We start from the raw sequence: 64,264 nt of genomic DNA on the forward strand, positions 1-64,264 counted from the left end.
TTTGTTCACATCTCTGTCCTCCCCTGTACAGTTATTATTGTGAGTGCTCAGGAAGTCTCCAACCATCTAGCAGCTGTGTAATTTGAGTATAAGTGTTATTGCATTTTGTTCTTGTACTGTATAGCATAAGTTGTTATTTTGTAGGCCTAGTGAGGTTTTTGTGATTTATGTAAAGGTTCTTATTGTCAGCCATCATTAATAATATTTTGTATCTGTAATAATTTATCTTGCATTAACTGAGCATTACCCAGTGTATTTTCATTTTATCAGGGCTGACTTAGGTAAATTTACTCATGCTAACTTCGTGTTAATAGAGGCTATTGCAGTTAACCATATATTTAACCTGTTTTTTTTTTTGCTATTACATTATCCTTATGAGTCCTGAATGTTTTGTTGTTAGTTTGAGCATTAAACTTTAACTTGTAATTTAACTTAACTCTTTTGTTTTGAACCTGGAACTTTACGGGACAGTAGTGATTTTTAATATTCTCACTTAAAGTGTACATTAGTTTTCTCTGTTCCGTAACAATATATATATATATATATATATATATATATATATATATATATATATATATATATATATATATATATAAACAGAACAGAGGAAGGAAAAACAAAAGAATAAAAAAAAAAAATCCATACACCAGATTACTGGCGTCCTCCGTTCCAGTGAAAGTTCCTCTCATCCAGAAGGAGCTTGGCTACCTGTTGGACCTGAGCCCTGTCAGAGCGAGTGGAGTTCTCCTGTCACTCTAGTCCCTAAGCCAGGTGGGTCACAGTGGCTTTGCATTGACTACAGACGTGTTAATCAGATAACCAAAACAGACACTTACCCTCTCCCTCGTGTGGAAGATTGCATAGACAAGATCGGAAAGGCTAGGTACATAAGTAAGTTTGATTTATTAAAGGGATACTGGCAAGTACCTATGACTGAACGTGCTAGGGAGATCTCATGTTTTGTAACACTAAGAAAGACTTTTGCATGTTCTATAATGCCATATGGTATGAAGAATGCACCAGCCACATTTCAGAAGCTCATGAATGTTGTAACAGAGGGTTTGGCAGGGTGTGTTGTTTATATTGATGATGTATTAATCTTCAGTGACAACTGGAAAGATCACCTATGCCATGTCAGTAAATTTCTTGACCGTTTGGTTCAGGCTAATCTTGTAGCTAATTTATCAAAGTGTGAGTTTGGTCAAGCTAAAGTTCAGTACCTTGGGTACGTAATTGGTGATGGACATGTTGCACCACCAGGAGCTAAGGTTCAGGTTATAAGTGATCTTCCCAGACCTAAAAGTAGGAAAGAGGTTTTGGCCTTGATTTTGGGTTTACAGCATTTTTCATTTTTTTTGTGTTGTGGTTTTGACCCCATAGTCATTTATACCGATCATAACCCACTGAAATTCCTTAGTAAGTTTAAAGATAAAAATCAGAGATTGACAAGATGGAGTCTACTTCTTCAGGAGTATTCATTAGACATACAACATGTCAAGGGGAAAGAAAATGTTATTGTAGATTACTTATCTAGACTTTGGACAGATTGTTTTAGAGTAATAAGAAATTTCCTTTGTAAATTTCTTTTTTCTTTGTGGGGAGGTGTTACATAGCCTATGATTTCATCATCCTTTGTGTAATTTTAACGCACAGTATGCTGCATGTTTGATCACGAGCGTGTTCTGCCTCAGTTCCCCCCTTCTACCGTTATAGTAGCGTAAGTCGTCCTTTCTGTTGTTCAGAGTAGGATTGTCAGCTCTTTGTCCCCTATGGCTTCATTTGCGCGTCCTTCTTACAAGTTGTATCAAGCTCTGCTGGCCCCTATATAATGAGCTCAGTCTCTGCATTATTGCCACTTAGATCTGCTCCTCATTTTGTTCACATCTCTGTCCTCCCCTGTACAGTTATTATTGTGAGTGCTCAGGAAGTCTCCAACCATCTAGCAGCTGTGTAATTTGAGTATAAGTGTTATTGCATTTTGTTCTTGTACTGTATAGCATAAGTTGTTATTTTGTAGGCCTAGTGAGGTTTTTGTGATTTATGTAAAGGTTCTTATTGTCAGCCATCATTAATAATATTTTCTATCTGTAATAATTTATCTTGCATTAACTGAGCATTACCCAGTGTATTTTCATTTTATCAGGGCTGACTTAGGTAAATTTACTCATGCTAACTTCGTGTTAATAGAGGCTATTGCAGTTAACCATATATTTAACCTGTTTTTTTTTTGCCATTACATTATCCTTATGAGTCCTGAATGTTTTGTTGTTAGTTTGAGCATTAAACTTTAACTTGTAATTTAACTTAACTCTTTTGTTTTGAACCTGGAACTTTACGGGACAGTAGTGATTTTTAATATTCTCACTTAAAGTGTACATTAGTTTTCTCTGTTCCGTAACAATATATATATATATATATATATATATATATATATATATATGTATATATATATATATATATATATATATATATATATAAACAGAACAGAGGAAGGAAAAACAAAAGAATAAAAAAAAAAAAATCCATACACCAGATTACTGGCGTCCTCCGTTCCAGTGAAAGTTCCTCTCATCCAGAAGGAGCTTGGCTACCTGTTGGACCTGAGCCCTGTCAGAGCGAGTGGAGTTCTCCTGTCACTCTAGTCCCTAAGCCAGGTGGGTCACAGTGGCTTTGCATTGACTACAGACGTGTTAATCAGATAACCAAAACAGACACTTACCCTCTCCCTCGTGTGGAAGATTGCATAGACAAGATCGGAAAGGCTTGGTACATAAGTAAGTTTGATTTATTAAAGGGATACTGGCAAGTACCTATGACTGAACGTGCTAGGGAGATCTCATGTTTTGTAACACTAAGAAAGACTTTTGCATGTTCTGTAATGCCATATGGTATGAAGAATGCACCAGCCACATTTCAGAAGCTCATGAATGTTGTAACAGAGGGTTTGGCAGGGTGTGTTGTTTATATTGATGATGTATTAATCTTCAGTGACAACTGGAAAGATCACCTATGCCATGTCAGTAAATTTCTTGAGCGTTTGGTTCAGGCTAATCTTGTAGCTAATTTATCAAAGTGTGAGTTTGGTCAAGCTAAAGTTCAGTACCTTGGGTACGTAATTGGTGATGGACATGTTGCACCACCAGGAGCTAAGGTTCAGGTTATAAGTGATCTTCCCAGACCTAAAAGTAGGAAAGAGGTTTTGGCCTTGATTTTGGGTTTACAGCATTTTTCATTTTTTTTGTGTTGTGGTTTTGACCCCATAGTCATTTACTGTATACCGATCATAACCCACTGAAATTCCTTAGTAAGTTTAAAGATAAAAATCAGAGATTGACAAGATGGAGTCTACTTCTTCAGGATGTATTCATTAGACATACAACATGTCAAGGGGAAAGAAAATGTTATTGTAGATTACTTATCTAGACTTTGGACAGATTGTTTTAGAGTAATAAGAAATTTCCTTTGTAAATTTCTTTTTTCTTTGTGGGGAGGTGTTACATAGCCTATGATTTCATCATCCTTTGTGTAATTTTAACGCACAGTATGCTGCATGTTTGATCACGAGCGTGTTCTGCCTCAGTTCCCCCCTTCTACCGTTATAGTAGAGTAAGTCGTCCTTTCTGTTGTTCAGAGTAGGATTGTCAGCTCTTTGTCCCCTATGGCTTCATTTGCGCGTCCTTCTTACAAGTTGTATCAAGCTCTGCTGGCCCCTATATAATGAGCTCAGTCTCTCCATTATTGCCACTTAGATCTGCTCCTCATTTTGTTCACATCTCTGTCCTCCCCTGTACAGTTATTATTGTGAGTGCTCAGGAAGTCTCCAACCATCTAGCAGCTGTGTAATTTGAGTATAAGTGTTATTGCATTTTGTTCTTGTACTGTATAGCATAAGTTGTTATTTTGTAGGCCTAGTGAGGTTTTTGTGATTTATGTAAAGGTTCTTATTGTCAGCCATCATTAATAATATTTTGTATCTGTAATAATTTATCTTGCATTAACTGAGCATTACCCAGTGTATTTTCATTTTATCAGGGCTGACTTAGGTAAATTTACTCATGCTAACTTCGTGTTAATAGAGGCTATTGCAGTTAACCATATATTTAACCTGTTTTTTTTTTTTGCCATTACATTATCCTTATGAGTCCTGAATGTTTTGTTGTTAGTTTGAGCATTAAACTTTAACTTGTAATTTTACTTAACTCTTTTGTTTTGAACCTGGAACTTTACGGGACAGTAGTGATTTTTAATATTCTTACTTAAAGTGTACATTAGTTTTCTCTGTTCCGTAACAAAATATATATATATATATATATATATATATATATATATATATATATATATATATATATATATATATATATATAAACAGAACAGAGGAAGGAAAAACAAAAGAATAAAAAAAAAAAATCCATACACCAGATTACTGGCGTCCTCTGTTCATAAAATATCTGTAACAGTTAGACTTGAACAGCTGTGGGTTGAAATTTGGAGGGAAACAACTCTGGGGAAGCAAATTCCAGAGAGATGCAGTTCGAGGAATGAAAGAATTCTGATAGGCAGAAGTTCTGCAATATGGCTGAGTGACATTCCATGAGCACTACCAGATGCCCGTGTAGCACGAGGGAAGGCTTAGAGAGGTGGCACCATGGACGCAACTTCGTCTGATCATTTGCCAAAAAAATATCTGTAAAATAATGCAAGGGAGGCAACATTCCTTCTTACTTGCAGGGGAGGTAGTTTATATGTAATGACAGGGTTGTTAATGATTCTAACAGCTTTGTTTTGAATTTTGTCAAGTTGTCTTAATGCAACCTCTCCACAACCATTCCACAAGGGTGAGCAATATTCAAGCTGAGAGAGCACATGACTCTTATAAATTATAGCTAACTGCTCATCGGCAAAGAAGTTACGGACTCTGTACAATAATCCAAGCTTCTTTGAGGCGGTTTTAGCAAGTGATCTGACATGTCCAGCTGAGGGCACTGTTAAGTGAGACACCAAGAATTTCAATACTTTTGGAGATGGGAATATTAGTAGCACTGAAGGTAATGTACGAATCTGGCAATATCTGTCTATTAGTAAACTGTATATAATTAGTTTTACTAGCATTAAAAGAGACAAGGTTGTTTTGTCCCCATTCAGTGATCGTAGATAGATCTTGATTTATGGAGATGGCTGTACTGAGTTGAGAGGTAGAGATATTAGACTTTGTAAATGGGTGTCTGAGTGTGAATGAACTATGTAGTGTTAAGTCATCTGCATACGAGTGAATGGGATTGTGGGTGACAGATAAGAGATCATTAATATGAACCAGAAATAGGGTTGGCGCCAGAACTGATCCCTGCGGCACACCGGCGTTAATTGAGTGGAAATTGGAATGTACATCATCTACTTTTACTCTTATTTTCCTGTCACTAAGATATGAAGAAATCAAAGGAACAAAAGACATTAGTCCATAGCAAGGGAGTTTGCCACCTGTAAGGAGTGGCCATTTGACTTTGAGTTATTTGTTTTACAGGGATAGGCACTAACCCTTCACCAACCCAATTGTTGACACGTAGGGAGCACGTATGGTTTGGTTATATGGTTACCACCCAGCGTTGTAAATGGTTTCTTGGCTTACAGGAAATCATTTGGCTTGTCACTCAATGTAAAGCCACCTGTAAGTGATAGAAAAGCAGTAAGAAGTGACAGGAAAGATGTTAGAAATAGGAAGAGAGGAGGGCAGGAAAAGAAAAAGAATGATAAGGCTAAAGAAGCAGTAGGCAGCACTACATCAAGTAAGTGGATAATGGTCGTAATATATATATATAATATCTATATATATATATATATATATATAGATATACATATATATATAGATATAGATATATATATAGTGCCCCGGAACAGAGAAAGATAATGTACACTTTAAGTGAGAATACTAAAAATCACTACTGTCCCGTAAAGTTCCAGGTTCAAAACAAAAGAGTTAGGTAAAATTACAAGTTAAAGTTTAATGCTCAAACTAACAACAAAACATTCAGGACTCATAAGGATAATGTAATGGCAAAAAACAGGTTAAATATATGGTTAACTGCAATAGCCTCTATTAACACGAAATTAGCAAGAGTAAATTTATCTAAGTCAGCCCTGATAAAATGAAAATACACTGGGTAATGCTCAGTTATGGTAAGATAAATTATTACAGATACAAAATATTATTAATGATGGCTGACAATAAGAATCTTACATAAATTACAAAAACCTTACTAGGCCTAAGAATTAACCTTATGCTACACAGTACAAGAAAAAATGAAATCATAGGCTATGTAACACCTCCCCACAAAGAAAAAAGAAATTTACAAAGGAAATTTCTTATTACTCTAAAACAATCTGTCTAAAGTCTAGATAAGCAATCTGCAATAACATTTTCTTTCCCCTTGACATGTTGTATGTCTAATGAATACTCCTGAAGAAGTAGACTCCATCTTGTCAATCTCTGATTTTTATCTTTAAACTTACTAAGGAATTTCAGTGGGTTATGATCGGTATAAATGACTATGGGGTCAAAACCAGAACACAAATAAAATGAAAAATGCTGTAAACCCAAAATCAAGGCCAAAAGCTCTTTCTCAATAGTTGAGTAGTTCTTTTGAGGTGGAGTGAACTTCTTACTGTAATAAGATACAGGATGTTCAATACCCTGATCATCCTCTTGCAGCAAAACAGCCCCAGCTCCTGTATCACTTGCATCAACAGCCATCTTAAAAGGCTTAGCAAAATTTGGAGTAGCGAGCACTGGCTGACTTAATAGGATAGCTTTAAGCTTGTTGAAAGAGGATTCACAGTTATTGGTCCAGACAAATTTAACTCCCTTTTTCAGTAGGTCTGTAAGTGGTGATACAAGAATTGAAAAGTTAAGAACAAATCTCCGGTAATAACCTACCATTCCCAAAAATCTTTGTAGCTCTTTCCTACTTTTAGGTCTGGGAAGATCACTTATAACCTGAACCTTAGCTCCTGGTGGTGCAACATGTCCATCACCAATTACATACCCAAGGTACTGAACTTTAGCTTGACCAAACTCAATCTTTGATAAATTAGCTACAAGATTAGCCTGAACCAAACGCTCAAGAAATTTACTGACATGGCATAGGTGATCTTTCCAGTTGTCACTGAAGATTAATACATCATCAATATAAACAACACACCCTGCCAAACCCTCTGTTACAACATTCATGAGCTTCTGAAATGTGGCTGGTGCATTCTTCATACCATATGGCATTACAGAACATGCAAAAGTCTTTCCTAGTGTTACAAAACATGAGATCTCCCTAGCACGTTCAGTCATAGGTACTTGCCAGTATCCCTTTAACAAATCAAACTTACTTATGTACCTAGCCTTTCCAATCTTGTCTATGCAATCTTCCACGCAAGGGAGAGGGTAAGTGTCTGTTTTGATTATCTGATTAACACGTCTGTAGTCAATGCAAAGCCGCTGTGACCCACCTGGCTATCATGCATCAACACAGTGGTTCTTCCTGGAGTGGCACGGAACACTTGCAGGTACTCCTGCAGTAATGCCGAAAACTCCTGCCTTTCCTCGGGAGGTAGATGAGAAAGCTTAGTCTGGAGATCATTCATGATATCAGGATTCTTCCCCAAACTATCACTCAAGCTCATACTGCATGGGAGAGCTTCACTTGCAGACTCTGGTGGAACAGCTACAGTGCAGACTGAATTATTTTCGTCCCACCCGTGATATAACTTTAGCATGTATGTGACAAAGTTGCTTGTTCTTTCTACGATCTGGTGAGGCGATGACAGTTGACATCACTGAGTTTCTTCTCCACGAAATAAGGACCACTAAACTTGGCTTGAAGAGGTTGCCCATGAACCGGTAGCAGAATCAAAACCTGATCTCCTGGCTGGAAGTGGCGTAACCTGGACTTCTTATCATACCAAGTCTTCATCTTCTCCTGAGCAGCTCCTAAATTCTCTCTTGCCAGTTGTAAAGCAGTGGACAGCCGTTCTTCGAACTTCATCACATACTCCAGCAGGTTGACGTCATCTTCCTCCGACAGCCAGCATTCCTTGAGTAACTTAAGGGGTCCTCTTACTTCATGGCCAAACAGTAGTTCAAAAGGTGAGAAGCCCAGTGATTCATTTGGAGATTCTCTTGCGGCAAACACAACGAATGGAAGACATTTGTCCCAGTGTTTCTGATGTTCCAAACAGTATTTCTTGAGCATCGATTTGAGCGTTTGATGATATCTCTCCAACTCTCCTTGGGTCTGGGGATGGTAAGCTGAAGACGTGATCTGGGTGATGCCCAACTCTTTCAGAGACTGCTTGAAAACGTTTGACATGAAATTACTTCCTCGGTCTGACTGTACCTCCTTGGGCAGACCAAACTTTGTGAAGAACCCTACCATTTCCTTAACCACGTTCTTTGCTGAGATATTTCTAAGTGGAATGGCTTCAGGATAACGAGTAGCCATATCAATCAGGGTCAACACATAAGAAAATCCTGAAGAAGTCTTAGGAAGAGGGCCCACAATATCCACCAACACACGGGTGAATGGCGCCTCAAAAGGAGGAATGGGAACTAGAGGTGCAACCTTTTTGGTCTGATTACACTTCCCCACAACTTGACAGGTGTGATAAGACTTACAATACCAGGAAACATCTCTGAAGATACCTGGCCAGTAGAAGTGTTTCAAAATGCGTGCCACAGTCTTCCTCACACCAAGGTGTCCTGCCAAACTGGAATCATGAGCCACTCTAATGATATCCTGCCTACAAACACGAGGGATGACAACTTGATGTACAACCTCCCACTCACAGTCGGCTGATGCTGTTGGGGGTCTCCACTTCCTCATAAGTACTCCTGACTTTATATAATAACAAGTAGAAGCACCAGCTGACTCTTCCTCACTGCAATCAGAGTTAGCTAGACCTTTCGACTCAGGGTCAGCAACCTGCAACTCAACCAACTCTTGACGAGACAAATTATCAACACTACGGGGTACTGCCTCATCTGGTGAGTGGTCCAAATTAGCAAGAAAAGTGTCAGCTAGGATAACATCATCATCATCATTATCCTCTAAATCACCAGTAACTTTAGACTTAGCCCTAGTGACAGCACATGCAGGGAACACATCAGGGACATCACAATCCTGGGTCGCAGCCACTGGCTCACTAGACAACTGAGGAGCTGGACACACTTGACTTCCACCAATATCATTTCCAAGTAAGAAAGTTACACCTGACATTGGGAGTGTCTCAACCAACCCAACCATAACGGAACCATTAGCAAATCCAGACTCTAAATTCACTCTGCACAGAGGGACAGAGAAGTAATTATTCCCTACACCTTGTAGGATTACAGTTTCATCAGAGGAATTAACATTAGAGCCTAGAACACTGGTCAGCATAAGGGATTGGCAGGCACCTGTATCACGATATATTTTAACTGATTTCCTGTCATTACTGTCCAAAGGACTGACAAAACCATCAGACAGGAAATTAGCACATGAACTCTTGAGAGTGTCACCCACGTTACTGCTCAAAAGAGGAGCTCCAACATGAGAATTTAAGTTACCTCTCAAAGCAGGTTCAGTTAACTCAGTTAAAGAATTCTGGGAACTCTCAAGAGTGGACACTAGACCAATTGACTGAATATTTAAAGACTCCTTTTTGTTCACATCACGCTGTCTCCTGAAACATTTCTCCGTAGTATGACCAAGCTTACTACAAAAAGTACATTTACTTTTCTGAAATCTAGAGGTGAAGCTGGTATTTACTTCCTGAGAAACATCATCTTTATTCTCTTTCCTGTTACCTGTACTCTGAGTAGAGGCAACGTACTTACTCTCAGCTTTCCTTCTTTCTCTAGAATATCTCTTGTGAGTGAGAACATATTCATCAGCTAAAACTGCAGCATCAGACAAATTATCTATTCTTCTCTCATCAAGATATAGGCTTACATCTTTACTAATAAACCTCTTGAAGTCCTCCAGCAAAATCATCTGCTTAAATTTGTCAAAATCAGAATCCACATTCTTAGAATTTAACCACTGCTCTAACAGATCTTCTTTGATTTTTGCATACTCAACATGGGATTGCTTATCTTGCTTATAAGTTGTCCTAAATTTTACTCTATAGGCTTCAGGAACAAGCTCATAGGCCTTAAGAATCAAGCTCTTAACTACATCATAATTATCAGATTGATCCTGAGGCAAAGATGCATAAGTTACTTGAGCTTTACCGGTGAGAACAGTTTGAAGGAGTACTGGCCAATACTCCTTGGGCCAATTAAAACCTGTAGCTACCCTCTCAAACAACTGAAAATACTTTGTTAAATCAGATTCATTAAAAGGAGGGACAAGTTTAACATTTTTAGCCACATCAAAATCATCAGAGCTAGATGATCCAGTTCCACCTTGTTTCATGCGATACTCATGGTCTGCCTGAATCCTAGCTAGTTCAATTTGTGCCTGAGCCTGTATCTGTGCCTCCTGAATCCGAGCCTGAGATTCAGCTTCCTTAGCATTTGCTTGAAATTCAGCCTCCTTAACACAAGCCTCCTTAGCCTGAGACTCAGCCTCCTTAGCACGTGCTTGAAATTCAGCTTCCTTCACACGAGCCTCCTGCAGGGCTAGCTGTAACTTAGCTATTTCAATCTGCGTTTGCTCATTTGGAGGAGTTACATTAAACAAGTTTTCATTAATCATGTCAACAATTTGATCTTTAGAATGATGAGAGCGAACAGCAATTCCTAATTGTTGAGCAACAAGCTTAAGTTCATTCTTTGTTCTGTTTTCTACATCACACATTTGACAAAAAATCTTTGGCTTCATCAAGAGTAGTAATAGTAGAAGTCATGAATAAATCACAGTCACAAAATATTGAGCAATATCCTTATGATAATATCTTGAATATCCTGATATGAGGTCGCCAAATTTATGTTATGGAACAGAGAAAGATAATGTACACTTTAAGTGAGAATACTAAAAATCACTACTGTCCCGTAAAGTTCCAGGTTCAAAACAAAAGAGTTAGGTAAAATTACAAGTTAAAGTTTAATGCTCAAACTAACAACAAAACATTCAGGACTCATAAGGATAATGCAATGGCAAAAAACAGGTTAAATATATGGTTAACTGCAATAGCCTCTATTAACACGAAATTAGCAAGAGTAAATTTATCTAAGTCAGCCCTGATAAAATGAAAATACACTAGATAATGCTCAGTTAATGCAAGATAAATTATTACAGATACAAAATATTATTAATGATGGCTGACAATAAGAATCTTACATAAATTACAAAAACCTTACTAGGCCTAAGAATTAACCTTATGCTACACAGTACAAGAAAAAATGCAACAACAGTTATACTCAAATTACACACAGCTGCTAGATGGCTGGAAACTTCCTGAGCACTCACAATAACAACTGTACAGGGGAGGACAGAGATGTGAACAAAATGAGGAGCAGATCTAAGTGGCCATAATGCAGAGACTGAGCTCATTATATAGGGGCCAGCAGAGCTTGATACAACTTGTAAGAAGGACGCGCAAATGAAGCCATAGGGGACAAAGAGCTGACAATCCTGCTCTGACAACAGAAAGGATGACTTACTCTACTGTAACGGTAGAAGGGGGGGACTGAGGCAGAACACGCTCGTGATCAAACATGCAGCATACTGTGCGTTAAAATTACACAAAGGATGATGAAATCATAGGCTATGTAAGAATATATATATATATATATATATATATATATATATATACATATATATATATATATATATATATATATATATACATATATATATTGCTGGGCATGAGAGCATTTTGTTTCACATGACATGTGCACCGTAGTGTCAATGTCAATCCCTTCTTGTTTCTTTGCTTTCTGGTCCCTCCATCCCTACTCCTGCTGCATTTTTCAAAGTGATTTTACACGTTATATAATGCTTACCATACACAACTGCTCATTTTATTCGAAATTTAGGTCCGCAGATATACCATCAGGACTTCAAAGTTTCCTTATAGACTCCAAATTACCACTAAATGCTTTAATGAGAAAGTACTGTGTTACCCTCCCAGAGTTTAGCAGAGCTCTGTATCATCTAAAATCACTTGAGGGAAATGTAAGAGTTTGCCTTGTGTGTTGCCCAGTGCCATGACTACGCTTAGTTACGAGACTGTCAGCTGGTTAACTTGAAACATTCTTCTCTGCAGATTTGGCAAGAGGCAGCAGCCACTGCCAATTCATGACATTCCGACAGCGTCTGAGTCATGACGACTGAACAGCGTACATCTGCTCACTTACATTTGTCTCCCCCAGATATCTCACGACATGTAATAGATGTAGAGATTAACAGATGACAGGTTAAGCAATAAAAGACCACTGATGTAAGTGAATGATAAAATTATATGAAACTCTACTATACTAATAAAAAACAACACTAGTTAATAGGGAGAATATTTAACTAAATTAATGTGCATTCATACGAAAATAATAAAATGCTGATATGTGAACAGTGAAGAATAACAAAACAACATTAATATACCAGCTGGCTATACAGGATCCAAATGGCATCGCGAGAGAATATGGTCTCGTAATAACTAAATATCGTTCACACACATAGTTGGGTGTTCACACTTCTTCACACAAATCAACAATGTACAGTACAGTGGAAGTGGCTTGGCCGTGGCTTGTCCATTAATCATAGTCCCACTCAGATTTCTCCAACTGCAGCATAAGGTTGCTGCAGTTTATCTATCTATTGCCAGACGCCTCAATCCCGTACGGGGTGGCCACAAACAAATCGCCTTCACGTCGCCCTGTGCCCCGCTATTTCACTGCCCCGCTCCCAACTCGCACCCCCCTCTCTCATATACCTCTCCACTCCATCCCTCCATCTCATCCTCGGCCTCCCCCTCCCTCTCCCCCCCTCCACCTCACTCACATACACTCTCCTCGTCAGTCTCACACCCTACTTCCTCCACATTCACACCACAACGTTCCTTTATATCTTCATTTGTCAACCTGTCTCACCATGTGACTCCACAGGCTCCTCTTAAATAACTCATTTCCACTGCACTCACTCTTGACTTGTGTCCTTCCAACAACGTCCAAGCTTCACTTCCATACGTTAGAGTTGGTATCACAATACTGTCATGTAGCAACTTTTTCACTTCCATGCTCACTTCCCTGTTTCTTATCACTGCTTTCAAGGAACCAGCAACCTTTCTTCCTTGTTGTACCCTTTCAAGCACTTCACCCTCCAAACTTCCATCCTTACTCATCACACTACCCAAGTTCTTAAACGTACTAATATTTTCCATTTCTTCACTATCCAACCTCACTGTACATTCACTGACTTCACCTCTCTCAAAGACAATCACTTTACTCTTCCCTACATTTATCTTTAGATTCCGTTTCTTACACACTCTCCCAAACTCATCCACCAAGCCTTGCAGCTCCCCTTCACTCAACAACACAGTATCATTTGCAAACAACAGTACTGGGAGTTTCCAAACACTATCCTCTCTCACCAGGGTCACTCCAACATCCACTGCCCTACCTTGTACCTCTTTTATTACCCGATCCATTTACAGACTGAACAACCATGGAGACATGACACATCCCTGTTTCAACCTAACCTTCAAAGAGAAAAATTCACTCAATTCACCATCCACACGCACTGGAGCTTTAGCACCATCATACATACTCTTCACAGTATTCAACAACTTCCCATCTACTCCATATATTATTAATACTTTCCACAATCCTTGTCTATCCACGCTGTGATATGCTTTCTTCAAATCCATGAAGGCTGCATACAACTTCTTTCCCTTCTCTAGGAACGTTTCCACTAAAGATCTAAGAATGAATATCTGATCTACAGAACCTCTTCCCTTCTTAAAGCCTCCCTGTTCTTCTCCAACTAATTCCTCTGTTATTTCCCTAACTCTGTCAATATGTATCCTACCATACACTTTTCCTATTACACTAAGAAGACAAATGCCCCTGTGATTACCACACACTTCTTTTTCCCTTTTTCCTTTGTACAAGGGAATAATTATACCTGACTTCCAATCCTCCGGGACTCTACCTTCCTCCCAGGCCAATCTGCACATCTTCCTTGTCACTTTCATATTATTTAACACGTCCATGGTGTTACCTAATCTCATAGGGTATTTTTTCCGTATGTTTAATGCAGCAATGAACAAAAAGAACCACGACGCAAAATCCTACTACAGTAATTGCAATACGAGGATATACAAAATGGGGGTTACAAAATATTGATGCAGGAAGTGAGACATTTGAATGCTCCCCAAATCAGAATTGTTTAAGTAATCAATAAAGTCTAGCTAAGGAGAGCTAATACTTATTTATCAACGGGAGAAATAGAAGAAAAATCAATAGGTGCAAAGATTTCAGAGATATGTGAAAGAATATCATCGTGTTGATGGGTTGGGTACGTAGAGAAAGTAATTGACTAGACAGAGCAATAGTCTGAGGCAAAGTAAAGACCAGAAACTTCGAGTGACTTGACAGAAATGTTCGGACAGGTAGCCCTAACAAATTAATGTGTACATGGTCTAAGTGAGTATGGAAATCAGGCACGCTGGGAGCAGGGGTGAAAGAACATACAGAAACTATAGGCCTGACTGAAAGGTTAGGTACTAAAACATTCTCACAAGGGGCAGCTGTAACAAGAAAAATATTAAAGAGGAACGCAGGACACAGACGAAGGGATTCAGCAACGGATAAACAAGAGTTTAATATATCTGACGAGACAAAAGCCAAAGACATGTGGTCGTGAGATTGGAAAAAGAATTCACAGTACACAGGTGCAGTATAAAGACAGTCACTGAAAGGTAGAGAGAAAGGAATTAGTTGGAAGAGATCAAGGATGACCGCCGAACGAACAAGAATTTGGACCATGATAGTCGTGGAGAGGAAGGTAACTTCTAGCACATGATTGTACAATTCTAGGCTTGAAAAAGGAAAATTAGGATCAAGACTAAAATTAGTGAAAGCCCATTCTAAAACTAAACAAGTGGTATGGGGCTCAACAAATCTTGCCCAACAGCAGTTTTTTTAGTGCTGTTAAATACTGATTCGGTACTGCCAGTTGGTGTCAGTAAACAGCTAAAGTCGCAGCTAACTTCAGCTTTAACTTGCTTTGTGAAACTCCTAATTTAAGTCTACGGTAATGGCGCAACTAACTTCACATTCAAGAACTCGCCCGTGAAACTCCTAGACCCGAAGTTTCAAATTTCAAACTTGAAGATATTACCTCCACAATTAAATCAGTTCCTTTTGGGACCAGTGCCCATATATCCTGAAGTTTTCGTGTAATATCATTCAGTCGTTTTTCCGTGATCTTGCTAACAAAGAAAAGAATCAAACATGACCAAAAACAACACCTTGTCGGACTCCGTCCCGGCGATGTAATGAGGATCTGAAATCGGAAGGTCTAGGCCCTAGGGTAACATGACCACAGTCATCTTTTAACAAATGAATAAAATCCTCTTCAGTACTTGTACCATTAATGACTGGAGGGACAAAGACAATGATTCAAGGTGAATGCTGATATATAATATTTTGTGACAATTTTTCTTTCAGTTTCTCTATGACATCCGAAAATTTGTTGTGTGCCAATTTCATTCATATGTGTGACAGTATTATCAAATAAATTATGGTGAACATTCAGCAGCATATCCTGTGCTTCCAATGCTGAAGCAAGTATTTCTAATTGTTCATGATATGCTGACAGTTTATTAGATGTTGCTAAACCAAAAACACTACCAAGGACTTTAACACAGAGATCAAAGGATCTCACTTTACCCGTGATCTTAAAACAAGGACATTATGAGGCAATGGCCCATTTAAACTAGTAAACATTTTTTCTTCAGGAAAGACTACATTCCACTGCAATGGTTCGTACAGGCATATCCAGATGGATCTGATGACATTTGTCGACCAAAGAAGCGAGCAGAGCTCGTGTGGTGGGCAGTTAACTAGCAATTTGGAAGTTCTTGGGTGACTGTCATCAAGCTCTAAAGATCATATTGGAGGGAGATGACGTCCTCCATGAACTTTACTTCACCCCAGGGCTCCACCAATGCCCATGGGTGGAAGACTCCATATCCATCCTCATCACCCAGGGATGGAACAAATGTGGCAAGCGCCAGCAAGGCTGTCCACACTTTCCACATCAGACCTATAAATGGAATCCAGATTAATGTTCCAGTCAGGTAAATGGTCCTGATAGGTGGAGGAAGAAACACAAGAAACTGTGCGGCGAATTGATGAGTGAAGCTTTTACCTGTACTCATTAACAGGTGGAGTAGTAGCTGATGAAGAGGAAAGGGGCATGAGAGGAGTAACAGCAGGTCCTGTATAAGGAGAGGCTAGGGAAGATGTATTGCTGAGTATTTCCTAACTTTCTTATCATGGTGATAATTAGATTAGTTAATATGATAGTTTATTCTCACATTCCATCAGATTGCTAACTGATCTAATTACCATACTCATTCTAAGTGCACAGATATGATATTCAACTTAATCCTGCATCATCCTTGAACATGCTTGGTGTTTCATTCACTTGGGACTTATCTTGGAAAGACCATATTACATCTCTCGTAAAATCTGCTTCCTAGAGATTAGGTGTGCTAAGCCGTCTCCGTTCCTTCTTTACCCCTGCACGGTTGTTGACTTTATACACGGGTATTAACCGCCCCTGTGTAGAGTACAACTCGCATGTGTAGGGAGACTCCCCATGTACAGCTCTTCTCAATAGGGAGGAGTCGAAGGCTTTTCGTCTCGTTAACTCTCCTCCTCTTACTGGCCCCCTTCAACCTCTGTCTCTTCGTCGCACTGTTATATATTTATCTCTTTTCTGTCGCTACTTCAATGGTCACTGCTCCTCTGAACTGTCTGCTTGCATCCGTCCACCTCTACGACGGGCGTGTAGCATCCGTCTAGCAGCAAATCTCATCCCTTTTCTGTCCAACTCTCTAATGCAAGAGTTAACAGTTACTCCCAGTCCTTCATTAATGCAACAGGTCAACTCTGGAAGTGTCTCCCTCTGTCTGTATTTCCTGCTGCCTATGATCTCCAGTCTTTCAAACGCAGTGTGTCCAGCCATCTCGAAATGATCGGATCTGGAATTTCTCTCTCTCTCTCTCTCTCTCTCTCTCTCTCTCTCTCTCTCTCTCTCTTTAAGGAACAATAATGCGGGCTCGTGGCCTTTGGGTCCTCCTCTTAGCATTAAAAAAATAATTTTATTCCTTAATATTGAATTCCATGGAACTCCTCTCATTATCTCATTCACTTGCTTTCAACTTTTGACTTGAATATTTCCTTGCTGACGTATTATTCTCCAATTATTAGTATCGTAGTTACCTTTTATTTATACTGCTGTATGAGCTTCATATTATCCACTTATATTATCAGTGATATTCTGGTAATTTGACCATTATTTGGTAATCTCTTATTTCATCTCATGTAGGGAAACATTTCGTTTACCCGGGGGAGAACTGTAATGTGTGTGCTCTGATGTATGACTGGTTGTATGATATAGTAAGAATGCATAGTGTAGTTGTACGGAAGGCTGTTGTGGCTAGATCAGATAATTTGCAAGCTCACTGAAACATGACCAGTGACCGGCTTTCTTTGCTTCCCCCTCTTTCAGTCAACAGCAGACAGAGCCTGATAATAAACACGCCTGTATCATCAAGCTCAGTAAACAGAGAAACTACAATCTACGTAGACTTACTATCACACCTGCACCTCCTCCATTCATCTACGTCTGTTACACTTATACAGAAGGTCCTTAGTCCCTCTGGGGAGTACAGCTGAAGTGTGTGTGTGTGTGTGTGTGTGTGTGTGTGTGTGTGTGTGTGTGTGTGTGTGTGGACAGCTCACCACATGCAGGTATTGTACTGAGTGGAGCTAATGAATGTTCGCTTTTTCATTTCTCTTCCTTTAACTGTCTGCCTCCTATCTCATTATCTTCCCTCAAAAAGTTGCCCTTCTGAACTTACTGCATGCATCTTTCATCCCTGGAGGTATTCATACTAAGTCAACAGTTCACTAAAAGATCAAACTCTCCATAATGGGTTGATGGCACTTGGCCAGAGCAACGGCCAAAAGGTCATTAGCACAGAAATCAAAGAAAATTTAAATCACTTGAATAGCGGTCAATTTAATATTGCTAGAAACGATGCAAAAGCTGTATGAAATCTCGCTAAATCAAACTTTCTTCAAAACCAAGCATCAAAACAACTTTACTACAGTCCCAATGACAAAAGAATATTCTGGACAACTCACAATTTTTTCAATAAAAACTTTAACAAGTCTTCACCTATTCTCCCACTAAAATCTTCAGATGGCAACATTACAAATGACTCGCATGGTAAAGGAAATATCTTTGCCTGTACATTTGCCAGAATTTCTACCGTAGAGGAAGTCAGCCAGAACGTCCCAATGCTAGAACTTGACTCTCCCGAAATTGTTCCACTTAAAATACAGACTAGGTATGTAAAATCAATCCTAAACAATTTACCAACCAACAAAGCTCCAGGCCCAGATGGAATTCCTCCGATTATTCTTAAAAAGTGTTCCCCAGAACTTGCCTCTGTTCTAGATAAATTATTTAGACTATGCATACGTACCTCTTCATTCCCTAATTCTTGGAAAGAAGCCAATAGCTACCCAATTCCAAAGAAAGGAAGTTCCTCTGACCCCTCTGATTAAAGACCAATAGCCCTCATATCTTCTCTTGGTAGAGTATTTGAAGCTGTAATTAATAAGCACATTGTTAAACACCTTGAATCCAACTACTCAGTTAGTGATAGACATTATGCTTTTCGCCACGAAAGATCTACCATTGATATACTCAATCGCCCGGCTGATACCATCCATCAATTAACCGACCAATATGAAGAAACTCATGCAGTAGTCCTTGATATTTCCAAGGCTTTCGACAGAGTGTGACACCGTCCCCTGCTATCCAAACTCCCTTGCTATGGACTAACGTCTTTTGTTCCTCTGCTTTCAGATGGCAACATTACTGTACAAATGACTCGCGCGGTAAGGCAAATATCCTTGTCAGTACATCTGCCAGAAATTCTACTGTAGAGGAAGTCAGCAAGAATGTCCCTGTACTAGAATTTGACTCTCCCCAAATTGTCCCACATGAAATAAAGACTAGATATGTAAAATCCGTCCTAAACAATTTACCAACCAACAAAGCTTCAGGGCCAGATGGAATTCCTCCAATTTTTCTGAAAAAGTGTTCCCCACAACTTGCCTCTGTTCTAGCTAAATTATTCAGACTATGCATCGATATTTCTTCATTCCCTAATTCTTGGAAAAAAGCCAATATCCACCCAGTTCCAAAGAAAGAAAGTTCGTCTGACCCCTTTTATTACAGGCCAATAGCTATCACATCTTCTGGTAAATATTTGAAACTGTAGTTAATAAGCACACAGTTAAACATCTCGAATCCAACAACTTAATTAGTGATAAACAATATGGTTTTCACCATGAAAGTTCCACCATTGATATACTGAATCTCTTGACTCATACCATCCATCAATCAATTGACAAACATGTAGAAACTCACGCAGTAGCCCTTGATACTTCTAGAGTTTTCGATAGAGTTTGGCACCGTTCCTTGCTGTCCAAACTCCCTTGCTATGGACTAATGTCTTTTGTTCCACTGCTTTCCTCATATCTCAGCGACAGAAAAATAAGAGTAAAAGTTGATGATGTATTTTCCAATTTCCACTCAGTTAACGCCGTCGTGCCACAAGGATCAGTTCTGGCGCCAACCCAATTTCTAGTTCAAATTATGATCTCTTATCTGTCACCCACAATTCCATCCATTCATATGCAGATGACTCAGCACTTCACAGTTCATTCACACTCAAACACCCAATTACAAAGGTTAATATCTCTAACTCTCAACACAGTGCAGCCATCTCCATAAATCTAGACTTACAAAAGATCAATCAGTGGGAACAAGATAACCTTGTCTCATTTAATGCTAGTAAAAACAAATATATACAATTTACTAAGAAACAGATATTGCCAGATTCGTATATTACATTCAGAGCTACTAATATCCCCATCTCCAAACGTATTGAATTCTTGATGTCTCACTTAACAATGCCCTCAGCTGGACCTCTCACGTCAGATCACTTGCTGAAACCGCCTCAAAGAAATTTGGATTATTGTACAAACTCCGTAACTTCTTCACTGACGAGCAGTTAGGTATGACTTATAAGAGTCACTTGCACTTTCATCTAGAATATTGCTCACCCTTGTGGAATGGATGTGGAGAGGTTGCACTAAAACAACTAGACAAAATTCAGAACAAAGCTGTTGGAATTATTAATGCAAACATAGTAAGGAATAAGGTTAAAGCTATTAACAGTCACCATTAAAACTATCATAAAAAAGAAAAAGAAAAATGCAGGTATATCTGTTGCAGGCAGTGGGTGTTTGACAGATACAGGTATACTTCAGGACACAACCAGTCACTCAGCAACCCTGAGAATGACGCGTCCATTACGTGTTAGTCAGCTCACTCAGGTGGCTGAGCCTGCCTCACACTGTCAGTATCTTCGTGAACAGCAGCTGAGGTGGACATAGCCTATGCAGGTATGTTTGTAAAGTATAGCTACCTGTTTCTGTTAACACCAGAGGTGTGGAAAAGTGAACTTTTGAGGTAACTGTATTACAATATTTGCTGTGTAAGAGGTATATGATACACACACACACACACACACACACACACATATATATATATATATATATATATATATATATATATATATGTAATCATCATCATTGTTATCATCATCATCATCATCAGCCGTTTGAGTGTCCACTGCAGACCGGCCTATCCCAACCGAAGTGGGAACAATACAGCCTAAGAATCTCTTCCGAGTGGCTTAGGCTGTCTATACCGTTCGCGTTACCCTGATTCTCTTGTGCCACGCCCCCTTCTGATGCCCTGCCCACTTCCAGCTCTACGCATTGCTGATTGGCTGAGATAATCATTCTTCTTACTGATAGAATAATGAGCCTTACCACGAAACAGTATCGTATTATTTACTTTTACTTTGAATTCATTTCTGTTTGACAAAGGAAGCACTAAAATTTGCTAACTGAATCAAAATCAATTTGAAAAGTACCACCCCGCCTCCTCCCGCGACGGCAGCTGAATTTTGGCGCCAAGGAAGTTCGGAGCTTGGCAATAACACCTCGCAGCTGTACATTAAGGCTGCGTTCACACCAAGCGATTCGATTTGATTCAATTCATGGAGAATCATATCGATTCATGATTCGTCTTGATGCGACATGTTAATTCCTATAGGAACTGTTCACACCAAGCGAATCAATTCAATTCAAATCATGGCGATTCAAGGCGATTCAGAATCACTGATGCGCGAGGGTCCATTTTTTCATCAGTCACGGCGATTCAGTGGAGGAGTGAGCACCATGCTACCGGACGACCTGATAAATTTAGTTGGAGAGCGACGTGCTATTTATGATGCTAAAAAGTGGAACAATGATTTTGGTGCATTCACAACGATAAACATATTATGTCTATTTTTTTACTCTATTCAGTCATAAATGAAGGATGTCTATTTTTTTACTGTATTCACAGCCATAAATAAAGGATGTCTATTTTCTTAATATATTCACAACCAGAAACAAAGAATTTATACTTATTTTTACTCTATGCACAACCAGAAATAAAAGATATGTTTTCTTAATGTATTCTGTATTCATAACCAGAAATAAAAGATGTCTTTTATACTGCATGAAACACTACTTCTCCCAACTTTCAGACTTTTTAACAGTTCACTTCTTACCTAAGGTAAATGGCAATCCTTTCTTCAACTCCAGCTGCACGTCGGTAATTAGTATTCTGTTTTCTTATGTTGGGTGCAGTCAACTCCACTAGCATTTTAAACTGTTCAGTGGTCATCCTAAAATAATCATAAAACTTGTCTGAATTGTTTATCAAATCTGGGAACAAGTGTCCGAAACTCCCAAAATCAGGTCTTTTTGCATTAATTTCATGCACCCATATTCTTCTTGGACGCCTACGCCTACGCCGCCTCAGCCACAGCAACACCTCTATTTCAGCAAGAGCGTCTACGTCCATCCTCGTTCAAGTCAGCCTTTGCACTACTCCCTGTTGATTCGGGCAGTTTGATTCTGTCGGTATGAACGGCGCTGATTCAAAATGAATCGAATCAAATGATTCTCCATGAATTGAATCGAATCGAATCGCTTGGTGTGAACGCAGCCTAAGTCATCTGTTGCCTGGTAATTTACCACAGTATCATAAACATATTGTAATTTTCCTTATTTATTTCCTTCATTAATTTCATTAAAATTAGAGGAATCGAATACAGAAGTAGGATAACGAAATGTCACTGGCTTCGCCTACTCAATACAGTAAAATTATTTATACCAACAATGCCGTATAAGAAATTTGATTCTATACACGTGGACATTAAAATATTATAGAGGGAAAAGGGTTGTGCTGTGTGTGTGTGTGTGTGTGTGTGTGTGTGTGTGTGTGTGTGTGTGTGTGATAAAAACTTTCTATATTCTTGTAGTGATGTTTTGTAGATTAGTTATATATATATTAGACTTGTGGACGAGCGGTTGTTATACGTGAGTAGCTTTGTAAGTAGATAATCTTCGTTCCCATTTGTCATGCAATGACAGGAGAGGTAAAGAATAGTATGGGACTATTTTTATTTGTCTTGGAAATATTAACCCACTGCGTCCCAGAGACGTGAATTCACGTCCTCACATGATGTGCACTCATATCCCGGAGACGTGAATTAACACGGCAACATTACAAGGTCCCTAATTTGCACAATTTTCAATTTTCGTAAGTGATTTCGCGAGTGATTTTCGGCACGTATACACGGGACACCTTCATCTATTCCTCTACAAGATGCCAAGCATGGACAATGCCTTACACTTCATAACCTTTCCCCCCCCCTGCACGCCATTGTCTCGGCAATTCACCTGTTACCAGTGACCTTGCCAATAAAGACATTCAGGGCCAGAGTGATTCCCCAATCGATGACAATGTGGAGGACAAAGTTTACATAGCATTAGAGGAAGAAACAGTCAGAAATGATGATCAGGTAATGTGGCAAAAAAAGGTCATGAATGGTGATGAGTTAGTGAGTGAAACAATGCTTATAATGCCTATATTACTGCTTGAAAACCAATATACTCTTGTACTACATATAAATTCGTACCAAGTAAATAAATAAATACTGTTTATGAGTGGATAAAATAGTTACCCTCCCATAGAACTCGTTTTCTTTGGTGCCAGCCTGTTAGAAAACCCAGTCAGGTAAGGAGGTACTCGTACCTAGATCGAATATTTTAAACCTCAGGTGAGCGATTTCTCTACGAATTTTCGATGTTTCTCACCAAAAGCGGATGTTTGAGCCAAAAAAAAAAGGTCTAATAATGTCGGGACTGTGGCGTACCACTGCCCAGAAAACGTCGGGATGGGGCGGGTTAACAAAGTCTCTCACACACGAGTGAAGTATAAGTAGAGTCCTGCTAGCTACCTCCCTGTCTCTCTCTCTCTCTCTCTCTTCCATGTTGCTGTGCCCTTCTCCCTCCTATCTGCCGGTTCTATGGCCTGTCTCCTTCTCAGCTCTGCTTCCTAAATTCTGGTGAAGTAGGGGTCGTGTCACGTGTGTTACTCTGTGGTTGGAAAGTTCCAGAAACCTGTGTGTGAGTATGTGTCTATGTGTGTGTATGGTCACTAGGCTTTGTTCGTATGCTATCTCACTGACACACTACCTAGATCATCCCCTGACTTGCTACTTCCTGTGTATTGTCAACATTTCCTCAGTAAAGTTGCAAGATCATTTCCTTTTCCCAGGCTTGCATGGAGCTGTCTATCCATCTATTTATCTATCTATCTATTATGATTTGTAATTATAATATGGAGTCCTGACATGCACGCCAGTCCTCCTCCTCTTAAATTCATCTCCCGTTCCTCTGTTACTTTTGTTCGATATTTCTTATCGTCTTTCCTTTTCCATCTTATATATAAGGAAAAATCAGAACGGTTCTTTGTAGAATGTATTCCTTTTTATTTTCATAGAGGGAACTTTCGTTACTTCATAAACCTTTCAGGCTGATGATGTTGCTTGGTACTTTTTTCCAACATCCTTTACTACAAAACATTTCCTAGATAAATGGAAAAGATATCATTGCAGTTAAAGGGTTAAATAAAAGTTTTGTTGCTTCGATTAGCTAGAGCCCCTGACATGTTTATCTGATGGTGGCTCGGCAAGACTGACTCAGAACTCCTACTCGGGCCAACGGGTGAGTGGGCGGGGCCAAGTGGGTGGGGCACAAGAGAATCAGGGAAACGCTAAGGGTATAGTAGAGATTGTATGTAGGGTGCAAAGTGCTTGTAGGTGTGACTGTAATGTTGGAGTGGCTTTGGATGTGTGTGTAGTCTGTGAACCAAGTGTAATCACCCTACGCAAACCGACTGGGTACGAGCATAATTAATGTTAAGTGGCACTGGTTCAACCACAGCACCTCTTATGTCCGCCAAAGCAATACGTGGCTGGGCGAACACTCCGAAAGTTTCTTACGTTGGCGGGACGCGAGCCCTCGTTCTCACATGTACGAAAACGCACACTCAACAACTGTATCATACAGGGTCATATATATATATATATATATATATATATATATATATATATATATATATATATAATTAGACACCCAGGATTTTACATTAGTTATTTTTATTTAATCTTCTCATCTATGTTGTAAAGTAATTTTGTCTTATCCTTCACCTTTACCATATTATTGAAAAAATTTATTGGTTAATTTTATACTAGTTATGCCTAATATTATCAGACATCACACAACTGCAGAATAAAATTAACCTATCTATCTATCTATCTATAGCCCGACGCCCTAATCAATAATTGTTTTTTTTAAGCAGTGTGACAAAGGAGATGGGTAAGAAAAATAATGTGTTGTATGTACAACATGGATAACAAGAAAATAAATAAAATCTCTCATCTAAAATCTGGTGTATATCTAATTCTCTCCAACAAGGAGAGTATGTTCTCATCCCTGTATTTTTGCTTGTTTGATAGTTTCTTTGTCTGTTAACAGCATTACTAAAACACTAAAAGAGGTATTTGAACCAGATTTGGTGAGTAGAAAGCCCATGTCCCAGGGAACAATTGATTGACTTTTGTAACCGACCTGGATCGTCTTACAGATTCGGGATCCAGAAAACATTTTTTGTGAAACCCTAATCAGTGATGAGAAAGTCTAACCCACTATGAAGAGTGTTGTGGAAATTATGTTGCCCTTGACGGAAAGATGCACTGCATGGAGTGCCCTTATACTTATAAATAAGTTCTCCGTCTGTGAAATTTTTATGGACCTTTCCTTTTTCCTCTCCAACAAGGAGAGAATGTTTTCTCTTCTGTTTGTTAGTTAGTTTGTTTGTCTCTTATCAGAATTACTCAAAAACAAAATGAGAGATTTGTACTAAATCTGGTGGGTAGGTAGCCCATGTCCCAGCTCCCAGGGAACAATCAGTTAATTTTGGGGACGATTAGAATTGTATTACTGATTCTGGATCTGGAAAACATTTTTTATGAAACCCTAATTAATGATGAGAAACCCTAATCCATGATGAAGAGTGGTTGGGAATATCTGTTGCCCTTGTCGAAGAGATGCGCTCCACTGAGTGCCCCTCTCATATGCAGATCAAAAACTAAGATGTCCAAAAAATGCACCGATTCTGATGCCTTTCTTTGTCATGCCTTTTGAATTTACTTTCTGGTGATGAAGACCTGCCTCAATGTGTAGTATGTCACAAAATGTTTATGAACGAGATCCTCAAGACATCAAAGTTCTTAGCTCACCTTCAGAAGAGCCATCCAAATCTACAAACAAAGATCCGGCCTATTTCCAGTGCCTGGCTTTAGCACTGACAGGGACCCAGTTTGGTTCATCGGGAATCCAAACCCAGAAGCTTCAAGTTGCAATCAAAACATCCTATTTTGTCGCGTATAATGTTGTCCAACACCTGAAATGCCACACCATCACACAGAATCTGATTATGCCCTGTGCACATGACATGGTAAGTAAGGTCTGTGGAGAGAACCAGGCAAAGAAGCTGAGTGCCATATCCGTTTTGTACAACACGGTCCGCTGACAAGTTGACAACATGGCGTCAGATGACAAGTCTCAGTTTATAATGGAGATCAAGGAAAGCTCATATGGCAAATTTTCTTCACAGTGTGATGAATCGTGCAATGTTGCCAGTTGTGCTGTTCTCCTTGGGTTAGTCTCTTACGCACAACAGAACCAAGTCAAAGAAGTGTTCCTTTTGTGCGAGAATCTGCTGGCGACTACAAAAGGAGAGGATGTCTTCAATATCATCAACTGATTCTTCATCAAGGATGGACTGGATTGGAACTCTGTTCAACAGGTAGGGAGAGATATATACAAGTAGTTTTAAATAGTATATAAACAACGAACTACATATATACAGTTTTATTAACTACAAATATGTAGCTATAGCTAGAATTCTCTATGTGATTCAGATAAGAAATATTTTACCATTCCTACCAAAACTAAAACCATACGACGGAGAGGATGTTTATGAACGAATTACCCTATATTTTCTTTTCATTCCTGGACTCTGTTGATGGGGCGCCAGCAATGTCTGGCGGTCACTGTGAATTACGGGGTCTCATACAATCTGTGAATCCAGAAATCACCGTGGACCATTGCATCATTCATCAGTACTCGCTTGGCCTAAAAAGCCTGTCTGCTAGTCTGATACCAGTGTTCGACAGCATATTGAATGCTGCCAGCTTCATCAAGTCGAGGGATGCGAGCTCCCACATGTTCAAGGAGTTGTGCAAGGAAGTTGGAAAGTAGTATCAGGTTCTGCTTTACCACACGGATGTGAGATGATTGTCACAAGGCAAGGTTTTATGTTGAGTAAGCGAGCTCTGGAAGGCTATCCAGGAATTTCTAGAACAAAAAGGATATCTCTTTACAGCCAGTTTTGCTGATAAGGAGTGGCTTGTCCGACTGTGTTACTTGACTGATATATTTGCGGAGCTTAACAGCGGGAATCTGCACCGTCCTTTTCTTTACATACCTCGTTCGAGGTTGACGGTGTCCTCAGTTTAAACTCGTGTTGGCACTTTGCTATGCACAGTGCTAATCTGTATACACTAACTCCGAAGTACACATATTCTCCACTTTAGTGGCCTGTCCTGTGCACAAGAGTTGTTGGACCCCAGTACCGAAGCTTATAACTATATTTCTCTTTGTTAAAGCCATCCTGCACTCTGTACATTCTTCCCCAACTCCAAAACACAGTTCCTCACTTGGACACGAACCTCCCCTTTTCCCCTCCTCTCTCTCTCTCTCTCTCTCTCTCTCTCTCTCTCTCTCTCTCTCTCTCACACACACACACACACACACACACACACACACACACACACAGCATTATTTTGAATTATTTATGAAGGTCATCTCATTAAGCTGTATCCTCCCGACTAACACTTTTTCCTTGTACCATTTACCATTTTTAACCATGATTTTCCTATTCTGATTTCTCCTTGTTGATTAGAAAATTATGCATAACTGCAATTTTAAACACTTGGTACGGTACATTACTGCTTTCTCCTACGTAATTATTTTACATGACACAAAATTATCCAAATATCGTCAACAGCGTTCATTTAAACATAAACTGTAGAATTCATTAATACTTAGTTCCAAACTCTAATACCTCATTGTTGGTCATGACACAGAAACAGTAATGATGCAACAGTAATAGATTCACCATAAAAGACTGGTTTGAATCTGATTTATATACAATTCCTCTCTGGCACTGATTCGTGCCTGTAATGAAATTACTGTGAGATGCGGCAGTGTGAGGTAATGTAGCGTGAGTAGTGACCATGTGAAGTATAGCAGTGTGTCGGATGTCAATGTGACATGTGGCATTGTGAAGTGTTACAGCGAAAAGTGTGGCAGTGTGAGATGTAGCAGTGTGAGGTGTCCCATGATAAAATGCGGCAGTTTGAGGTACCGTAGACTGAGTTATGGTAGCGCTAGGTTTTACAATGTGAGGTTTTCCAATATGAGGTGTCGTAGAGCTGCCTTCATCAGCGTGAAGTGTGACAGAGTGAGATGTTGCAGTGTGGGGTGTGGTAGTATGAGGTGTATCAACGTGAGGTGTTCCAGGATGAGATGTGGCAGAGTGAGGTGTGTTATTATAAGTTATGGCAGTGCTAGCTATTTCATTGTGAGGTTTGGCAATATGAGCTGTCGCAGTGCTAACTCTGTCGGCGTGAAGTATGGGAGTGTGAAGTGTTGCTGTGTGGGGAGTGACTATGATGTCACTGATAGGTGTTGCAGAATGAAGTCTTGTAGTTGGAGGTATGTCAGACTGAAGTGGCAATGTAATGTGTAACAGAGTGAAGTGTACTATTGTGAGGTGTTGCAGGGTGAGCTGTGAGGTGTAAAGTAAGACAGTGTAAGATGTGGCAGAATAAGGTATGGGTGTGTTAGATGCTGCCGTGTGAGTTATGACAGTTTCAAGAGTGTTAGAATGCATAGTGGCAGTGTAAAGTTTGCCGTGCAACGTATGGCAGCTTGAAGCTTAGCAAGCAGTATGAGGTGTACAAGTTGAAGGTGTTGCTGTGTATGGTGTGAGAGTGGGTACTGTGTCAATGCGAGATGTGGCAATATAAAGTGTGCCAGTATAAGATGCTGTAATGAACAGCTGCAGAGTGAGGTGTCGCTGTGTGATGTGTAAAAGTATGAGGTATGACGATGTGAAGCGTTGCATTATGATATGTTACAATGCGATATAATGCACTTTGAGGTAAGGCAGTGTGAGCTATTGTGAGGTGTAGCAGTGCCATGTGTTGCAGTGTGAGGAATGGCAAAGTGAAGCGAAGAAACTGACTGGTCCCCACACGAAACTCTGATCAATATGTCACCGCCTGACTCGTCCACTCTTTATACGGGCGGACCATTGGCACATTCACTACAAACTTTTTTTTTTTCCAGGTCGATGCATAGACAAAAGATAACCACTTTGACGTAGGCTTCTGCTTCACTCAGATATTTTGTTCCATCACATTCTCACGGAACTACTCACGATTTCGATTAACATCCCGATATCCCTGATGCATCTGCTTGGCGTTACTCAGTTTGTTCCAGATGGTATGTTTCCCTCATTATTTGTCATTTCTCACGACACGTGCTCATCCGATTCTCCCCTCCCTGCGCGCACACACTCACACACACACACACACACACACACACACACACACACACACACACACACACACACACACACACACACACACACACACACACACACACACACACACACACACACACACACTTGTTTCCAGGAACAGTGGAACACTTCATGTATCGTCTAGCAACAACTCTGCCACCCTGCCATCATCGACTATCATTATCTTTACCATCGCCGTGTAATTTCCCCCCTGTCCAGTTCTCTCTCTTGCCTGACTAATAGCATATCGTCCTTCAAATTCATGCCTGTGTTGTACTGCAGAATGTATTGCAGAGGGTTTTTGCTGTGTTGCAATGTGTGGTGCAATGAACATTATTGTGTTCTAGTGTGTAATGTACACAGTCTGTGCTGTGTTGAAACGTGTGTATTGCACAGAGGTTCTGCTGTAATGAACTGTGTGTGTGTGTGTGTGTGTGTGTGTGTGTGTGTGTGTGTGTGTGTGTGTGTGTGTGTGTGTGAGAGAGAGAGAGAGAGAGAGAGAGAGAGGGAGAGAGAGAGCTATCGGGTGTCATGTCAGGAGCATTCTTGTTATTGCAGCACTTCATTATTTTTAATCTCAACGGAGACATGTTTATATCCACTTTAGGCCAATCATATATATATATATATATATATATATATATATATATATATATATATATATTGTCAGACAGACATATATATATATATTTTTTATGTGTCCAACTCTGGGCATAGGCTTCACAGCCTGCTCCGAAGGCCGAGTAGTCCTCCTACATACCATACACCTCCAAATGTCACCACTTCGGCGCTAACACCCACCGTCCATGTTGAATACATGCTAGGGCTGTCTCATACAAGAGTGGTGTAGTGGTATTAGCGGGGGTATTTTTACGACATGTCGGCGGATATATAGATAGATAAATAGATAACTGGAAAGATAAAAGATATAGACATGGCCATAGTCAGTTAACTTCATCAGTTAAAAAACTTTAACCAAAGGCGAATGTAATCAACTGCTGGTTGCACTAATAGATTATTTACTTCATCGGAATATGGCGGTAAACCATAGTGTGGAAATGTTTAAATAATGGATTTAATAAAACCTAGAGAGCTGGACAGCCAGGCTTGGATGATGGATGGGGTTTCCTTTCCGTAAATGTTAATTTCGGAAATCTATCCAACTAATTAATAAGATGGCATTTGACTGGGTTCTCTCTCTCTCTCTCTCTCTCTCTCTCTCTCTCTCTCTCTCTCGTCTTTCTTTTGTTTACTTATTCCTCTTAGACTCTCACAGCAGTTCCTCTTTCACCTCATCAGTTCCATCCTACTTTCCCGTTCAAAACAGCTTACAGTGTTTGTATAATATTCAGTTCTTCCTCTTCCTTTCTCTTCTTATTCCATCACCTCTTTGCGTGAGTATAATTCCACGATATCCCATTATTCACTCACTTTATCTCCATTTTCCCCGGCTGTCTGATATCTGTTCTTCCTATGAACATGTTCTCTGTCTTTCTCCTCCCTCCTTTATCATCCTCTCTTTTAGTTTCTTGATATTCCACCCAGTGTCAGCGCATCATTAATATGTATCTCTCTCCTTCGTCACCTTTATTACTGTTTCTTCTTTTCTTGTGCCATTTACCTTCTATAGTATCTTAAAATGATTCTTTTTCTTCTTCGTCTACTACTAATTCTCTCTTCTTTTACTTCTTCTTCTTCTTCTTCATCTTTTTTTCTTCTTCTTCTGTTCCATCTCCCACCTCACTTTTTATGTTCCAGGTAATTTTTTGTTTGGACATTCTACTGTGAGATCAAATAATCCCGTTTCTTTAATTTCCCTCTTTTTTATTGGCGTTTCCTTTTACTCCTGTTCATTACAGTTCTTCTCCCGTTCTGCATCAACTATAAATCATTCTTTCCAGGCCCTAACCGTTTTCGTTTCTCAATTTTCCCAAACCGCCATGTTAGTTTTCTCTCTTCCCTGTTCAACCTAATCTTCTTCATCTTGTTTAATTTCTTTTGTCTCTCCCACCCCTTTTCCAGCGTCATTTGTTTCTTTTAATCTTACCGGCACGTGTAATCTTACGTATCTCTTTCCTTAATTTCTTCACTCTGCTGACATTTTTCGTTTTATTCTTCCAGTTTTCAAATGATTATATTTTAAAGAAACTTTTCGAAATGCAGGGGTTAGTTATACTGCTCCACTACTGTGCTTCTCCCAGTAGTTAAAGTCTTCAAGTTGTGGCAAGAATAAAGCAGGAAATATGTCATCGGACGCAATTCTTCTCTCCTTTTTTTCTTCACGACAATTCTGATACCAATCTTTAATGACTTACTACTGAACTGCGTCATTTCATTCTTACCATCCCGAGGTTTATCCTTTACTGCCTTCTGTATTACTGTACTTACTTTCTCTTTTGTTTATTTTCCGATTCGTCTGTCACATCCCATATTTTCTTCGTTCTATCTTCCTCTGTTTCGATCATACCCTTTCTTGCCACGATACCTGTGATATGAACATTTTAAAATTCCATATGTGTGTATGGACATCAGGATTGTGTACTGAATCTATATAGATACTAGAGGTGTACTCAGTCTAGGGCATCTCTCTAACGGGGGCAACTTAATTCCTGATCCAGAATCTGTAATAAGATCCATATCGGACTCAAAAGTTATTCCATTGTTCCCTGGAACAAGAGCTATCTTGCCGCCAAATTTGGTCCAAATCTCCCTTTCAGTTTTTGAGTACTCCTGCTAACAAAGTAACAAACCAGAGGGGCACTTAGTGGACTGCATCTCTCCGTCAAGGGTAACGTAATTTCCAAACCACTCTTTATAATGGAGTAGGTTTTCACATCACTGATTAGGGTTTCACAAAAAAAAAAAAAAAAATGTTTTCCGGTTAAAGAATCTGTAACACGACCCGGATAGGTCCCAAATGTTAATCGATTGTCCCCTGGGACATGGACTATATATCCACCAAATTTGGTCCATACCTCCATTTTAGTTTTTCTTTAGTAATCCGGCTAACAGATAAACTAACAAACAAACAAACAAGCAGGGATGGAAACATACTCTCTTTGTCGGAGAAAATCTGGAGATACAGAAGCATATGGGAGCATGTTAAGTTGTGCCTGCGTTTTGCATAGCTTTATTAAAATAACAGTTATAAACTTTATGAAATATTAAGAAATAAAAAATAGATTTGTAAAAGATTAAGAGTAAAGCAAGTTACTGATTACGGAAAAAAAAAAAATAAAGAGCTTGCCTAGAATTTATAATCACAGAGAATGGATTTGAGAAATTGTAGCTATATGAGTTTATAGATGAATGAGTTTACAAGGAAAAAAATATAAGGCTATGATAAGTAACTCAGTGATAAAAGACCACTGGATGATCGGAAAGCTAAAGAACTGTCAAAAAGTTATATTGGGTGGATTATGTATGAAGGACGAACCAATATGAAGAGTTGCATCTTTTAATACCCAGGCAGTCGAGTAACTGATCCCTCCCGTTGAAAATATGTAAATTTTTTGTTAAAGGTGGAGCCGAGAATTGTGATAACGTGGTGAATGGATGAGTGGCCCATTTTACTGGGTTCTTTATTGACTGTTCTCCTATACAGTATTTCTGCTTCTGTGCTATGAATAATTTTGGGATTTTTCCCGCCGCATGTATTACTAGACTGTTTAGTTATACTGATGATGTTATTCATTTTCACTTTGTTTATCCATCACAAAAAAATCTTTTGTTGACCTATCACTTTCATTCCTTGAAATTTGTGGTAGGTGGTGGCGATCATCATTCATTCACTTGGTATAATGCTGCCTACATTTTCCTTAATTTTTATCATTGCTTTTCTGTGTCTGGTCTTCTCTCTTTCTATTTTTCTCACCCTTTCTTCACTTTTTACAACTTTCCTTTCTTCTTCAGCTCTTTCTACGTTGAGTGACAAGCCTAATGGTTTTCTGTAATTCAGGAAATCATTTATAACGCTAGTTGGCAATGACAGACCACATAAAAGTTTGATGTGGAGCCTACCTTGATGCCTCTGTTAACTAGAAGATTATCGTTCTCTGTGACTGTCATGTTCTGGGAATAAATTTTTTTAGCATTCGTGGAGTGCTTACCTGCGCCTCACTGGCATTCACTACAACCAGATTGCCTATCCAATCCAAACGAAATTTAGTGCTCGTCTTCATCTCCATGACCATCATCTTTTAACATATTTTGTCAGACTCCTTGCACCACATACCTGCGTTGCGCCAACATTATCATTAATCATCACTGCAGTCAATTCGCGAGGACCGACCGTGCACCTGCGTAACACTAGCAGTATCATATATCATCAAAACTGTTATCTGTCGTCGATCGTACACCTGTGACGCACTCACTCATGCACCCTCTCGCACACTTCTTCACTCTCACTCTGGCTCATGCACCTTAACACTGAGTCATACACCGTCAAACATCATATATTTCACCCACTCGCACACCTTTACAGTGAACTGTACACCTTCACGCTGACTCATAAACTATAATACTGATTGTTACACCTTGACACAGACTCCTGCACCCTAGCACTCACCCATATACCTGCGCTTCAGTTCATAAACAAACTTATACCCCGCAATGTGATTCTAAGGTCACCTGAGTGTACCTGCGTCAAACTAACATTGCTTGGCACCCACACATCTACCCTAGAACTGTCTAACCCTGAACCATACAGCCTCAGTTTAACTTACATACCCTAGTAACACCAGTATATAATCGTATATCCTCATTTAGACGTGCACTGTGCTTTTCTTCATATACCCTCTCCTAGGTGAATGGTGTCCTTCTCTTACACTCGTACTGTCACTTTGCTTGCACTATGCACCTCTGTGCACACTGACTCCGAAGTGCACATATTCTCCACTTTAGTCGCCTGTCCTGTACATTAAGATTGTTGAACCCGAGCACCCCAGCATACAGCTGTGTTTCTCTTTGCTAAAACAACCCTGCACTCTGCACATTCTTCCCAAACTCAAAAACACCATCGCTTACTCGGATACGAGGCATCCCTCCCCCCCCTCTCTCTCTCGCTTTTCTTTTGTCTACTTATCCCTCTTGGAATTTCACACCAGTTCCCGTTTCACCTCATCAGTGGCATCCTACTTTCCCATTCAGATCCTGCTTACTGTGTTTGTGTGATATTCTTTTCTGTCCTCTTCTTTTGTCTTCATATTCCATCACATCGCTACCTACCTCTTTTAGTTAGAATAATTCCACGATATCCCATAATTCACCCACTTTATCTCCAATTTCCCTGCTCTAAGATCTATTTTTCTTTCCTACGAGTATCTTCTTCCCTGTCCCCTTCCTCCTTTATCATCGAACCTTCATAAAAGCTTATTATTCTGCCCAAAGTCAGCGTATCGTTATTATGTATCTCTTTCCTTCGTGCCCTTTATTATTGTTTTTTCTCTTCTTGTGCCATTTACCTAGTTGTGTTATAATGTTTCATTCTTTCTTTCTTTCTTTCTTCTTCTTCTTCTTCTCCTTCTTTTTCTTCGTCTACTTCTTCATCTTCCGTTGCATCTTCCTCCTCCGTTTTTTGGATACAGATAATTCTTTCTTTCGACATCGTACTGTGAATTCAGATAATCCCGTTTCTTTTTTCCCCTCTTTTTTAATGTGTTTCCTTTTACTCCTGTTCTTTACAGTTCTTCTGCCGTATTGCTTCTGCGTCTCATCCTTTTTCCCCGACCATAACCGTTCTCGATTCTCAGTTTTCGCACACCTCTACTCTGAAATTCCTCATCGTATTATTTTCTCTCGTCCCTGTTCAACTTACTCTTCTTCATCTTGTTTAATTTCCTTTGTCTCTCCCACCCATATCTAAAGTCCTTTTACTCATTCTTACCGTCACTTGTAATCTTACGTATCTCTTTTCTTAACTTCTTCACCCGTTGACATTTTTCATTTTATTCTTTCAGCCTTCAAAAGAATATATTTTAGAGTAAATTTTCGAAATGCAGGGGTTCGTTGTTTTAGTTCTCTCACTTCACTACCATGAGTCACCCATAAGTAAGTAAAGTCGTCTATATGTAGCAAGAATGAAGCAGCAAATATGTCATCGGACTGAATGGGCTAAAAAAAAAATTCCAGTCACATTCTTCACTCCTTTCTTTCTTTACGACACTTCTGATAACAACCTTTACCTCGAATGACTTACTACCTATGTGCATCATTTCATCCTTATTATTCTGGAATTCTTCTTGTACTGCCTTCTGTGTTACGTTCTTCCTTTCTCTTTTGTTTATTTCCTGATTCTTATGTCAGATCTAATGCTTCCTTCGTTACATCCCCCCCTGTTTCCATGATAACTTTTCTTGTCACGATACCTGTGAAATAAACACTTCAAAACTCCATAATGTATGTATGGATGCAAGGATTTTGTATTGAATGAATATAAAAACCTGGAGGGGGCACTCAGTGAAGCGCATCTTTCCGACGAGGGCAACATAATTCCGGATCCAGAATCTGTAATACGATGCGGATCGGACTCAAAAGTTAATCGATTGTTTCCTGGAATATTGGCTATCTACCCAGTAAATTTGGTCGAAATCTCCCTTATAGTTTTTGAGTAATCCTACTAACAGACAAACAAAGCAACAAACTTCAGTGGCACTCACTGGATTGCATCTCTCTGACAAGGAGAACGCAATTTCCAAACCACTCTTCATAATCAGTTAGGTTTTCACATCATTGATTAGGGTTTCACAAAAAAATATATATATTTTTCGGATCAAGAATCTGTAATATGACCCAGATCGGTCCCAAAAGTTAATCGATTGTTCCCTGGGACATGGATTATATATAAACTCTCCAAATTTAGTCCATATCTGTATTTTAGCTGTTGAGTAATCCGGCTAACTGACAAACAAACTAGGGAGGAAACATACTCTACTTGTCTGAGTGAATCAACAAAAAAACAAGGGTGAAAAGATACTCTCCCAACCGGAGAGAATCAGAAGTTATAGATGCAAACAGGAGAATGTTATGCCGTGCGTTTTGCATAGCTTCAATAAAACAACTACTATTAAGTTTGCAATATATTAAGAAATAAGAAATAGATTTGTGAAAGATTAAGAATAATTAGAGGACAGAAAAGTAAATAGCGTGCCTAGAATGTATAATCACAGAGAAGGGATTTGAGTAACTGTAGTGAGACGAACTTATAGATGAACGAGTTTGTCGGCAGTGCATGGCGTGAATTTACAAGGAAGAAAATATACGGATATGATAATCAGTTCTGTGATAAAGGACCACTGGATGATCGGAAAGAAAAAGAACTGTCGATAAATTATATTGGGTGGATTACGTATGAAGGACGATGCAAAGGTGAAGAGTTTGCATCTTCTTATAACCTGGCAGTCGAGAAACTGATCCCTCCCGTTGAAAAGATGATGCAAATTTGTTGTTACTGAGGTGGAACCGAGAATTGTGATACCTTGGTGAATGGATGTGTAGCCCATTTCACTGGGTTATCTATTGAAAGTTCAATATTCCATGCTCTTAATAAATTTAAAATACTTCCCCCGCATGTTTTACTAGACTATATTGTTGCATTGACGATGATATTCATTTTCAATGCTTGTTTAACCATCACTAAAAAAAATCTTCTGTTGATCTATTACTTTCATTCCTCGAAATTTGTAGTAGGTGATAGCGATCATCATTCACTCACTTGGTATAGTGCTGCCTACTTTTTGCTTCACCTTTATCACTCTTTTTCTGTGTCTGCCCTTCCGTCTTCCTATTTCTCCGACCCTTTCTGTAAATTTTCACTACTTCTCCTTCCACTCGAGGTCGCTCTACGTTGAGTGACAAACCTAATGGTTTTCTGTAACTCATGAAATCACTGATAACGCTAGTTGCCAAACCATAGATTAAACAAAAGGATGATGTGGAGCCTACCTTGGTGTGTCTGGTAATTGGGAGATTATCTTTCTCTTTGACTGTTATATTTTGGGAAAACATTTTTCAGGCTTCATGAGCTGTTTACCTTCTCCGCATTGCCATTCTCTACAACCAGATTGCCTATCCAGTCCAAACCAAGTTTAATGTTCGTCTTTATCTCTATGACGGTCATCTTTTAACATATTTTTTTAGACTCCGCCCACCACGTACCTGCGTCGCACCAGCATTATCATCAATCATAACTACAGTGTACTCGCGAGGACCGACCGTGGACCTGCCTATCACCAGCGCTACAATAAATTATCAATATTGTCATCAGTTGTCGATCGTACTCCTACGTCGCACTCACTCATGCACTCTTTCAAAAACTTATGCACCTGCACGCTGACTCACGCACCTTCACACTGAGCCATACACCGTCAAACATCATATAATTATTTCCACCCACTCGCGCACCTTTACACTGAACTGTACACCTTCACACTGACTAATATACTCTAACACCGACTCATACACCCTGACACAGACTCTTGCACCCTAACACCCACTCATATACCTTAACTTCGATTCATAAACTTCTACGCATACTTATGCTCCGAAATTTGACTCTAAGGTCACCTGACGTAGAGACTATACCGATGTCGTACCATCATTCCTTGGCACCCAAACATGCATCATATAACTGTCTTACCTTGACCCATACAGCCTCAGTTTAACTTACATACCCTAGTAACACCAATACATATTCGTTTATCCCTACTCAGATGTGCAATGTGCTTTTCTTCATATACCTTCTCCGAGGTGAATGGTGTTCTCCTATTATACTCGTGTTGCCACTTTGCTTTACACCGTGGTCCTCTGTACACGTATTCTTCACTTACAGTGGCCTGTCCTGTGCATAAAGGTCGTTTAACCCGAGCACCGCGGCTTACAGCTATATTTCTCTTTAAAAAAAAAAAAAAAAAAAAAAAAAAAAGCATCCTTCACTCTACATTCTTCCTCATCTCTGAAACAGTCGCTTACACGGACAGGACACGTCCTCTCTCTCTCTCTCTCTCTCTCTCTCTCTCTCTGGAAATTTGTGAAATATAATCGCACTAAGCAGGTTCATCACACACACACACACACACACACACACACACACACACACACACACACACACACACACACACACACACACACACACACACACACACACACACACACACACACACATACATTATCATTATGTATTATTGATGACGGTCACCTCATTAAGCTTTATCCTCCCCACTCCCCACTGTGACACTTTATCATTATAACATTTACCATTTTTAATCCGCGGTTTTCCTATTTTGATTGCTCCTTGTTGATTAGAAAAAAAAAGTATAACTTCAATGTTAAACACATGGCAAGGTACATTACTATATTCTTCAATGTAATTATTTTACCACTGGACACAAAATTGTCTACATATCGTAAAGAGCGTTCATTTCAACATAAAAATTTTAATCATTTAATATATAGCTAATTTCAAACTCTAATATCTCATTGCTCGTGACGACACAGAAACAGTAATGATGCAAAAGTAATAGATTCACCATCAAAGGCTGGTTTGAATCTGGTTTATATCCAATTCCTCCCTGGTATTGATTCGTGCCTGTAATAAAATTACTGTGAGATGCGGTAGTGTGAGGTAATGTAGCGTGAGATGTGACCATCTGAAACTTGGCAGTGTGTCGGGTGGCAGTGTGACGTGTGGCACTGTGAAGTGTTACAGCGAAAAGTGTGGCAGTGTGAGGTGTCCCATGATAAAATGTGGCAGTTTGAGGTACCGTAGACTGAGTTATTGTAGCGCTAGGTTTTACAAAGTGAGGTTTTCCAATATGAGGTGTCGTAGAGTTACCTCTATCAGCGTGAAGTATGGCAGTGTGAGATGTTGCAGTGTGGGGTGTGGTAGTATGAGGTGTATCAACGTGAGGTGTTCCAGGATGAGATGTGGCAGAGTGGGGTGTGTTATTATAAGTTATGGCAATGCTAGCTATTTCATTGTGAGGTTTGGCAATATGAGCTGTCACAGTGCTAACTCTGTCGGTGTGAAGTATGGGAGCGTGAAGTGTTGCTGTGTGGGGAGTGACTGTGATGTCAATGATAGGTGTTGCAGAATGAAGTCTTGTAGTTGGAGGTATGGCAGACTGAAGTGGCAATGTGATGTATAACAGAGTGAAGTGTACGATTAAGAGGTGTTGCAGAGTGAGTTGTGGGAGTGTAAAGTAAGACAGTGTAAGATGTGGCAGAATAAGGTATGGGTGTGTTAAATGCTGCAGTGTGAGTTATGACAGTTTAAAGAGTGTTAGAATGCATAGTGGCAGTGTAAAGTTTGCCGTGCAACGTGTGGCAGCTTGAAGCTTGACAACCAGTATGAGGTGTACAAGTTGAAGGTGTTGCTGTGCATGGTGTGAGAGTGGGTACTGTGTCAGTGCGCGATGTGGCAGTACAACGTGTGCCAGTATAAGATGCGGTAATGAATAGCAGCAGAGTGAGGTGTCGCTGTGTGATTCGTCAAAGTGTGAGGTATGACGATGTAAAGTGATGCAGTACGATATGTTGCAATAGGATATAATGCACTTTGAGGTGGGGTAGTGTGAGCTGTTGTGTGGTGTAGCTGTGCCATGTGTTGCAGTGTGAGGATTGGTAAAGTGAAGCTAGGAAACTGACTAGTCCCCACGCGAAACTCTGATCAATATGTCATCGCCTGACTCGTTCACTCTTTATGCGGGCGGATTATTGTCACATTCACTACAAACGTTTTTTGTTTTCCAAGTCGATGCATAGACAGAAGATAACCACTTTGACATTGGTTTCTGTTTCACACAGAAATTTTGTTCCATCACTTTCGTGTCTTTAATATTCGTTTCACGAAACTACTCACGATTTAGATTAACATCTCGAAATCCCTGATGCATCTGCTTGGAGTTGCTCAGTCTGTTCAAGATGGTATGTTTCCCCTCATTATTTGTTATTTCTCACGACACGTGCTCATCCGATTCTCCCCTCGCTGCACACACACACACACACACACACACACACAGACACACACACACACACACACACACACACTTGTTTCCAGGAACGGTGGAACACTTCATGTATCGTCCAGGAACAACCTCTGCCACCCTGCCATCATCGGCTATCATTATCTTTTCCATCGCCGTGCAATTTCCCCCCCTGTCCAGTTATCTTTCATGCCTGACTAATGGAAAATCGTCCTTTAAATCCAAGCCTGTGTTGTACTGCAGAATGTATTGCAGAGGGTTTTTGCTGTGTTGCAATGTGTGGTGCAATGATTATTATTGTGTTCTTGTGTGTAATGTACACAGTCTGTGCTGTGTTGAAACGTGTGTATTGCACAGAGGTTCTGCTGTAATGAACTGTGTGTGTGTGTGTGTGTGTGTGTGTGTGTGTGTGTGTGTGTGTGTGTGTGAGAGAGAGAGAGAGAGAGAGAGAGAGAGAGAGAGAGAGAGAGAGGGAGAGAGAGAGCTATCGGGTGTCTTGTCAGGAGCATTCTTGTTATTGCAGCACTTCATTATTTTTAATCTCAAAGAAGACATGTTTATATCCACTTTAGGCGAATCATATCACTATACATATATATATATATATATATATATATATATATATATATATATATATATATATATATATATATATATATATATATATATATATATATATATATATATATATATATATATTAGGACTCCATATTATAATTACAAATCATAATAGATAGATAGATAAATAGATAGATAGAGAGACAGATAGAAGCAAGGAGTCAGATGATGAGAAGGTATTGTGTCTGCGAGAATCGAGCAATGCTAAACATGCTTACACACTCTTAACTCAAGGAATGCTTATTAGGCACACGACAGCGCCTAGTGACCATACACACACATACACACATACTCACACACAGGCTTCTTAAACTTTCCATCCACAAGGAACACACGTGATACGTCTCCTGTTTCACCAGAATTTAGGAAAGAGAGCTCAGAGGGAGGTTAGCCACAGAACAGGCAGGAGCAGAAGGAGACAGGCCTTAGAACAGGCAGGTCAGAAGGGGAGAAGGGCTTAGCAACTTGAGAGAGGGACAGAGAGAGCGAGACAGAGAGATAGCTAGCAGGACTCTATACTTCGCTCTGTGTGAGAGACTTGTTAATATTTCCAAGACAAATAAAAATAGTCCCATACTATTCTTTACCTCTCCTGTCACTACATGACAAATGGGAAAGAAGATTATCTACTACAAGCTACTCCAGTATAATAACTGCTCGTCCACAAGTCTAATATATATAAACTCAACCACAAAGGAATCACAAAGTCTTTTATGACATTTGGTAGCAGCGAACTTATACGAACCTAGTCTACGAATCAACATTGAATTCCTACAAAATATCAAGATTGAAAACAAAAAGAATTCCTCTCACAACCAACAACACAACCAGCTCCTGACAGTATTCTCTCCAACCAGCCCCCTCCGTCTCCCCGATCATCATGCTGATGCAGAGGTGAAGAGATCACACGACGCCTTGCAAGTAGTTTAACAAAATATTGATACGATCTTGCAACTTCTACGACGAACCAGCGAACTACAACCATCTACAAAACAACTCTATAATCTTCACGTAACTTCAAGCAGCAGCAAGAAGAATATAAAACAACGCAAGTAAAGAAGAGGAAAGACCAAAGCAACAAGCACACAAACCCCCACCACTCTCTCCCGCCTACCTCCGTCGCTGATGCAGAGGTCAAGACACGCAGCAAAACACCAGAGCCACATTTATAACGCATCTTACTCATCTTCACTCAAGTTACTCATCGCTACTCGTTTACTCACCACAGCTACCAGTGTGGGAAGTTGACGTCACCATACGTGTGCTGAGACGACGCCAAGCCGTGTGTCTGACACCCCACAACACGCCAATCAACCCGTGAAGAACAACGCTATCACCACTTGCAACACCACCCACACCATTCCCACCACGGTAAAAATTAGTGAGTTACATAGTTACTTCATTTATACAATACACAGTGATAGACAATAAGCTTCTGCACAAACATATAAAACGTGCTGTATAGTTACAGCTTAAATACACATACTTACTTCAGTTATCTGCATAACTCAAACACTAAATAATCACCAACAATAAATATTTTACACTGTAAATATTCATTCATTTATTATAACATTTATCTACTACCAACGAGTGTTACCATTTATACCTACATAAAATATGTGTTTCATACATACAACTATACATTATTATATCTACAAAGTAATAAAGAAAATATACCATCACAGTTACTCAGTGAGCAATTAAAAGAACTGTATTTAACATTTATTAATTAAAGCTACCTAGTGGAAACATATAAATTAAGTTACAAGGTAAACTAGAGAAAAAAAAAAAAATGGCCAACACAAATGACGTTAGCAAGACTGAACATCTTCAACACAATCGTGAAGACAATGATTTCCACACAGTGCTGACACACATATTACCCACGATAGGTACAAGTGAACAACAAGTCAGTGTATATAGTTAATACTGTATATATGTATATATATTTTTTTTATATAAAATAACAAAATATGGGACTATGATATATCATTTTCAATAATATCTGTGCAATATAAACTAAACTTTAAAAAAGTATCCCAAGGAAATTAGCCAGTAATTATGCAACCATGAACAACATGGAAAAAGCGTACACAAGCGAAGAAAAACAAACTATAGAAAATCAATACATACAAAAAAAAAAAAGAAAGAAAGAAAGAAAAGTAAGAAAGAAAAAAGAGAAATAGAGTAAGATCACATAACAAACAAATGAAAATAAGTGTAAGCGTTACTACATATGCCAAAATACCACATAAACTACAAACAAAAAAAGCAAATTGTTGTCTCCACATGCAAGTGGCATGACACATCATCACTATCATCGACCGCAGCATATGTTAGGCCTGCAATTATTACAATTATGTAACGACAAACGATTGCATTATGTTACACTTGCTATAATTATGTAACTACAAACGATATGTAACAATTACGTAACTCCATATTATAATTATGTAACGACAAACGATTGCATTATGTTACACTTATTACAATTATGTAACTACAAACGATATGTAACAATTATGTAACGACAAACGATAGCATTATGTTACACTTGCTACAATTATGTAACTACAAACAATATGTACCAATTTATGTAACAGTTGCATTAACAAGATGTAACCTTTATGTAACTTTAACTACAATTATGTAACTATAAACGATATGTAACAATTCATAAAATGTTACAATTATGTAGTACCACAATGTTAGTACAATATTATAAGTCATACAATTATAGCACAATTCTGTATTACCAGTATCATCATACAAGTTAGGTGAAATATTAGACATTACTAAAGTTATAACTCTATGTAATGTACAACCTAGCAGTATTACCATTGCACAATTATATGCGTACGTCTGTTGTACATGCACGTCTTACAAAGTGTTATACAACAACCATTGCATTTATTCAAATATGTATACAACTTGTTTAAAATGTAATATTACTGAATAATCACTATTTACTATGAATATTATATGTATACAATATTCATACAATTATGTTACTTTTACAATATTATGTATTTCACTTAATTAGCTTATAAGTTCATTATAATGTGTATATAATATGTATTAATATGTTAGGACTATTAACTGTCGATGGTACGCCATTTTCGCGTGACCGAGCAGATATTAGGACTCCATATTATAATTACAAATCATAATAGATAGATAGATAAATAGATAGATAGAGAGACAGATAGAAGCAGGGAGTCAGATGATGAGAAGGTATTGTGTCTGCGAGAATCGAGCAATGCTAAACATGCTTACACACCCTTAACTCAAGGAATGCTTATTAGGCACACGACAGCGCCTAGTGACCATACACACACATACACACATACTCACACACAGGCTTCTTAAACTTTCCATCCACAAGGAACACACGTGATACGTCTCCTGTTTCATCAGAATTTAGGAAAGAGAGCTCAGAGGGAGGTTAGCCACAGAACAGGCAGGAGCAGAAGGAGACAGGCCTTAGAACAGGCAGGTCAGAAGGGGAGAAGGGCTTAGCAACTTGAGAGAGGGACAGAGAGAGCGAGACAGAGAGATAGCTAGCGGGACTCTATACTTCGCTCTGTGTGAGAGACTTGTTAATATTTCCAAGACAAATAAAAATAGTCCCATACTATTCTTTACCTCTCCTGTCACTACATGACAAATGGGAAAGAAGATTATCTACTACAAGCTACTCCCGTATAATAACCGCTCGTCCACAAGTCTAATATATATATAACTCAACCACAAAGGAACCACAAAGTCCTTTATGACACACACACACACACACACACATATATATATATATATATATATATATATATATATATATATATATATATATATATATATATATATATATATATATAACTCAACCACAAAGGAACCACAAAGTCCTTTATGACACACACACACACACACACATATATATATATATATATATATATATATATATATATATATATATTGTCAGACAGACAGATTATTTTTTTCTTTCTGTGTCCAACTCTGAGCATAAGCTTCACAGCCTGCTCCCAAGGCCCAGTAGTCCTCCTACATTCCATACACCTCCACATGTCACCACTTCTGCGCTAACACCCACCGTTCATATTGAATACATGCTAGGGCTGTCACATACAAGACTGGTGTATTGGTATTAGTGGGGGTATTTTTACGACATGTCGGCGGATATATAGATAGATAAATAGATAACTGGAAAGATAAAAGATATAGACATGGCCACAGTCAGTGAACTTCATCAGTTAAAAAACTTTAACCAAAGGCGAATGTAATCAACTGCTGGTTGCACTAATAGATTATTTACTTCATCGGCATATGGCGGTAAACCATAGTGTGGAAATGTTTAAATAATGGATTTAATAAAACCTAGAGAGCTGGACAGCCAGGCTTGGATGATGGATGGGGTTTCCTTTCCGTAAATGTTAAATTGGAAATCTATCCAACTAATTAATAAGATGGCATTTGACTGGGTTCTCTCTCTCTCTCTCTCTCTCTCTCTCTCTCTCTCTCTCTCTCTCTCTCTCGTCTTTCTTTTGTTTACTTATTCCCCTTGGACTCTCACAGCAGTTCCCCTTTCACCTCATCATTTCCATCCTACTTTCCCGTTCAAAACAGCTTACAGTGTTTGTATAATATTCAGTTCTTCCTCTTCCTTTCTCTTCTTATTCCATCACCTCTTTGCGTGAGTATAATTCTGCGATATCCCATAATTCACTTACTTTATCTCCATTTTCCCCGGCTGTCTGATATCTGTTCTTCCTATGAACATGTTCTCTGTCTTTCTCCTCCCTCCTTTATCATCCTCTCTTTTAGGTCCTTATTATTCCGCCCAGTGTCAGCGCATCATTAATATGTATCTCTCTCCTTCGTCACCTTTATTACTGTTTCATCTCTTCTTGTGCCATTTACCTTAGTATCTTAAAATGATTCTTTTTCTTCTTCGTCTACTACTAATTATCTCTTCTTTTACTCCTTCTTATTCTTTTTCTCTTTTTCTTCTTCTGTTCCATGTCCCACCTCCATTTTTATGTTCCAGGTAATTCTTTGTTTGGACATTCTACTGTGAGATCAAATAATCCCGTTTCTTTAATTTCCCTCTGTTTTATTGGTGTTTCCTTTCACTCCTGTTCAATACAGTTCTTCTCCCGTTTTGCATCAGCTATAAATCATTCTTCCCAGGCCATACCCGTTCTTGTTTCTCAGTTTTCCTACATCTCTACCTGAAATTCCTCGCCATGTTATTTTCTCTCTTCCCTGTTTAACCTAATCTTCTTCATCTTGTTTAATTTCTTTTGTCTCTCCCACCTTTTTCCAGCGTCCTTTGTTTCTCTTAATCTTACCGTCACGTGTAATCTTACGTATCTCCTTCCTTAATTTCTTCCCTCTGCTGACTTTTTTCATATTATTTATTCAGTTTTCAAATGATTATGTTTTAAAGAAACTTTTCGAAATGCAGGGGTTAGTTATACTGCTCCACTACTGTGCGTCTCCCAGTAGGTAAAGTCTTCAAGTTGTGACAGGAATAAAGCAGGTATGTCATCGGACGCAATTCTTCACTCCTTTTTTTCTTCACGACAATTCTTATACCAATCTTTAATGACTTAATACCGAACTGCGTCATTTCATTCTTACCAGTCCGAAGTTTAGCTTTTACTGCCTTCTGTGTTACTGTACTTACTTTCTCTTTTGTTTATTTTCTGATTCGTCTGTCACATCCCATATTTTCTTCGTTATATCCTCCTAATTTTCGATCATACCCTTTCTTGCCACGATACCTGTGATTATGAACATTTTAAAATTCCATATGTGTATATGGATATCGTGATTGTGTTCTGAATGGATATAGAAACTAGAGGTGTAGTCAGTCAAGCGCATGTTGTGCCTGAGTTTTGCATAGCATTATTAAAATAACAGTTATAAACTTTATGAAATATTAAAAAATAAAAAATAGATTTGTAAAAGATTAAGAGTAAGGAAAGTTACTGATTGCGGAATAAAAAATAAAGAGCTTGCCTAGAATTTATAATCACAGAGAATGGATTTGAGAAATTGTAGCTATATGAGTTTATAGATGGATGAGTTTACAAGGAAAAAAATATAAAGATATGATAAGTAACTCAGTGGTAAACGACGACTCGATGATCGGAAAGCTAAAGAACTGTCAAAAAGTTATATTGGGTGAATTATGTATGAAGGATGAAGCAAATATGAAGAGTTGCATCTTTTAATACCCTGGCAGTCGAGTAACTGATCCCTCCCGTTGAAAATATGTAAATTTTTTGTTAAAGGTGGAGCCGAGAATTGTGATAACGTGGTGAATGGATGAGTGGCCCATTTTACTGGGTTCTTTATTGACTGTTCTCCTATACAGTATTTCTGCCTCCGTGTTATTAATAATTTTGGGATTTTTCCCGCCGCATGTATTACTAAACTGTATAGTTATACTGATGATGTTATTCATTTTCACTGTTTATTTATCCATCACAAAAAAAAATCTTCTGTTGACCTATCACTTTCATTCCTTCAAATTTTTGGTAGGTGGTGGCGATCATCATCATTCATTCACTTGGTATAATGCTGCCTACATTTTCCTTAATTTCTATGATTCATTTTCTGTGTCTGGCCTTCTCTCTTCCTATTTTTGCCACCCTTTCTTCACTTTTTCAAACTTTCCTTTCACCTTCAGCTCTTTCTACATTGAGTGACAAGCCTAATGGTTTTCTATAATTCAGGAAATCATTTATAACTCTAGCTGGCAACCACAGACCACATAAAAGTTTGATGTGGAACCTACCTTGGTGCCTCTGTTAACTGAAAGATTATCGTTCTCTGTGACTGTCATGTTTTGGAAATTTATGTTTTAGCATTCGTGGAGTGCTTACCTTCGCCTCACTGGCATTCTCTACAACCAGATTGCCTATCCAATCCAAACGAAAGTTAGTGCTCGTCTTCATCTACATGACCACCATCTTTTAACATATTTTGTCAGACTCCTTGCACCACGTACCTGCGTCGCACCAGCATTATAATTAATCATCACTGCAGTCAACTCGCGAGGACCGACCGTGGACCTGCGTAACACCAGCATTATCATAAATCATCAAAACTGTTATCTGTCGTCGGTCGTACACCTGCGTCGCATTCACTCATGCACCCTCTCGCACACTTCACTCTCACTGTGGCTCATGCACCTTAACACTGAGTCATACACCGTCAGACATCATATATTTACTTCCACCCACTCGCGCACCTTTACACTGAAATGGACACCTTCATGCTGACTCTTAAACTCTAATACTGATTGCTACACCATGTCACAGACTCCTGCACCCTAACACCCACTCATATACCTTCGCTTCAGTCCATAAACATACTTATGCCCCGCAATGTGATTCTAAGGTCACCTGTCGTAGAGACTACCCGAGTCAAACTAACATTGCTTGGCACCCACACATCTACCCTAGAATTGTCTCACCTTGATCCATACAGTCTCAGTTTAACTTACATACCCTAGTAACACCAATACATACTCGTATATCCCTACTTAGATGTGCACTGTGCTTTTCTTCATATACCCTCTCCGAGGTGAATGGTCTCCTCTTCTTACACTCGCACTGTCACTTTGCTTGCACTGTGCACCTCTGTGCACACTCACTCCGAAGTGCATATATTCTCCACTTTAGTCGCCTGTCCTGTGCACTAGGATTGCTGAACCCGAGCACCGCAGCATACAGCTGTGTTTGTCTTTGCTAAAACCACCCTGCACTCTGTTCATTCTTCCCAAACTCGAAAACACAGTTACTTACTCGGATACAAGGCGTCCCTCCCCCTCCTCCCTCTCTCTCTCTCTCTCTCTCTCTCTCTCTCTCGCTTTTCATTTGTCTACTTATTCCTCTTGGAATTTCACAACAGTTCCCGTTTCACCTCATCAGTGGCATCCACTTTCCCATTCAGAACCTGCTTACTGTGTTTGTGTGATATTCTTTTCTGTCCTCTTCTTTTGTCTTCATATTCCATCATATCGCTACCTACCTCTTTTAGTGAGTATAATTCCACAATATCCCATAATTCATCCACTTGATCTCCATTCTCCCTGCTCTAAGATCTATTTTTCTTTCCTATGAGTATCTTCCCTGTCTCCTTCCTCCTTTATCATCCAATCTTTAAGCTTCTTATTATTCCGTCCAGTGTCAGCGGATCGTTATTATGTATTTCTTTCCTTCGTACCCTTAATTACTGTTTCTTCTCTTCTTGTGCCATTTACCTAATTCTATTATAATCTTTCTTTCTTCTTCATCTTCGTTTGCTTCTTCTTCTTCTTCTTCTTCATCTTCCGTTGCATCTTCATCGTACTGTGAATTCAGATAAACCCGTTTCTATTTTTTCCCTCTTATTTTAATGTGTTTCCTTTTACTCCTGTTCATTACAGTCCTTCTGCCGTTTTCCTTCTGCTTCTCATCCTTCTTCCCCGACCATAACCGTTCTCGATTCTCAGTTTTCGCACACCTCTGCCTGAAATTCCTCGTCATATTATTTTCTCTCTTCCCTGTTCAGCTTACTCTTCTTCATCTTGTTTAATTTCCTTTGTCTCTCCCACCGATAACTAACGTCCTTTATTTACTAATTCTTACCGTCACGTGTAATTTTACTTATCCCTTTCCTTAACTTCTTCACCCTGTTGACATTTTTCATTTTATTCTTTCAGCCTTCAAAAGAATATATTTTAGAGAAAATTTTCGAAATGCAGGGGTTCGTTGTTTTAGTTAACTCACTTCACTACCATGAGTCACCCATAAGTAAGTAAAGTCGTCTAGAATGAAGCAGCAAATATGTCATCGGACTAAATGGGCAAAAAAAAAAAATCCAGTCACATTCTTCACTCCTTTCTTTCTTTACGACACTTCTGATAACAATCTTTACCTCACACACACACACACACACACACACACACACACACACACACACACACACATTATCATTATGTATTATTGATGACGGTCACCTCATTAAGCTTTATCCTCCCCACTCCCCACTGTAACACTTTATATTCATATCATTTACCATTTTTAAACCCCGGTTTTCCTGTCATTTCATCCTTATTATTCCGGAATTCTGTTTATACTGCCTTCTGTGTTACGTTCTTCCTTTCTCTTTTGTTTATTTCCTGATTCTTATGTCAGATCTAATGCTTCCTTCGTTACATCCCCCCCTGTTTCCATGATAACTTTTCTTGTCACGATACCTGTGAAATAAACACTTCAAAACTCCATATGTATGTATGGATGCAAGGATTTTGTATTGAATGAATATAAAAACCTGGAGGGGGCACTCAGTGAAGCGCATCTTTCCGACGAGGGCAACATAATTCCGGATCCAGAATCTGTGATACGATGCGGATCGGACACAAAAGTTAATCGATTGTTCCCTGGAACATGGACTATCTACCAAGCAAATCTGGTTCAAATCTCGCTTATAGTTTTTGAGTAATCTTGCTAAAAGACAAACAAAGCAACAAACTAGAGTGGCACTCACTGGAGTGCATCTCTCTGACAAAGGCAACGTAATTTCCAAACCACTCTTCATAATCGGTTAGGTTTTCACATTATTGATTAGGGATTCACACACAATATATATATATATATATATATATATATATATATATATATATATATATATATATATATATTTCTGGATCAAGAATCTGTAATATGACCTAGATCGGTCCCAAAAGTTATATAATCGATTGTTCCCTGGGACATGGACTATATACACTCCAAATTTGGTCCATATTTGTAGTTTAGTTGTTGAGTAATCCGGCTAACTGACAAACAAACAACGAACAAACAAGGGAGGAAACATACTCTACTTGTCAGAGAGAATCAACAAAAAAACAGGGATGAAAACATACTCTTCCTGCCGGAGAGAATCAGAAGTTATAGAAGCAGACAGGAGAATGTTATGCGTGTATGCGTTTTGCATAGCTTCAGTAAAAGAACTACTATTAAGTTTGCAATATATTAAGAAATAAGAAATAGATCTGTGAAAGATTAAGAATAATTAGAGGACAGAAAAATAAATACCGTGCAAAGAATGTATGATCACAGAGAATGGATTTGAGTAACTGTAGTAAGACGAACTTATAGATGAACGAGTTTGTCGGTAGTGCATGGCGTGAATTTGCAAGGAAGAAAATATACGGATATGATAATCAGTTCTGTGATAAAGGACCACTGGACGATCGGAAAGAAAAAGAACTGTCGATAAATTATATTGGGTGGATTACGTATGAAGGACGATGCAAATGTGAAGAGTCTGCATCTTCTTATAACCTGGCAGTCGAGAAACTGATCTTTGTCGTTGAAAAGATGATGCAAATTTGTTGTTACTGAGGTGGAACCGAGAATTGTGATACCTTGGTGAATGGATGTGTAGCCCATTTCACTGGGTTATCAATTGACAGTTCTATATCTGTGCTTCCATGCTCTTAACAATCTTAGGATACTTCCCCCGCAAGTTTTATTAGACTATATGATTACACTCATGATGATATTCATTTTCACTGTTTGTTTAACCTTCACTAAAAAAATCTTCTGCTGACCTATCACTTTCATTCCTTCAAATTTGTAGTAGGTGCTAGCGATCATCATTCACTCACTTGTATAGTGCTGCCTACTTTTGCTTCCCCTTTATCATTCTTCTTCTGTCTGCCCTTCTGTCTTCCTACTTCTCCGACCCTTTCTGTCAGTTTTTACTGCTTCTCTTTCCTCTCGAGGTCGCTCTACGTTGAGTAGAGCCTAATGGTTTTCTGTAACTCATGAAATCATTGATAACGTTAGTTGGCAACCATAGATCAAATAAAAGGATGATGTGGAGCCTACCTTGGTGTGTCTGGTAATTGAGAGATTATCTTTCTTTTTGACTGTCATATTATGGGAACACATTTTTCAGGCTTCATGGGCTGTTTACCTTCGCCGCACTGCCATTCTCTAAAACCAGATTGCCTATCCAGTCCAAACCAAGTTTAAAGTTCTTCTGTATCTCTCTGACCGTCATCTTTTAACATATTTTTTTTATAGACTCCGCCCACCACGTACCTGTGTTGAACCAACATTATCATCATCACTACAGTGAACTCGCGAGGACCGACCGTTGGTTGACCTGCTTATCACCAGCGCTACAACATATCATCAAAACTGTCGTAAGTCGTCGATCGTACACATACGTCGCACTCATTCATGCACCCTCTCACACACTTATGCACCTGCACGCTGACTCATACACCTTCACACCGAGCCATACACCGTCAAACATCATATAGTTACTTTCAACTGTTCGCGCACCTTTAAACTTAAATGTACACCTTCACACTGACTAATATACTCTAACACCGAGTCATACACCCTGACACAGACTCTTGCACCCTAACACCCACTCATATACCTTACCTTCTATTCATGAAGTTCTACACATACTTATGCTCCGAAATGTGATTCTAAGATCACCTGACGTAGAGACTGTACCGATGTCGTACCATCATTCCTTGGCACCCAAACATGCATCCTATAACTGTCTTACCTTGACCCATACAGCCTCAGTTTAACTTACATACCCTAGTAACACCAATACATATTCGTTTATCCCTACTCAAATGTGCAATGTGCTTTTCTTCATATACCTTCTCCGAGGTGAATGGTGTTCTCCTATTATACTCGTGTTGCCACTTTGCTTTACACCGTGGTCCTCTGTACACGTATTCTCCACTTACAGTGGCCTGTCCTGTGCACAAAGGTTGTTGAACCCCAGCACCGCTGCTTACAGCTATATTTCTCTTTGTAAAAAAAAAAAAAAAAAAAAAAAAACCATCCTTCAATCTACATTCTTCCTCATCTCTAAAACAGTCGCTTACTCGGACAGGACACGTCCCTTCTTTCTCTCTCTCTCTCTCTTTCTCTGGAAATTTGTGAAATATATTCTCAATAAGATGTTCATCACACACACAGACACACACACAGACACACACACACACACACACACACACACACACACACACACACACACATTATCATTATGTATTTTTGATGACGGTCACCTCATGAAGCTTTGTACTCCCCACTCCCCACTGTGACACTTTATATTCGTAACATTTACCATTTTTAAACCACGGTTTTCCTATTCTGATTTCTTCTTGTTCATTAGGAAAAAAAAAGTGTAACTTCAATGTTAAACACATGGCACGGTACATTACTATATTCTTCTATGTAATTATTTTGCTACAGGACAAAAAATTGTCTACATATCGTAAAGAGCGTTCATTTAAACGTAAAATTTTGAATCATTTAATATATAGCTAGTTCCAAACTCTAATATCTCATTGCTGGTGATGACAGAAACAGTAATGATGCAACAGTAATAGACTCACCATAAAATGGCTGGTTTGAATCTGCTTTATATCCGATTCCTCCCTGGCACTGATTCGTGCCTGAAATAAAATTACCGTGACATGCGGTAGTGTGAGGTAATTTAGCGTGAGATGTGACCATCTGAAGCGTGGCAGTGTGTCGGGTGGCAGTGTGACGTGTGGCACCGCGATGTGTTGCAGCGAAAAGTGTGGCAGTGTGAAGTGTTGGAGTGTGAGGTGTCCCTGGATAAAATGTGGCAGTGCGAGGTATGGTAGACTGATTTATGGTAGCGCTAGGTATTACATTTTGAAGTTAGGCAATATGAGGTGTCGTGGATCTACTTCTCTCAGCGCGAAGCGTGGCGTTGTGAGATGTCGCTGTGTGAAGTGTGGTTAGTATGAGGTATATCAACGTGAGATGTTCCAGGATGAGATTTGGCAGTGTGAGGTGTGTTATTATTAGTTACTGCAGTGCTAGCTACTTCATGTTGAGGTTTGGCAATATGAGCTGTCGCAGTGCTAACTCTGTCGGCTTGAAGTATGGGAGTGTGAAGTGTTGCTGTGTGGGGAGTGACAGTGTGGTGTCACTGATAGGTGTTGCAGAATTAAGACTTGTAGTCAGAGGTATGGCAGACTGGAGAGGCAGTATGATGTGTATCAGTATGAGATGTACAAGTATGAGGTGTTGTAGGGTGAGATGTGACTGTGTAAAGTACGGCAATGTAAGATATGGCAGAATGAGGTATGGTTGTGGTAGGTGCTGCCGTGTGAGTTACTGCAATGTGAAGTGTTGTCGTACGAAGTGTGGCAAATTGAAACTTGGCCAGCAGTATGAGGTGTACCGGTGGAAAGTGTTGCTGTGTAAAGTGTGACAATGGGTGCTGTGACAGTGTGAGATGTGGCAGTATAAAGTGTGACAGTGTAACATGCTGTAGTGAATTTCTGCAGAATGAGGTGTCGCTGTGTGATCTGTGGGAGCGTGAGGAACAACAGTGAGAAGTGTTGCAGTATGAAGTGTCACAGTGTGATGTACTGCAGTTTGAGGTACAACAGTGTTATCTGTTGTGAGGTGTTGAAGTGCCATGTGTTACAGTGCCAAGTGTTGCAGTGTTAGCAATTGCAAAGCGAAGCGTGGAAAGTAACTGCGTCCCACACGAATCTCTGACCAATATCTCACCGCCTGACTCGTCCGCTCTTTATACAGGCGGACCATTGGGACATTCACAACAAACTTTTTTTTTTCTTTCCAAGTAATGCATAGACAAAAGACAACTCAATCACTCTGTCTTAGGCTTCTGTTTCACTCAGAAATTTTCTTCATCGCCTTCGTGTCTTTTATATTCGTCTCACGCAACTACACATGATTTAAATTAAAATCCCGAAATCCTTGATGCATCTGCTTGGCGTTACCCAGTTCGTTCCAGCTGGTATGTTTCCTTCATTATTTACCATTTCTTACGACTCGTTCTCATCCGATTCTTCCCTTACTGCACACACACACAGACACACACACACACACACACACACACACACACACACACACACAGTATCTTTATATAATTATTATTGATGACGGGCTCTTCATTAAGCTTTATGCTCCCCACTTCCCACTCAAACACTTTGTCTTCGTAACATTTACTATTTTTAAACTACGGATTTCCTATTCTGATTTCTCCTTGTTGATTAGAAAAAAATATATAACTTCAATGTTAAACACATGACACGGTTCATTACTATATTTTCCTATGTATTTTAATACATGACACAAAATTTTCTAAATATTGTAGAGAGTGGTCATTTCAACTTATTATTTAGAATTATTAAATACACTGAGGTGGTTTGGACATGTGGAGAGAATGGAGAATGAAAGACTGACTAAGAGGGTGTATGTAGGTGAGGTGGAGGGAGGGAGATGGAGGGGTAGACCGAGGATGAGGTGGAGGGATGGAGTTGAGAGGTATATGAGGGGGGGGGGTGAATTGGAGGGAGGGTAGTCAAATGGTGGGTGACAGAGTGACTTGGAGGCGTTTTGTCTGCGGTCACCCTTTGCGGGATTAGGGCGTCGGGCTATAGATAGATAGATTACATATTTAGCTGGTTCCAAACTCTAATACCTCACTGCTGGTGATGACACAGAAACAGTAATGATGCAAGAGAAATACATTTACCATAAAAGGCTTGTTTGCATCTGGTTTACATCCAGTTCCTCCCTGACACTGATTCGTGCCTGTAATGAAATTACAATGAGATGAGGCAGTGTGAGGTAATGTAGCGTGAGATGTGACCATCTGAAGAATAGCAGTGTGTCGGGTGGCAGTGTGACGTGTGGCAGTGTGAAGTGTTGCAGAGAAAGGAGTGGCAGTGTGAAGTGTTAGAGTGTGAGGTGTCCCAGGATAAAATGTGACTGTGAGGTGTGGTAGACTGAGTTATGGTAGCGCTAGGTATTACATTTTGAGGTTTGGCAATGTGATGTGTCGTAGAGCTACCTCTTTCAGTGTGAAGTGTGGCAGTGAGGGATGTTGCAGTGTGAGGTGTGGTAGTATGAGGTGTAGCAACGTGAGGTGTTCCAGGATGAAATGTGGCAGTGTGAGGTGTGTTATTACAAGTTATGGGAATGCTAGCTATTTCACTGTGAGATTTGGCAATATATTTATGCTGTCGCTGTGCTAACTCTGTCGGCGTGAATTGCGGGAGTGTGAAGTGTTGCTGTGTGGGGAGTGACAGTGTGGTGTCACTGATAGGTGTTGCAGAATGAAGTCTCGTAGGCAGAGTTGTGGCAGACTGGAATAAACAGTTTGAGGTGTACGATTGTGAGGTGTTACAGGGTAGAGATGTGGCGGTGTAAAGTATGACAATGTAAGATATGGCAGAATAAAATATGGTTGTGTTAGGTGCTACCGTGTGAGTTATGACAGTGTGAAGTGTGTTATATTGCACAGTGGCCGCGTAAAGTGTGCCTTACGACGTGTGGCAGCTTCAAGCTTGGCAAGCAGTATGATCTGTACAAGTTTAAGGTGTTGCTGTGTGAGGTGTGACACTGGATATTATGACAGTGCGAGATGTGGTCGTATAAAGCGTGCCAGTGTGATATGCTGCAGTGAATAACTGCAGAGTGAGGTGCAGCTTTGTGATGTGAGGCAGTATGGGGTATGACAATGCGAAGTGTTGAAGTATGATGTGTCGCAATGTGATGTAATGCAGTTTGAGGTATGACAGTGTGAGCTGTTGTGAGGTGTTGCAGTGCCATGTGTTGCAGTGTGAGGAATGGCAAAGTGAAGAGTGGAAATAAATTGGCCCCCAACGAAACTCTAACGAATATCTCACCGCCGGACTCGTCCACTCTTTATACAGGTGGAACATTGGCATATTCGCTACAAACTTTTTATTTTTTTTTTAAGTCGATGCATAGACAAAAGATAACTCAACCGCTCTGACATAGGCTTCTATTTCATTCAGGAGTTTTCTTCGTCACCTTCGTGTCTTTCATATTTGTGTCACGCAGCTAGTCAGAATTTATATTAAAATCTCGAAATCCTTGATGCATCTGCTTGCCGTTACGCAATTCGTTCCAGCTGGTATATTTCCTTCATTATTTACCATTTCTCACACGTTCTCATCCGATTCTCCCCTTGCTGCGCGCGCGCGCGCGCGCACACACACACACACACACACACACACACACACACACACACACACACACACACACACACACACACACACACACACACACACTTGTTTCTAGGAACAGTGAAACACTTCATCTACCGTCCAATAGCAACCTCTACCAGCCTGTCAACATCGTCCTTACCGATACATTTTTTATTTTGTTTTGTCCCCGTGCAATTCCCCCCCCCCCCGCCCATTTATCTTTCTTGCTTCACTAATGGCAAATCGTCCTTCAAATCCAAGCCTCTGTTGTACGGCAGAATGCATTGCAGAGGGGTTTTGCTGTGTTACAATGTGTGGTGCAGAGAACTTTGTTGTGTTGTAGTGTGTAATGTACACGGTGTGTGTTGTGTTGAAATGTGCCTATTGCAGAGGTTCTGCTGTCTTGAATTGTGTGTGTGTGTGTGTGTGTGTGTGTGTGTGTGTAAGAGAGAGAGAGAGAGAGAGAGAGAGGTATGGGGTGTCATGTCAGGAACATTCTTATTATTGCCACACGTCATTATATTACTGCCAACAATGACATGTTCACAACCACTTTATTCCACTTAAATATATATATATATATATATATATATATATATATATATATATATATATATATATATATAGATATATAGATATATATAGATATATATACATATACTTAGGTACAAGGTTACAATACAATACAGTGAAGGACTTCTTGTCCTTTACATAACCCAATCGTAATTTACTTTCCTCTAACAAATCAGCGCAACTCGCTTCAGACTTAACACTATCAAGAATTATGTCAGCTAGACATTGTAGCAAAGAAATCAATTGTGTATTGGCATAATACTTCTCCTCTTTATTATTCATAGTACATATTAAGATAGGTGCGTTTCTCCCACATTTCGTGTAATTGTCTTCTACACAGTTGATAGAGAACTGTTGGCCATCCGGAATGGTAGTCATCGACTTCATGGTGAAGGAGTCCAGTATCTGCTGCATTTTACCTAGAAATCATAACAGCCAGTTACAGTATATTTATATGACTTTTGAGCAGCGACATCAGTGCTAGGTTGAGGTAATATGATAGGAGCAGCATGATTCTCTGGGTTAGGATGATGCCACAATTCTCTAATGCCCTTAAGATTGAACTTGAAAGTAATGAACTTTTTTATTTCAATGTCTACCTCTTCTTGCTTGGGTGCCATGGAATCAGTACAGTCTCCTTGTTGCTTGTGGAACATGATTAGTTGGGGAGGATAGGTGTTGTGTGTGTGATTGTATTTACAGTACTCTAAGTTAGTTTGGTTAGTCTGATAGTTGTTGATGTTCTGTGTAATGTAGTTACACCCATTATGATCATACATATTATCCATGGTAGGCAATAGACATGGTTTTGGTGAGATACTAGTCTCAGAAGTAGCAGCTACGACTAAATCATTGGCCATGGGTTTATACTCTCTTAAATTAGAGAAATCTCTAGTGAATGCTTGTGCTACTGTCTTTAGAGTCATAGGATATCGCAATAGTTGTCCATACACATCAGCTTTCATATCTTCCTCTTGGAAGTTTTTTGGTGGTTGAATAGCTCCAGCTTCATTATATGTACTCTTATTAGTGAATTTCATAGCTAGAGGAGACTTTAAAAACAGTAGGCAAGCATTATCATTTCTCTCAGTAGTGTAGTTATTGGTAATTGTACTCTGTTGAGCCACAGTCTGAGTTCGCGAGGCAAGTAAGTCAATTGTATATCCACATTTAATGATTTCAGCAGAGTAAGACCTAGGTGCATGGAAGTTGTACTCGTCAATAGAGTTTCCGGCTCCATATGTATAAAAAGGAATCTCGTGGTCGTACACCATATAGACCTTATTGGAATATAATGTAAGATTGTACATAGTCTCAACAGTTTGGTAACGGTTATTGGTAATGATGGTCAAGTATCTAGTGGTATCTGGAGGGATTTTGTTGGAGTAATAATTCTTCTTGAAGGTGATGCCTTGAAGAGAGCCGACTCCCGCTTCTGCAAGAAGAAGAAGAGTTCGGGGAATGTTTGGATCGGAGCCGTCATCTGAGTATATGCAGAGGTTAGGAGGATGGAGCGCTCCGGTAGATTGACTCCAATGAATAAACTACTTACCGATGGCACCAGTCGTTGCAGGTTGAGTTGACCTCTCACTCCGGTGATTTGTCGCACCGAGTCCGCTGTCCTCCTCGTTGTCGAACTCCATCCCTGAGAAGTCTAGCCGTCTCTTCTTGGGCGTCTGCGGACGTATCGAATCCGCCATGCACCTGGGTCAAGAGCTGTAGGTCTTCGATGTGTGCCTCGATGGACTCCTTCAAAGAGAGTAGCCACTTGTGGATGGTCACGTCTTTTATACGTCTCGGGTGAGGAGGTATCTCTGCAGTTGCCGCATAAGAGTATTTTATTCTCTGACTCATGTCGTATTTGACGATTCAGCACCGAATGGCCTCCTTTGTAACTCCGTCTAACATTTGACCGAGCTCGATGTTACTGGTAAGGAACCAGGGAATCCTTTTGATTCTCTCGAAAGTTTGATTCTTCTTGTCCGTCTCTAACTCTTCACCACCCAGAGCATTCTTGTAAATGTTGATGTTGGTGTAATTAATGCTGGGTTCTTCAAAGAGACAACAGGTTGCGTCGGGGAGTCTGGATAGTAGGAAGCGGTCGTTTTCGGAAGTTTTGGTAATGATCGCCGGTCTCATCGCTCGCAGTAGGAGATTCACGAGCATGGTTTTGCCAGTATTGGGTGGCCCTTGTAAGACGAAGGCGTTCTTTTTATTGTCCATTTTATTAAAAATGAACATGAAACTTGCAAAGAAAGTTTTCCAATATATATTGTTGGCAGAGAGTAGGTGAAGGATCCATCTGATGTCGTCCTTTTCGTCTTTTGTTAGTGTAGTATCGATGTCAGGGCAGAGTTCTGTCAATCTTTCATAGTAGGTTTGTTTCCTTTGTTTGGCGAGTAAGTCTTTTAACCATATCTCGAAGCAGTTACGGAGTTTGACGGTGTAGCTGTCCCCGTATAGTCTGTAGAGGATGCGAAGTTCTTCAGTCGGTAGGAGCTTCAAGTCACTGGTAGTAGCCGGTTTGTACTTGTCGAATAGATGATACATTGTGTTTAGAGCCTTGGCATTTCCTTTCTGTAAGGAGTCCTGCTTGTCGGTCAATTCACTGGCTCGTTCCTCTCTCTTCTCATTGATCATTTCCTGACAGCTTTGTAGAGATTTTTCGTTGCTGAGTCGTTCGTCTTCATTGCCTTCGCTGTGTTTGAGGAACTCGAACCACCATTGCGCGTTAGGTGTTGAGGTTGTGAGATCGGTCAGGCCGTGTCTCGTTAGGTAGCAGTATAAGTGTTGAGCATTCCGTACCTGCTGAAGTGTTGCATGAGCTTCAGTAATATTCGCGATAGTTCCTCCGAAATGGCAGATAATTCTGTTAAGCGTTCTTGATCGGTTCTTGAAGGAGCTGGCATAGATGAAGTGGAAATGTTGGGCGTCCTTTCCTTGTCCGTGTCCAATGAAGCCATATTTGGGTCTCTTTCCAGGTCTGACAGAAAATCGGATAGGCTCTCGTCTATGAATGAAGGTGAAGAGGTGGTCTGGCCAGAAGGTCTTGTCTGCTGCTGTTGTTCCTGTTTTGTCCTCTTGGCTTTTGCCTGCATCACGAGATGTCGTTGCTCATCAGGCGTCCTTGCATCATGTTTCCATTTTCGAGTGTTCCTTTCTTCCTGGCTTTCTCCTTCTTGGTCTCTGTCTTCGTCATACTGTAAGCTTCTTGGAGACGCTGGTCGGTAGCACGGGCTAGAGGGTTCATTAGTTGATTGACGGTGGAAGTGGCAGCCCCAGGATGTGGTTGATCGACCGCCAATCCTGCAGCTAGCATTGTCGTCAACAGTGGATCTTCCGCTTCTTTCTCGGGACCGGGATCGGCTGGTTGAGTCTCCGGATCTTTTGTGTTTGGTGCCGGTGGTTCTATTCTCTCTGGATGTGGGACGGAATGAGTCTCTGGTGCTGGTAGAGCTGGAAGGTCGGGCCGTTTCAAGTTCAATATCTGATTCACTCGGGAGGTCAATGCATAGTTGATGTAAGGGAAGGTCCTGTCGTATTTGAGGGCCATGTCCGTCACGTACTTCTTGAAGTTGATTCTGAGAAGGGTCTTCGCTTGTTGAGGGGTCTGTAGTAAATGTCGTCCCTGGGTTGATACTACCATGGAGGGTCTTGTTCTCATGAACCTCTGCAAGTAAGTGTTGAAAACCGACATGTTGAGTAATTCCTTGATGTTGGATAGAGTCGTCGCTAGAGTGTTCATGGCGTGGGTCAGGTTGGGTGAGTCCAAATAAGTTCTCTGGTTCAAGGTCATTAGTTGTTGGTCGATGTCGCTCTTCATCTGATTCGCTTAGGAGTGGTATGTTGTGCTGTTCACGCGATCGTTCCTGAAAGGAGAAGGGAGAAATTGTAAGAGTTTTGTATTAGGAGCTGTAATCGGAGCGCTCCGACCTCCTAACGTCCGTGTATACTCAAATGACGGCTCCGATCCAATTAGTATCCAATTATAAAAGAAACTTATACTTACACTCGGTTGGGTGGTTGCAGATTCAACAGTCAGTTGGTAAAGTCCTTGGTCACTATGTATCCAGTAGGGCCAGTTGAGTGGGTCTGTATGAACTGGTAGCCTTCCGTCAGTTGGTTGGGCGCATTCATCCCAATATCCTTCACGGGGTAGGTGATGCGTGGGTGCCCAATCAGGAAATTGGTGGATAAGATTGCGGGTGGCTGATGCTGTCCTGTCCCAGTCACCATCTTCTACGGCGGTCTCGAGCTCTTGTAGTAGTTGGTTGAAGTTGAGACCGTTGTCGTCTTCTACGAGCTCGTCTAGGAAGTCGTCAAGGGTGTTCCCGTGCATACTGGGTCCTTGGAGGATCGGAGGGTCTTCTCCTAAAGCCGGACTGAGCGCTACTGACGCGCCCATATTCATCTTCCAATTAATATGCTTCCGATCCGACCCTTCCAATTGTGGGTGCGGCTTGGACATTCTTAGAATGTGTGGATTAAATCCACTCAAGCCACGCCCACAATTGGAAGGGTCGGATCGGAAGTATATTAATTGGAAGATGAATATACTGAGGGAGGGAGTGAATTGGTGTAGGTAATTGGTGAATGTTTAATTGGGGAAGTGGAGTATGGAGTAGTCGGACGATAGGAGGAATGGAGCGCTCCACTTCCATTCAATACTCAATCGGATCGGAAGATGAATATACTGAGGGAGTGAGTGAATTGGTGTAGGTAATTGGTGAATGTTTAATTGGGGAAGCGGAGTATGGAGTAGTCGGACGATAGGAGGAATGGAGCGCTCCGATCCGATTAAGTATTGAATGGAAGTGGAGCGCTCCATTCCTCCTATCGTCCGACTACCTCGTACTCCGAGTCTCCGATTAAAGATTCCCCATATAAGTTAGGTTCATTCCCCCCTTGGTTATTATGTTTGTTTGTTTGTTAGGATAGATATAGACATGAGGCTCCCTTCAATTCTTTATTTTCAGTTTTTTTTAATAGTACAATTAATAACAACAAAAGATTTCTTATCCTTAACCAGAGTAATCTTAAGCCTAGAACATTCAAGCATGTTAGCCACAGTTTCATCCGGATGTGGATGATTGTTGTTTATATCTACATCTAGGAAGAGAGAGGCCTTACATTCTAAGAGACTGATAAGTTGTGTATTTGCATAGTATTTGTACTTCTTATTACTAATGTTACAGTATAGTATAGGAGCGTATCTGCCGCACTTGGTGAAGTTTTCTTCTACTCCATCGATGGTGAATAGCTGGCAATCTGGTATGGTAGTCATGGACTTGACAGTGAGTCAGTCGATGATCTTTTGCAGCTTGCCTGTTAGAAATCATAAGAACCTCCTATAGTATACTTGTAAGACTTTTGAGCAGCAACGTCTGTCGCTGGTTGAGGTAACATGAGAGGAGCGGGATGATTCTCTGGATTAGGATGATGCCACTCCTCTCGTATTTGCTTATGTTAAATCTAAAGGTGATGAATTTCTTAATCTCTATATCTACCTCTTCTTGCTTTGGAGCCATTGTATCAGTGCAGTCATCTTGTTGTTTGTGAAACATGATAAGTTGAGAAGGATACATATTATGAGTGTGATTGTATCTTATGAATTGTATATTCTTACTATTGGTTTGTGAGTTATTAGCATTGAATCTTACTAAGTTACATGCACTGTGGTCATACATTGGATCCATAGTAGGAAGTAGGTTAGGTTTGGGTGAGACAGAGGTATCGCTGGTTCCTGCAGTGATGAGATCATTGGCGTATGGTTTATATTCTCGCAAGTTTGAAAAGTCTCTTGTGAAGGCTTGTCCGATGGTTTTGAGTGTCATGGGATATCTGAGGAGTTCTGTGTATTTGGCTGATGTCATGTCTGTTTCTAGGAAGTTCATTGGTGGATCTTGTTGACCGTCAGTGTATGATATTTTGTTAGTGACTTCGATAGCTTTTGGTGATTGAAGGAAAAAGAGTCTGGCATTGTCGTTTCGTTCTGTGGTGTAGTTGTTTGCGATGGTGAAGTGTTGAGCGATGGTCTGAGTTCTACTGGCTGTTAGGTCTATTGTGTATCCGCATTTGATGATCTGTGCACTGTAGGATCTAGGTGCGTGGAAGTTGTATTGGTCGTGTGAGGCTGTGGCGTTGAATGTGTAGAAGGGTATTTCGTGATCGTAAATGAGATAGAGTTTGTTGGAGTAGAGAGTTAAGTTATATGAAGCTTCGACAGTTTGGTATCTATGATTAGTGATGATGGTAAGGTATCTCGTAGTATCTGGAGGTCTCTTGTTGGAGTAATAGTTTTTCTTGAAGGTGATGCCTTGGAGAGAACCGACTCCAGCCTCTGTAAGGGACGGTTTGATTCGGTGAATGTTTAATTGGGGAATGGGAATATGGGGTAGTCGGACGATAGGAGGAATGGAGTGCTCCGAAAGGAGCTCCATATAAGATAATACTTACCGATGGCTCCTGCAGTTGCTGGTTGTTGTCCGGCGGCTCGTTCAGTCCTGCTGTTGCTTCCCATCATCTGATCTCCCAGTTCCCCCACTGGAGCATCTGTCTCGTCCGTTGTCACTGGTAGAGGTAGTTGGTTGTTGTTGTTGTTGATCGTCTTTGTTGTTGGTGGCCCTGAT

General features: G+C 39.8%; 1 protein-coding gene and 1 pseudogene across 1 annotated transcript; one reads left to right on the plus strand and one right to left on the minus strand.

The window, feature by feature from the left end:
- Window positions 1–26,285: 26,285 nt before the first annotated feature.
- LOC145401247 (zinc finger BED domain-containing protein 5-like) lies at window positions 26,286–54,410 on the plus strand (annotated as a pseudogene).
- Window positions 54,411–59,504: 5,094 nt separating this feature from the next.
- On the minus strand, window positions 59,505–60,275 carry LOC145401248 (uncharacterized). The gene has a single exon (XM_080273583.1). It carries the CDS (start codon window positions 60,273–60,275, stop codon window positions 59,505–59,507), a length of 771 nt encoding a protein of 256 aa, XP_080129709.1.
- Window positions 60,276–64,264: the final 3,989 nt, after the last annotated feature.

This window comes from Coenobita brevimanus, chromosome 55 (assembly GCF_032717465.1).
Source record: "Coenobita brevimanus isolate Jiangsu-jjx chromosome 55, ASM3271746v2, whole genome shotgun sequence".
NCBI lineage: Eukaryota > Metazoa > Arthropoda > Malacostraca > Decapoda > Coenobitidae > Coenobita > Coenobita brevimanus.

Coding starts and splice junctions, on each gene's coding strand:
- LOC145401248 (XM_080273583.1), bottom strand. CDS start 60,275: ATGATCAATGAGAAGAGAGAGGAACGAGCCAGTGAATTGACCGACAAG.